This window comes from Chinchilla lanigera, unplaced genomic scaffold (genome assembly GCF_000276665.1).
Source record: "Chinchilla lanigera isolate Chin_1 unplaced genomic scaffold, ChiLan1.0 scaffold00011, whole genome shotgun sequence".
NCBI classification, from domain to species: domain Eukaryota; kingdom Metazoa; phylum Chordata; class Mammalia; order Rodentia; family Chinchillidae; genus Chinchilla; species Chinchilla lanigera.
The window spans coordinates 2,037,091-2,096,247 of NW_004955412.1; the positions used below are offsets into that span (position 1 = coordinate 2,037,091).

General features: G+C 36.6%; 1 long non-coding RNA gene across 1 annotated transcript; it reads right to left on the bottom strand.

Annotated features, from left to right (window-relative positions):
- Window positions 1-8,067: 8,067 nt before the first annotated feature.
- LOC102005685 lies at window positions 8,068-25,761 on the bottom strand. The gene is made up of 3 exons (XR_259966.2): window positions 25,673-25,761; window positions 12,320-13,096; window positions 8,068-9,013 (listed from the first exon to the last, which is right to left on the bottom strand). It is a non-coding gene; the product is annotated as an uncharacterized LOC102005685 (long non-coding RNA).
- Between the last annotated feature and the right edge of the window lie 33,396 nt (window positions 25,762-59,157).

Here is a 59,157-nt window from a genome sequence, read left to right on the forward strand (position 1 = left end):
TAAAAAAAGATCTATGGAACATGATAGATAGTAAAACTATCTGTAATGCTGTTTTATTGTATGTTTCTCTAATGACATGTAACAATGAGCGTGTTTTCATATATTTCTTGGCCATTTGTCTATCTTCTTTAGAGAAGTATCTTTTCTGATGCTTTGCCCATTTTGTTATCTAGTTACTTATTTTCTGGCTGTTGAGTTGCTGGTGTTCCATACATAATATATATATGCATATATATATATTATACATGTACACATATACATAAATCTCTCATAATTTATATATGGAGCACATATTTTCTTTATTCCATAAGTTATCTATTCATTATGTTGACTAGTTCCATTGTTGTACAAGATTTTAGGTATCATTTCACAATATTAGAATGAGTATTATCAAAGGACAAAGGATAATAAATGTTGGTAAGAAAACAGAAATAAAGGGACACTTGTACATTGTTAATTGAAATGTAAATCAGTTAGGTATTGTGGGAAGCAATGTGGAGATTACACAAAATATTGAAAAATAGAACTAGAATAGAATGGAAAACATTAATCTAAATAGAATAGACTTGAGATCTAAAATTAATATCATTTCCAAGTATATACCTTAAAAAATAAAATCAATATTTTGAATAGATATCTGTGTTTTTGTTCACCACAACATTCACAATAGTATTGAAGCATCATCAAATTACACATCCACCAATGAGACAACAGGTATTAAAAATGTGGTACACATACTAAATGGATTATGATTCATTCTTTTAAAATAAGGGAATCAATCATGAAATTTTCAAAGTTATTGGACAAATATGGACACAGAGTGTGCTAAATTATATAAGACAGGCAAATAATGACAAACACAGCATGATCTCATTTACATTTACATTTAATATGGCTTGACTGTATCTCCAAGTTCAAGTGTTGGGAAAGGAATCACTGATGTTTCTTCATGGGGAGCAGGTTATTAAGAAAATGGGGTCCCGGTGAAAGGGTTAAGTTTTTCCTTTTCTCTTTGTGTATCTTTCCCTCTGCCATGTGTCTTCACCTGATATAGATCTTAACTATCTCACTTGCAGGACTGTAATAAGCAAATCTGTACTGTCTATAAATTGCTCAGTCTCAGGTTTTCTACTATAGCAACATAAAATGGACTGAGTTAGAAACTTGGTGCCGGAGAAGTAGGGTGTTGCTGCAAACAAAGATCTGAAAACGTGAAAGGGACTTTGGATATGGGTAATGGATGCAGGCTCGCGAAGTGTGGAGGGGCAGGCTGGAGCAGATTACAGCGCTACTTAGGGACAATTAAGGATGATTCCGATACGGACTCAAGAGCAGAAATGAAGAGGAAGTCTGCTAAATCTTACAAACTATACCTCAGACAAGAACTTCAGGCTGAGGACCTTAAAAACCCAATAAGATACCTAATGGTGTAGTTCAATGGTAGAGGACATCCCTAGCATGAACGAGGCCTTGGGGAAAATCTGCAGCACTGCAATCAAACAAACAAACAAATAACTAAATAAACTAGTAATAAAAATTCAATAGAAGAGACAACAATGAACGCCTTTAAACAGGCAATAGACCTGAATAGAAATTTCTCAAAAGTAGATGTATAAATAGGCTTCTGAGGATGTACACAAGAAGGAACCCGACACTTCACTGATAGGAAAAAAATTAGTACTAAGAAAATGGCGTGAAGAACCTCAAAAACCTCAAACAGAAGTATTATATTCTAGGAATTTTAGTGAGTTCATCATCAAAGAAAATGACATCAGAACGTTGGAAAAAATATCTGCACTTCCTGTTTATTGCAACACCGCTCTAAATGGCGAAGCTGTGGAATCAACTTCAGTGTCCATCCGCTGACGAATGGGTAAAGAGGATGTAGTCCACGTGCAAAACTGGAATATCATTCCCCCGTGAAGAAATGTGGATCAGGTATATAAGTTAACATTTGTTGATAAAAGTTTAGATGAATGCTTTTCACAAGGATTAATAAGTAATTTCAATCCACAAATACATTAAATTAAAAAAAATGCTTGTTTTGCTCTATTTTTATGTTTTGCCTCATAATTTTGAAAAATGTATTGAGTGCTATTTAGTCAGTAAAGAAGTCCATAAATGTATGTATTTATTTAGCATATTTAAGGTTTTTACTTTAAAATTCATTCTGAAGTGAACATACTGTGTATTATGCACTGTCTATGGAAGTTATATTTTAAGCATTTTTCTTCAGCATAAATGCAAGGGGCTACAAAATTATTTTTCTTCCAAGTAGATACTGCTTACTTCAACCATTTGTAGAATTCCCTCAAAGACTAATAAGATCATGCCATATTAATGATAGTAATGAAATATAACAGTAAAAACCCTTTTAAATATTAGTGCCATTCAAAATTTATGTAAATAGGACAAGAGTAAGATTGTTATTGGTTTTTTCTTAGATAAATCTAATTTATAAAAGTGGTAGTATAGCATTTTCATGGAGGATAAGTTAGTAATTTTATTGTAAATGCCTTTTCCTTAAAATAAATAAGGACACATGCTGAGAGTATGCAATTTCATTGATCATAAGGCACTTAACCTGCTTAAAAAATAACTGTAATTTGAAATATATGCTATGCTTTTGGCAATCAACTAAATAATTCCTAAAACTAAATATTAACCTTTACAATTAAATATACAATCCTTACAATAGTAGAAGTCTTCGTAACTCTTCTCAGATGTTTAAAAGCTGAGTTATTTTAAGTGGCACATAATTTCATCTCTGAATCCAATGGTTGCTCTTAAGAAAAATTAATCAAGTATAAGTTATCGAATATTGCTAGCATTGAGAATTTGATTTCCCGTATATTAAAAGCAAATCAATGTAAACATGGGCTATAAAAAGATTTTTAAGATAACAAGAAAACCACCCACAAAGAACAATATAATTTAATAACTGGCGTTTTGAACTAGGGAATAGATACTTAGACAAAGTTTGTCTTCTAGGTACTTTATTCAAGAGCAGTCTGCCTTAGTATTTACTAAAGAGGAATTGCTCTTATTACAGAAAATACAAAGATGACTAGAATGCATAACATGTTAAAGAATATTAACAGATAATTTAACATGGGACAGATATTATAGGTATATGTAACAGGCTCATTTGGAATAAAATAATAATTTTAAGGGTATGGCAGTGGGGAAGAATATCACAAAAGCAATGTGGAGGGCTGTCCTGGGAGAACATCTGGATTTTCCTTCGTCAAGACAGATGTCCAAAATACACAATTTGAGTTTCTGCAAAAATATTTTTAATATTAACTAAAAGTGTTTTAGACATTTTTAAAAAGTCTATTATCTAAAAGTGTTTAGATAATGAAGCTCCTACTTATGGCATAATACCACTCAGCTGGGTGCTGTCAGAAATTAAGGTCTGTATCTGCAGACCTTTCATCTCAAAATAAATTGAGAGCAGAAGGTAATTACACAGAAAGAAGGACTAATGATGATGACTGAATAATTTGTTCAACTGGATAAAAAAACATTTAATAACAGAATACAATAAATGTTTATCTTGTGTTATAATTTTTTTTGTTGTTGTTGTTTTTTTTTTTTCCGGTAGTGGGAACCGAACTTATGACCTTGCGCTTGCCAGGCAGGCGCTGTGCCACTGAGCTAAAGCCCCAGCCCCTGTGTTATAATTTTTCCTGTTACAAGTGCTTATTATGGAATACAAAGAAGTCTTTTTGGAATAGCTGAAGGAGTTAATGAAGACACACTGCTTTTTAAAATACAGTTATCACTTAAAAGTGATACATTAAGTGACTAAGTACATTGAGGATTGAAATAACTAGAACAGAGAAAAAATTTCTCATAAAGAAAAAAATATTGATGTCCTAGGTAGATGAGAGATTGAACAGGACAAAAGAAACTTGAAGACAAACGTAGTGTAAATGTCCCCAGCACCAGGCTCAGGAGCACTGCTAGCCGTTGATACCCCTTGTACCGATAGTTACTTTGGGCTAGAAAGCATCAGTGAGCTTGAATATTATCAAATTCCCTTTTTGTCTCAGTGTCAGAAATCTCCTACAGGCTTCTTCAATTACTCATACACAAGCATTTATTGTTTTCAAGGTTGAGGAAGTTTTTCCATTATAAAACTTTATTCCAAATAAAAACATCTTATAATTTATAGTATGTCAGCATTTTTGAACTATGTAGGGACTATTGTGATATTTAAAATTCAGAAAATCTCTGTGAATTTATGAGGTCATACATTATAAACTACATTTCTCATTCATAGCTATATTGGTATATAATTGATAACAACATAGTATGTATACTTGAAGTGTCTGATTTAACAATACACTCAAGGTCTGAATTAACAATACACTCAAGGTCTGTATTAACAATACACTCAAGAAAACAGCACCAATATTCAAAACATATATACACCCCTCTACCCCCAAATTTCCCGTGTTCCCTTTTCACTAGTTTCTTCCCTTGTCTCCACGACTTTTAGCCCACCTCTCTCTTTATCACAGTGTTATTGGATGCGTCCCACCAGCCTCCGTCACCCTGAGCACTTCTGTTGCATCTTGTGAGTTCCTTCAAGCTCTTCTATTTTTGTTCACTGTAAAATTCCTTCTTTAACTGCTTTCAGGTACCTTACATTAAAAAAGAAATCTGTTTTCAAGGAAAGAGAAAAGTTGCACTTTCACCCACATCTAAAGAATTAATACGTAAATATCAGTAGTTCTAGCTCCCACTGTTATGCTTGCATTTAAACTGTTGTAGTAGGCTGAAGAAGCAGAATGAAAGCCTCACTGTGATTTTGCGGTAAGAAACCACTGAGCCCTGTGAAGCAAACTGCAAAGCAGTGTCTTGGTTTTCACATCCAGAATGTCGAGAGTGTGTGTGGTCCATGTGAGGCCCATAGATCGCTGGGCATCAGTTAGGACAGATCTGCGTTGTTTCACACCTGCGGGCACAACTGCCAGTGACAATCACGTCCTGCTCCTGAAATACTTAAGCAGAGAGAGCGCACCGCAGCGGTGAGACGATTAGTAGCCCACAAGCCACAGGGAACGGATGCCTAATGGTTCGCTGAGGGGCTTAATTGACAGCAAAAGGCCACAGATGAATGTGTCTCCCTGCTGTGTTCATCTTTCCTCCGCGTCAGTATGGGCGGTGGGAACCGGTCAGTGTCGGAGGAATCTCCAGGGACTCGCCATTCCTGTCACCACTGTCCTCAAGTTAATGTCGTAATCAGCCCGCGTTTGCAAACCGATCTATGGGAGATAATTGGCATGTGGGGACGTGTGGTGTCAGCAGCAGAAACAAGAGCCTTCCCGGTATGTGTTCTCTTCCTCGGGACGGCCACTGCCATGGTCCAGCTTCCCCTCGCAAGATCCCCGTGAAACAAGCCAGGGACGAGTGCTATTATCCCTGATGATTGGATAAAGACATCGAGGTACCAAGACAGCAGGTGACAACCTCAAGGTCACCCTATGGTGAACAAGTGGAACGCCGCCTGACTCTAGCACTTTGTATCTCCTATGCACGCAGCTAGGAAGATCTTATCAGATACAGTGTAAAAGCTTATCGCTCCTCTTAAATGACTTTGCACCTAAATTCTAGACACTTTTCCTTGACTTACAAGAAGCTGTAGAAAACAACCTTTGTCTGTCTCCCCATATTCATCTCTTACTTCTCATTCTTTTTTTTTTTTTTTGCGGCACCAGGGATCAAACTCAGGACCTTGTGTTTGCCAGACAGGAGCTTGTTCCACTGAGCTAAATCCCCGGCCCCTACTTCTCATTCTTTACACTCTGAAATTCGTGCTTTTCAAATTTTAAAATAGACACACAGAGAGCAAAAATAATATTTTCCTGAAGTGTTAGTGAAAATTAAAGAGATTGTGCATGATGCCTGGATTTGGCCCAGGACAGAGGGACACATGCACTGCACACAGCCGTGAGGATGGAGGGTGTTGATATTGACACAGATCAACAGCAAATCCTTTTGTGTGAAGCTATTGTGACCTGGTTTACTTGGGAAGATCTTCCCTGGTCTCATCACCGTTCTTTCTATTCCCCAAAGGTGTGGAGCTTCGTCTCATTTTAAAACACATGCTCTTGCTCTTCCCTCTGCCTTGTATTGTGACGCCCTGGATCCCCGCCTGGTTCTCTAATAATACAACTCTCACGTTAAATATCAACTTGACAGAGACTTATGTCTGACTCAGGAAGAAAGAAACTCGTAGTTACCTGGGGCCACATCCCAGCACGGCTCTCCTTTCCTCTTACTATTGATAGTTACCTGAGTTTATCCTGACTATTTTGTTTCCTCGTTTGTCATCTTTCTTTCTCTGGTAAAATGAAACCTGACAAAAAATGGTACCTAGTTTATCTATTACATTTTCTGTCATTCAAAGGATGTGCAAAAAGTGTTGAGTATATTGCGTACACTCTATAATTTGTAAAATTCCTACTTTGGAATAATGTTTTTGATCTTTTCAAAAGAAAGTGCCAGAAGGAGGGTGTACAGTGCTGTGGGCGCTCCACGGAGTCTGAGCAGGTGTGGATTATGACGTTTCTGCATTCACATGGATTATTTACTGTGCCACTGCCTCATAGATCACAGAAGTTGTGTGACAGAGGTTTGGAAAATCCATCTTCAGTGGGAAATAAGTGGACCAAGTCTCCAGGATAAATTCACTTTCCCTTTCTGAAGTTGTAAACTCCACAGTCTTTGCAAACTTCCTTATTAGATTGATTGACTATAATGCACACTGTAATAGAAGGTCCTGTCTTCTCTCCATGGTTCTTAGATACTTTCATCTCTAAACGGACATGAAGATTTATGTCAGTACATGGGCTGCAGTGGGTATACTTACAACAACGGAAATCGAGATTATTTGATGCTAATCTTGACTTTGTTTTAACTCCACACTAGGTAAACTTGAAAGCTCCCCAAGTAAGAGGGTCAAATTTAAATGTAGAGATTAATGTGTTAAACAGATATGTTGTAAAAAAAAGTAAATGCACAGAAATGAAAACCTTATAAAACCTTTATAGGTATAAATGAATTCAGTGCTATGCAAGTGCAAACAATTCCTTACTTCATTAAAGTAGGCTATTCTTTCTCTTTCTGCTCTAAGTTTAACTCTAGATGCATTTACAGTATAATTATTTAAATTTTAATTTGTTCCACAGCTTCATGCAGTGAGATAATTTATTTTTTAAATTGTTCAGGATAGTAAATTGCTAAAACTTGAGAAATGAAAGAACTCATCAAAGTATTTCATGAGAATAATTAAACAAACCAAATAGTGTTAACACAAAAGGCTTCTGGCTCAAAGTATACCTACCATCATGACATCAGCTCGTCCTCTTCCCCTCATGCGGGCCATTCCTAAGAGACGGCTTTGGTCTGAGCTCTGTATTCTGCAGGGATACTTGTGTGTTAGAACGTGCTGATCAACCAGTTTTAAATAAGCCATATATTTCAGTGTACTGAATTCCTACCAGGGTGATATTGGACTGTTATTTAACCTCACTCTGCCTCACTCCTCGTCTGTAGAAGTAGATAATGATTTGAGTCCTCTCTTTTATATAGCTGAACTAACCTAATAAATTTAAATCATTCATTTATTCAACAGGAAAGAAAGCTTTAATTGGAAAGTTAGAGGGAAGGTAAGAAAGGACTCCAGCTTGGGTAGCTGAATGGCCATACTGTGATACAGGTTTTCCCACCACGAAAGACAGGAGGCCAGCTTTCAAGGGTTGGCTGGGACGTGGGGTCCAGTGCGTCATTATCTCAGTCCTGATGGCGTACAGCTTGCGTCTTTATAGTGGAGGGATTGGGTCTGCAGGAAAAGATTGGGTCTTTCTGTGGTGGTACCCATTATGTGAGGCCCTTCCTCTCCTGGGGCTCCCGTGACCCCTGCTGTGGGACAATGGCTGAGGACTTCCGCAGTAGCTGAGTGCATTCCAAACCCCTCGTCTTGGCACCATCAGACTTACGATGGGAAAGGGGGAAGGTCATACAAACTCAGTGCTGATCAACCCTATCCGGCCGTCTCCTCGACAGACATCCCCTAAATGATCAACACACCCTCTGCCCAGCTGAGAGGAGAGACTTACAATAACACAGGATACAAACGAGAGCCGAGCTTTGTTCTGGTTTTAGTTACCTGTTCGACCCAAGGGAAGAGACATGACTCATAGGAAAAATGACTTTCAAGCCCCTGATTGTCCCAGAAAGAAATATAAATCATGCTTTGAAGGAGAAACAAGTTAGGTTCCAGGATTCCGCCTGTTTCCTATCTTTATGGTGGTCCCTGACTGTGTCATAACTGCATCATTCCTCCTTGAGGGATGTTACCCTCGTTAATCTTGCAGAGGAAGAAACAAAGCGGGTTTCTGTTTTTTTCCATTTTTTGAGATTAACTGACTGGTTATACTTCCCTGTGGTGTGTTGCAGAATGAGTATCGAATCTAAACTCTCTCTGCTGTTACGGATGGTCGATGCTTTCAGAGTTACGGTGGGGCGTGTGAAGAGTCTTTGGCTTCCTCAGATCTTTACCGATTGTGTTAGCTTTCAGGATGTGCCGTGGCCATGCCTGAGCACGTAGCTGCCTTTGGGAGGATGGCGACCTTCCCCTCCTGTTTCCCTTTATTATAGCGCACACTGCTGGGCTCCTTCCCTGGGGGAAATCTACTTGGCTGGTTCTTTGTCTCAACGTAGATGCAGGGTCTCCTCAGAGGGGCCTCATCACGCCTTTGCAGTACAAGGGCCAAAATGCCGGCCGTTTTCTTAGTCCTTTTGTGTTCCTTAGCTTTTGTCTCCAAGCCTTGGTTGTTGAAGCCCCTGAAGGCCAATTAGAGAGGTTTTAAAATAGAATTTGCAGTCCTTAGTCCTATTGCAATTTCCTCTGGATGCCGGAGTCACTGTCATATTCCATCTATCTTCTAGAGAATGGTTTATCATCTTAACATACTGTGAAGTCGTAATCCTCTGGAACCTTCACAGAACACAAATGCAAAGTCTTACAAGTAATATGCGAAACAAGGATAATAAAAGCACAAATAAAAAGAAAAAGGAAAGAAAAAGTGAGGAATCCAGCTAGCATAATAGCTTAAAAATCAGAAGTGTAGTTTTTTTTTTTTTTTTTCACAATAGGAATCCTTTTAAGTAGAATGTATTTCTTATCGATGTGCCTCTCAGGGAACTAATTTTGGAATGTACCTTACTTAGGCTTATGTAATGATCCTAACACAATTAGGATCACAACCTAAAAGCCTGTCTGTCATTATAAATAATGTAGGTTCAGGGGAAGGGTGACTACTACGTCAAGGTGTTTTCTTAAGCTGGGTACACCTAGGGAATACAAATGCCTCTAACATGCAAAAGTGTCAGCAGTAATCAGTGTGAGTGCTCCATGTAACTTTTAACATATTATCTTAGCGTTTAAAAGAAAATTTGGAATCGATGGCTCGGTAGTACAGCTGTAGTCATTTATTTTGTGTTTAATAGATCTATTTAACAGTACTGACAACAATGTCGATTTGTTGTGGAGTAAATTCTGTGGGTGTTTGTGGGTAAGTGGGACCTGGGGAGAACCTGTCCTATGCTCCAGCACTAGTTCACCCCTCTGCCTCTGCCCCGGCTTGCCCTGCCTTCTACTGCATCTGCTGTGTCTGACCCCAGTTTGAAGTGGTCTCAATCACTGTTCTGCTTTTTTGAAAATTGTATTTTACTTCTGGCTACTCCCTTTTCCAGACACTTGTTCATAGATGCACATGACAAGGAATGTGGGTGTGCATATGTGTGTAAATTACATATGTTAACATTATTTTGAAAGATTTGTAGATTTACATAAGTTACATAGGAAAATTCTCAGCTATCTTTGGCTAAAATCCTCTTGCAATTTTCTTAAAAGCTTACTAATTTCTCAGACACCATTAAATGACATAGTTTCACTATGTTTCCTCTCTTCAGATTCTACTTTTTCATTAACATATATTAATTGTACAAATTAATGAGATTCAGTGTGGCATTTCCATCTATATCCTTTCTGTGCATTAATTGTATTCACCCACCGTTTTTCTCCCTCCCTCCCTTCCTCCCTCCCGTCTTGGTACCCTTCCCAGTCCCGGCGATCAGTCTTCATTTCTGTTCAACTTACATTTTATTTTTCAGTTTTCAGATATGAAGAATGTTCTATCATCTAATGAAATGTGGTTGACTGATAGTAGAATCTCTTGGTGACATTTAAAATATCAATACACAGATCAACCCACAGATATTTTGGGTTGATTTTTCTATATGGAAAGGATAAGGTAGTTATACTTAAAAAATCTTGTACTTCTATTGCTCAGGTGTTTTGTTTTGCCTATTTTAGCTGTTTTTAAAGTTTTGGTCACTATGCTTTTACTGCAGTTTAATAACCACAAACTGAATTCTTAATTTGTTAATGTTCCTAAGACATATTTTATTATATCATCTTAAAATACACTTTATTTTTAAATTAAGTAGTAATGAAATTCATCACTTTTTAAAATAAATAGGAGTTATAGTTCATATATCATCTACATTTTTAAAGCCATTAGTAGCACAAAATGTTTTTACTTTCCTATTCCTAAGAGACTATTTTGAAGTGTATGTAATTTTTTCATCTATAAAGCAATGAAAAGAGGGATTTTTGGTTTTGTTTTTGTGTTGAACACATTACTTTTACACAATAACTTTAATATCTGTTACTTGTAGTTTGGCTATATGACATTCCTAAAGAGAAGATACATTCAACTGACCCTGTGTTATTTCAGTAATATCCCTCCACAGATGCACTTCTAGGTTTGGTAATTGTCAATGTCAATCAATAATAGAAAAATAAAATATATTATGACAAAGTAGAATTTTAACCTCATTCATAATTCAGAAAAAAGTCAGTATGAATGGATTCTTCTAAATATTCTAAACTATTTCATGCAAACCACGTATTTTCTAGTTACATTTAGCTTCCTTTCAAAAATCCAGGGTTGTCTATCCAGAAACAGTACATAGGATCTTAGTTTTCTTTTTCCTTCTTTTCTTTTCTTGGTGCCGGAAATCAAACGCAGGAACTTGCATTTACACCCATCCTCTTATTTTCATTCAAATTGTTGAAATTGAAAAGAGAGGCTTGCTATCACCATCATTTCCTTACTACTTACCAGAAAAATGAAACATCCGCTGTGGTCTGAAAGTCCAGTCCACAATTTGAAGGTTGATTTATGGCACCAAGGAAAAGCATGCTTAAGAAGGAAGATAGCACGGCCATAGAGGGCCCCTGAACTGCATTGTACAGGAGGTGACATGAAAATGGTGTAGGCTGATGGGGTTTTGAGGAACAGAACTAAAGAAAGAAAGGTAGAAAGTGCCAGTTTAATTTTCTGTTCTTACTGAAACAAGGATTATTCCAAATCACAGAGATACATGTGAATTGCTAGTTTCACATTCTCTGAGTAACCTGTAGAGTATTTGTTAGATAATTCACACTTTCATTATCTGGTATATAATACAACATAGTGAAGAATAAAAAAATGATTTTATATACATATATATATATATATATATATATACCCTATACACATACTATATGTGTATAGATAAAATCTTGTATGTATGTATCTATATGTATGCATATACATAAAATCTCGTGTGGTGAAGCTGTGAAATTCTTGTTTGTTGTCATAGTAATTTAGTATGGAAAATGGCCCACTGAACATTCTTTACCATTGCTGTGCTAATCTAGCGCATTGTTTCTCTTCAGGAATTCTACACTGTAGACCTTCTCCTACTGGTCAGTAAAATGTCACTTTCCGATTTTAGAAGCCATAGCAAAGCCATGAGAGAGATACCTAGTTTTGTAATGAAATTAAATTATTTTTGAGCACTGTAAACCCTCATTTGTGTTTATTGGGTGGTAGTCATACAAATGATGAATGTATGATTTGATGATTTACCCTTGTGCGAGCTATTACCAATATATTTCTTTGTGTCTGTGTCTAAGAAGTAATTAGCCTGTAATATGTGATATTCTATCAGCTCTTGCAAAAATTTATTTCCCTAATTTAGCTTTGTTTTATGCCATGTCACGACCAGTAGTATTACCTTTTTAAACATAGGTGTGTGTGTGTGCGTGTGTGTGTCCCATTTTCCAGATAGTGGTCATATAATTCAATTGTGTAGTAATTGTAACAGAACCAGGTAACTTGAAACATTGGATAGTGAGTGATTGTAGCAGTTTCATTATAATGTGGCGATATAATCTGTACTCGCCTACTACCTGAAATTGTTAAGATGAACCAGGTATTGTAGAAGTAGCTCTTCTCTATTTTTAGTTGCTTGATATCAGCACCATTCACAGGATTTCCAGATTACAGTACGGACAGCTGCTCCCATCAACCCTTCTGTATTACAGTGAAGGGATTATCAGTATCAAGTGAAGACCGTGGGCAGCGTGAAAAGCAGAATTTCCGGCAAATTCTCTCTGAAGGAAGAAAGGTGTATTACATTTAGACACTAGGGCTTTGTCAGGGCAGTTTCTCAGGAAAAGATCAAATAGAATCCATCTCGGTAACCAACTGTGTTCAGGAAATATTTGAAGTAATGTTAGTGAGATGCTAAGCATACTCTATGAAAAAGAACTGTTTGCTTATATTAGAGCATTCTAAGTACTATGAGTAGGATATAGTTTGTGTTTGTGACCGAAGGGTTTATGTGCTGGAAATCTGGTCCCAAGTGCAGTGATTCTGGGATGTGGCTGAACCTTTAAGAGTCAGGGCCTAGTGGGAACAAATTAAGAACTTGAAGGCACCATTGTCCAAAAGAGTTAATGTTGGTGTCATGGATCTAGTTCCCTGGAGAAGGGATGTAGTGAAAGTCTTCTCTCATCATGCCAGCTCCTCCACACATTTCCGACCACTGGGGCCCCATCTGCTTTAAGGATTTCACCAAAGATGAACAGAAGATGGAGCCGCGATGTTTAACATGCAGCACTACAGCTACATCAGTTTCTTCTCTTTACAGTATTCCAGCATCTGGCATTCCGCTTGTTTTGCCACTAGAAAAGAAAGCAATATACCTAGTGAATAAAGAAAATGCCAAGAAATTTATTAAAAATTACAAAAAAAGTAAACATTTGTGAGGTCACATAAAAATAAACTAAGTACATATGATGTCCTAATTTTCCTAATGTGTTTACTGACAGAAATAATTTCTGATACTGGCCTTAATATTTATTCTGTATTATCTTTTTTATTCCCTTATGTTTTTATTGCAAAGCAATTATTTACTATGTAATTAGATTTTATCTATTTAAATTATTGAAGACAAAACTGGCATCGTGTTCTATGTAGGAGCCAAAAATATAATGATTATTGGCTTGAACTAGATTTACAATCGATCTTGATGTTTGTAATTTTTTTTACTATTTACTAAACTGATAGTACACTGCCCTGGTTATGCAGATGCATGGATTAATTTCCTGGATCTCGGGCAAGTTACACAAAGCCTTGCCTGAGAAGTCATTCCGATTCTCTGAGACCCAACTGAGAAGTGAATGTGAGTGTGTATGAGTGCAACAGAGGAATACGGAAAGGAGAGAGAAGGAGAAAAAGGAATGTCATCAGTTGCAGTCTTGGATTACCTGTCATACTTTTGCTCCATTTTCACAGGAAGTGTACATAAAGTACTCACTGCATATTTTTTCTATAAAGTATAGGGCCCTGGTAGCTCACTGTGATCATGTAGTGCTTAGTACTCTGCGTTGTGATGAGTAATGTCCATATGACATGAAGACTCATCCTGCCCTGGGTTTTACTAATTCTCACCTATGTTCTCATCAATTACAAGTCTCTACTTTCTCACATAAAATGCCTGCGTTTAGATGCAAAACTAAGCAGTTTCGTAGGGCTCTAAATATCACCAGAATGTAATTTTGACAATTTGGATATTTTGATAATGAAGACAGTTTATACACCTCATATCCCTGTGCTGGTGAGAAATGCCCACACATTAACGACAAGGAATACTGCAACCAATCAAGCGACTGCCTTGACCCTTCCCACTGCTCAAGACAACAACAAGAACAACAGAATTCTTACCGTAATGCAGCATCTGACACCTGGTCTCACTGTCATCAGATGTAGAGGTGTTTTGTGTACCCTCACATTTCCAGGCATTGTTCTATTTTTTAAAAATCTCTTAATTACTTTTTACTTTAGCTAGGAAAGATGGCGAGGCCTGTACCCCACCGCTCAGGAGGCTAAAGCAGGGAGAGTGCAAGTGTCAGTCCAGTCAGATAAGCTGGGGAGTCCTTGTATGGGAACTTAAAAATAAAATCTTGGGATATTACTCAGTAGTATCACAGCTGCCTATTGCGTGTGAGGCCCTGGGTTCAATTTCCAGGACCAATAATAATAATAAGAAGAAGAACAAACTTGTTAAATAAATATGTAACTAAATAAGTATATTTTCAAATGTTTTGTATTTTATAAATTCTTAGCATAAGTACAGACCACTTTCTAATGAATTTGCATGTATTCGCCAGCTAGTTTCAGCAACTATCAAACATTTACAAACTGATTTATTGATTCTGCCTGATCTGGATGTCTTTAATTTTACTGCAGTGTTTAAGGAAAATTCTAGACAAAATGTAATTTGACTACAAATGCTTTGATATGTACATCTCATATGATAGCTTCTTTATGTCCAGCTGAATTATGACAATGCAATGAAATTTTCCAAGGAACTTGTGCAATTTCATTGTGCTACAGCATTCATCTATCAAATGTTTTCTTCCCATAATCCAGAAAAGAGCTGTTTGCACAGCAACGTTTACTCAAATGCTCCTACTTTAATCTCTGTAAAATGGTTCCAGGACAAGTACTGGGCTTATATTATTTTATCTTGGGAAATCGTAGGGAAAGTACATGGCTAAGTTTAAATTCCTGTTCCCAAGTGACCTTTCCTATATCATTCTGTCCAAAGAAACTCTAAAATTTATATGCATAAGAATTATTTTGCCTTTCACATACACTTTAGATGTGCCTTTAGCATAAATAATAATATTGCACTTTGTTTTATTCATAAAGCATTAGTATGTAATACCACATTCAGTCCTCGGCATCACTTTATGACAGAAAGCTGTGGCCAGGGGTTGGCCTCTGGAATGTTACAAGAAGGAACTCTACAGACCCCTGCCTAGCAACAGAAGCAAAGCTGATAAAAACACTTGTTAAAATTTAAGTTCTTTCAAAATTATCTTAAAGGAATCCAGCAAATAAAGAGACAATTCTTCAAAAAAATCGACTAAACTCAGAAGAATCAAGTGACTGTGGCAACTGAACCACGAATCCTTCCTCTGCTTGCGCTGCTACGCTTGGCAGAGGTTGTACCTGACTGCAGGCGGGTGTGGCCACAAGACCCTTGTTCCCCCTTGGCTTTCAGGTGAGGAGCCCACATTCTAACCAGAGCGGCCGGGCTCGGCTATCCTCCCATAAGTTGAGGAGGTTACATTCCTGCCAGTCCTTTAGGGAAATCAGAAGCAATCTTCCTCTGGTGAACACCTATCCCTAGGAACGAATCTTTATCCCATGTAAGACAAGAACAGTGATGACTTGGCCGCGTAATCCTAGCTTGCCCACAGAGCCATTTCCTATAAAAAATGAGCATTTAGAGTTAACCACCTGCTCTGCTCTACATTTAAAATTACTAGAGGATGATGCTGAAAAATCATCTTATAAGAAGCCCCCAAGAAAGAGAATTCCACACCTTTCCCAAAGAACTAACTTTATTATAAACAGTAAGTGAAGGGGAAGTCTCAGTCGTTCTTAGAAAAAAAAATCTCTTCTGAAATAGAAACAGTAAGCTGAGCTATAAACCAGCTAGTTCAGCAGACAAAACAGGGCAAGAGACAGCTAAGAAAGTTGCTAGGGTTTTAAAAAGAATCACCAGAGATTGGCCTCAGAAAATGGTTTCTGCCCAAATTAAATTTGATCAGACTGCTGAGACATTTATGCTCCAGGGCATTGTCAAAAACAATAAAGTAATTAGTTCATAATTAGGAAAGCCTGATATGTAAGGTGTAATACTAAGTGAAATAACTTCACAGAGAGATAGCCAAAGACAAGCCCTTAAAACCGTCTGCATTAAAACTATCATTCAGCGTTTGGGGCACACGCAAGGGGAGCCCCGTGATGGGACAGGAAAGGCCTCTGGCTGGGGCAGCGCACCGCAGCGGCTCAGCACAGCCATGGCACCAACCAATGCATCGGAAACGAGGGCTGGTGCAGGAAAGCGAGTTAGTGCCCACAGAGTTCTCCGCGTTCCATTTTTAATTAAATAATAAATAATCAAAGACACGGAAGTCTGTGACCCATGCAGGCAAAAGGGGAAAGGAGGTGGACAACAAAATGTGCCGGTGAGGTGGACCGGATATTAGAATACAAACTTCAAAGATATCATTAGAAATATGGAGAAAGAAGGAAAAAGAATCACACTACAAAATTAAGGAGGTCAAAAGACAACGTATAATTGGAGAATATTAATGAAGATGAAGAATTTATTAAAAAGAACCAAATCAAAACTCTAGAGCAGATCTGCACGATAACAGAAGGCGCACCCTAACACTAGGCGCTTACCTGGAAGAGCTGGAGTGGAGATTTTAACTGGAAGAGAAAAGAGTCCGTGAACTTGAAGAGATCCACAGCAAGACAGAAACATGAAAGGCAGAAAAAAAATGAGAAAAAAAATGAGACTCCGAAATGCAGGGTCACTTTCAGCACACAGGATTAACATAGCAGGAGTATGAGCAAACAAGGAGAAAAACAAAGGAGCAAAACATTATTTTAGAAAACGATGACTACAAATTCCAATTTTCCAAAAACATTCACCTGCACATTCAAGAAGTTAAGTCAGATGATGTGAAGTGATCCACTCCAACACATCATTATAAAAATGCTGAAAGCCAAACAAAGAAATCTCTGAGAGGAGCAAGAGAAGAGAAAACTAATTATGTACAAGCAAATCCTAACAAAATTAACTGCTAATTTGTCATCAGCAACAGCAGAGCCCAGAAGGTAATTGGATGTTGAAAATTAAACTGTTGAAAATTAAAGATAAAAGCATATACAGCTTGCCTAAAGTAATGAGATGATGAAAGTTTAGAAATTGAAATTAAGCCTATATTTCCATTTTATAGAAGTGGGTACTGGAATCTGATAGGTCTAAAATTGCCTAAGGTCCTTATTTAAAGTAAGATTTCTGGACTATAACCTTGAAGATTCTTATCCTGAATTTAGAGTGGATGTAAGGAATTTTATATTAATGTGCTCCAGAAGTAATTTTGATGTAGGTGGTTTGAAAATCACAGTGCAATAATACAGCGTAATAAAGGAAAAAGTACACCTGCAGAATACACATGCATACTTGAATCTTTATTCACCACTATTCACTTGTTTAACTAGAATGAGATGTGGAGCTTCTTATAGTCCTAATTGTCTTTTAGTTTAAAAGGAAAGGAAATTATAGTATATTGCAGGCTTGTTGCAAGAATTAAATAAAATAATTTTACTAAACTGACACACAAATCAATAAGGCTTTTTCTTTCCTCTGATAGTCCATATTTTGCTCATTTCACTTTATCTGTTTCTGCTGTTACTGTCTCCTAAAACTATAATTATTTTTTATCTCAAATCGATAACTTCTCATTCAGCTAGTAAATCTGTTCTCAAAGAAAGTACAGTAAATGCTGGATCACAAGACAAACAAATGTTTCTATTAAAATTTAACTTGATAAACTAGCAATGTCCTACGGTACAAGTAGTACCTGATGGCTGAGGTCACATGATTACAGCTCAGCCACTGGCTGTTCTTTTTCTTCTTCCTCTTTCTCTTCTCCAGTTTCTTTCTCTCTCTCTCTCTCTCTCTCTCTCTCTCTCTCTCTCTTTCTTTTCTCTCTCTCTTTCTCTCTCATCTCCATCTCTATCTCTATATCTCTGTGTCACGATTGGCTGAAAGTGATGGTCTATCATGAAAAGTCATGGAGGAGATGAGGAGATCTGGTCTGGCAAAGACAAGGAAAAGGCAGAGGAGGGATCTCTCACCTCAAATGAGATTAGGGAGATGAGTAGAGTGTGGAATTCCGTGCAAACTTTTGTATAAAACACCACCTGAATAAGGACTTAGCAGTGGAAGCCAGGTATCTGTTTAATGAAATTTCAATGTCACATTTCTATGAAATCCTCAAAAAGAGGTAAAACAAGTGTCCTTGGATAGGTTCCTTGTGAATGCTACAGGGACAGAAAAAGAGTCCCATGGGCCCATAGATCGCAGTGATTCAGTTAATGAGAGTAAAAGTCATCCCACAGGACAGAGGTCCTCTTTGTCCACTCCTCACACCAGCCACGAAGGCTCGCAAATACGAATGCAGGTTAACTTGTTTCCTTTTCTTTATATTTTATATTTTCCTTATTATTTTGTACTATATCACATTGTAATAATCATTTTATGTGAATACTTTTGGGTGAAGGAATGAATCCACTGATTCCATTATTTTTTAGGGGAAAATTCTCTCTGATCTACAAGTGTTTTAGATTGCAAGCATATTTCTGAAGTGAATTATGCAATGTTTTACTGTACTTGAAAACTGTCTTCTTAAATTACTGTGCTTGAAAATTGTCTTCTTAAATTACTGAAATGAGGAAATCATTGAATACAGTTGGGTAATATGGTTTTTTGGAGTAAAATATATTTTTATGAAAATGCAGTGTTTTTTCTTTTAACAAATACAATGATAGCTGAAGTTTATCTCAGCCTGTAAATGTAAAATACCTTTTGGATTATTATTTAAAATCAAATTTCTCCCATAAGTTTTCTTGTATTTGAGTGGCATATGTTTAAACCATCTATACTTGTGCATGTATGTCAGAATGCACATGCAAAAATGCTTGATCACTGAGGTGAACTTTATTTTTATATAAAGTGATTTATTGTGGCTAATAAAAGGATATGATAACCATCATAATCAAAGTTCTCTATTATTAAGAAGAGTAGGACATTCATGCACTGCTTTTATGGAAACATCTCTAATGACAGCAATACCAAAACTCAGGCCATTCCACACATGGTGAGCCAACTCCTGAGTTACCCTCAAGATCCCTGTCTCCTGGAATAAATCTCTGGTTTAATTTCCTCTGCTCTTGAGGTGTGCTTTGTTTCTAACCAGTAGAAAGTAGCAAAGGAGACAAGATGAAAGTAATTACAAGCAATCAATCATATTATGTGTCATGAGGTATTTGCATTCATTTTCTGGAGTTACCTGTTTCTCTCTGGTGGCTTTAAAGATGGACACTCCTCTATTATGGGCTTCCTAAGATGGGAAGCCAGGTGGTAAGGGTCTCTAGAGACCAGCCTGTGGACTATGAGAAGCATGAATCAGAGGCTTATGGGCCTACATCTGCAAGGAATGAGTTCTCCAACAACCTAACTGACCTTGGGAAGAAACCCTCAAGTTGAGCCATTAGGCGACATCCTCAGACAACACTGTGGTTGAAACCTTGAAAGAGTCTGGGCAGAGGAACCAGATAAACTATGCCAGGTCTGGACCCACACAAACCAGGAGCAGATTTATGTGGCTATTCTGAGTTGCAAAGTTTGTGGCAATGAACCTCCCCAATGGAGAATTCGAATACCCTAGTTCTGCGTGTTGTATTACTACGTCTTATTTGATTTTATATTTTGAAGATTGAACAGTGTCTTACTTGGATTTGTTTTGAAGAGTTTGCAAAGTGAGACTGAGAGTGTAAGCACATGAAGATGAATACACTGACATATAAGCCCACTTCCTCATCTGCCTTTGTTAGCTGCTATTTTCCTAGTGCTCAGCGTCGTCTAAGGTAATATGCATCTCTCATAGTAACTGCAGAAAGAATTATGACTCCTTCTCCACAGGAAAGGAAAAGAAAATCCAGTAAGTTAGAAGCAGCTTCAGTAAAGTCCTCTAGAAATTACACCAAGATAATAACCAATGTTAGTGGTTACAAGTTTAGCCTCTAATGAAGGCTGGATGGAAGGACTCAAGGTTGGACAGTCCTCAGGCTCCGTCCAACTTTACTGTGAAACTGTCAAATGTGCAGGAACAAACACACAAATCAGGTACAGAAACAAACGCATGGGGAAAACGCTCTAAGCAATCCCTGGTTCCTCCCAAACGTGACCCAGAATTTTTAGTCAGTTCGGTATGTACTGATTAAGTACCCCACCCCCACTTGTGGCAGAAAGGCCCAGAGGTGAGGGTTCTGCATCTTTTTTTTTTTTTTTTTTGGTTTTTCTCCGGTACCGGGAACTGAACTCACGACCTTGCGCTTGCCAGGCAGGCGCTTTGCCGCTGAGCTAAATCCCCAGCCCCAGGGTTCTGCATCTTAACACCGTTATTCTAGGGCACTTGCAGTATCGGCATGAGGGATCTATTCATACCACATAAAAAGTTTCTGGCTGTATTTACTTTACATAATTTAGGATTTTACTTTCCTGGATTGTTAAGTCTAACAAATGTCCAGGCATGGCCTATCCATCAGATCACCGTTCTAGTTTGATGTTATTTCAACTATACTGTTTACTTCTATAGACACATGCAAACTTTTCAAAGTCAACCAAATCAAATATTTAAATTGGTGTCTTATTGAGACATGAATTTCGTTTTTCAGAAATTCATATTGCACAGTATTTTTTTTCTAAGCAGTTTTTCAGCATGCAATTGTTCATCCTAGCCTTGCTATTTTAAGATGAGCATAAAATAGCAATAAGATTTAAACATTTCAACTGTGTCATACTTTGTATGTTTACACAGTCTCTAGATTTGGGAGATATTTGAGAAGCAGAAATTGTAAATTTTTAAAACTCTCTCTCTGAGCTAAGTGAGCATAGTTGGTAATACATAAATAATTCACTGTGCTCTGCAATGGGCCACTGTCAGCATTCGTAGCTCAGAGCAAGCATTCTGAGGCCTCCCTGTAGGAGCATAGCTGAGCTCGTCACAGAAGCTGTCAGTCAGTGTGCGGAGCCAGCTAGGTGGCATTGCGGAGGATGTGTGTACAGTCTGTGGGTTTGTTATGGTCTAGGTGAAGCAGTGTGGCACACAGCAGGCAGGAGTAAATTTCCCTTACTTCGGCGTTGCCTAGTTGTAAGGGATTGAGGGGGAAAAAAGAGGACTAAATATCTCATATCACGAAATAAAGCCCTGAAGCCTTTTGTAACTTTTCCAGGTTTTATTGCTATTGTCTATGACTTATATCAAAAACAAATCAGTTTTAGTATGCTCTTTCTGCCTAACCTAATCTGTCTTTACACACTTTGAACACGTTCTGCTGAATTTTATGTGATATTCCTAAAAGATACCTGTTATGATACAAAACTGGCACACGGAACATAATCAAAAAATAGAACCAAAGACCGGTTCATGGTCTGGAGGCATCAGATCTTGAGATCTGCACCTCCTATATAATTTGTAATTGTTGCTCTGCTGCACTGTGCCACACTTCCATGAAAACGTGCTGTCCACACTCACAATCAGTTCTTGTGTTCAGCAGAAGCATCTCCTGGAATAGCAGGCTAAAGAGTGCAACATTTACACGTACCCATAGGCTTGTGTAGAAATACTTTTCACTGATGAAATTAAATATTTTGAATCCCAGACCCCTTTTATAACTTATCACTTTCCTATGCCATATGTCTTAGTTAGTTTTCTCTCATTGCTGGGACAAAGTGCCTGACACCCAAAATTAAGGAAAGAAAGGTTTACTTAGCTCACAGTTTGTAGAGGTTTCAATCCATAGTCAGTTGGCTCTAAGGCAGGGTGGCATGGCAGAGGAGCAATGGTCCAAGGCAGCAGAAGACAGCAAAAATAACAAGAGTGAAAGGAGAACAAGATTTGTTTCCTCCCTTCCATTGTAAGCAGGCTACCCTTCTTCTGGTGGGGGCAGCCCTCACACCATCTCCTTGCCCTTCTCTTAAACAAGCTCAGGATGTTTACAAAGTGAGGACCTTGTCCCCTTGCTGAGTACTTAATTAAATTTTTCAATTTGACACAATTAACAACGTCCTTGTTAGATCACAGCATGTCCTCTACACACTAAGATGTAGAACTAGTTAAGCTTCTAGACTTCTCAGGTTGACACAATGCATCAACCATAACACCATACAATTCTTAAGGACTATTAAAAATTGAAATGCAAGAACAAAAGTCTCAAATTATTTATATTTGGTAGACTAACTGAGGAATCTCTTATACAACGTAAATAAGAAATGCGTCATTGAATTCTTCTGGAAGTTAACTTTACCTGGCCTGGAAGACAAGGCTAAGTCTGCTCAGCCTCTGAAGAGTCCTGTGACGCTGAGAAAGACTGAGATCTGTGATCACTGCTCTGGGAATTGCAGTGCTTTACTTGTAAAAATGAAACAGTTATCATTGATATAAATGAAAGATACACACTGAGAAATGTCTACAGAAAAGTTGGACCTGTTTTACAAGATGTTCTAAGCCTCTAAGCAGACAGATGAACAGGAGAAATAAAACAATTAATGTGGAATGCAAAGGAGATGAATCCTGAGCACTAAAGCAGAAAAAGAAATATTGAGAGGACAAGAGCAGGAAGAAAAGAACCCAATCGGAGCTTTGTTACCGTCTTCTGCCTTACCTTACAGGGAGCCAGGCTCCAGTCCGAGTCACAGTGAGACCTGAGGAGCAGAAGCTGAAAAGGGAGACAGTGTCTACAGAGAACTCTAGGGAACAGAATAAGTGAAAAGAAACACTGAATTTGACAGCATTTGAGGGTTTCCCTGTGACAAAGATTATCACAGGTAATAATTTCTGAAGGGCAAGAGCTTTTCTGATGGAAAATAGCAAAGGGAGGAAACTAAACGTGGAATGCCATCTACACGGTCATGTACACAGTATATGAATTGTTACTTTATTTCCAAGGTAACAATTACAGTAATTATTCTTCATGCTTTTATATAGAGAAGTGGGGCCCAAAGTATTAATTCTCTATATTTTAGATCATACAATGAGCTGATTTTCTAATCTAAAATTCTAATGATAGTTGACAGAGCCATTCAGTAAAACAACAACAACAACAAAAAACAACTGCCCCATTTTGTTCAGGTAGTTGGTAGAAAAACATTCAGTATTCAGGCTAAGTGTTTGTTTTAATCCTCTCACACTAAAATACATTATTAAAAGTAGCACAATATTATGAACACAGTACCCCAAGATCTGCGGCAGTGATGTGCTGAGTTGGTAAGTAATCTTCAAGTCTGAGAACTAAGGTCCCAATCATTAGGACAATTCCACGTCTGATGATCATCTTTGTTTCTCTTGTTTTTAGGTGCCTTTTTTCTTTCACTGAGGAAATTTCTTCCAACAGAAATGTAATCGTTTTAAGTCTCTTCCTGGGAATCTCATGGATTAAGCAAGTCCATGGATTAATCTCATGGACTGAAACCCTCACAAACTGTAAACCTTCCCCTCTTTAATTTGGTTGTTGGGTATTTTGTTCCAGCAATGAGAGAAAAGTAACCAAGACAGTGTACAGTAGCTGTGACGGAGTTCTTCAGTATTGTGGGGAAGGTGAGGGACAGAACTACACTCATCTCTATCATTCCAACTTTTGAATCAATCATAAACTCTAGAAGCCTGCCTCATGACTACGTGAGGCTTTAGGAGAAAATTCAGACACAAACCATAACATATATATATATATATATATATATATATATATATATATAAAATCTGGGCCCTTTTATTTACTTTAAATCTCATTGCTGCCCTTAAATATTGCCCATTCTGTCTCCTTCTCTTCATGTGAGAAAGGATGAGTAATCATTCTCCTACGATGCCTTCATATATATGGACACTAATAAATTTTCATGTCTTTTATCCTGTTAATGTGTCTGTTTTCAGTTTAATTAGCAGATTAGAGCTCTCAGAGCGTGAGAATGGAAATCCCCTCACCCTGACATTATTAAGCCTGTGTTTGTGGGACATAATATGGTATAGCTTGAGAAGGATAATATTATATATTAATATATCATATTAAATATTAATATAAACTGGATGCTGTTTCACAATATATATAATATTAATATTATATATGAATATAAATGATGCTGTATCACAAAGTATTCACTGGCAAGTCACACGGATAGACAGCAGTGAGTCTTCATGTAACTGAAAGAAAACTACTGCATAGTGTTGATCTAGAATTTTGGCTGAACCACAGTTAATTTTTTAATTTTTAAAACCAAGAAATTAATATATGCCAAATCTAAGCAAAGTTCTACAGCTTTTCCACCAACATAGTCTCAAAATTAGTTTGTTCTTTCATAAATTAAACTTTACGTACTTACTATGTGACAGACCCACGACAGCAAACAGGATTCAGTCATTATCAAGGATTGTCAAATTAATTAAGGTTGACCTAAAGCTGCCTGAACACAGATTTTAAATTTGGCTTAAAGACTTTGCTGTAAACAGTGAAAAGTACTGTAATTAGATATGTAAAGACTGTTAAATACTCTTGTTACAAGTAACAGAGTCTCAGCCAGTCATAAATAGCCAACTGTCTAAATGATGTTCAAAAAGAAAGTAGAGATATAAACCATGCCCAATCTGGTCATCTCTACCTCACTTACATTTTCTGTATATCAGCTCTTTTCTCAGACTATATACATACCTGCTTATGTGGATGGGCAAAGCACTCTCAATTATTTTGGCACAGACTGCTGTGTAATTAGCTAATTAACTAATGCAAAGCTGGATTTCTGATAATTTTATCAGTACTTACCAGTACTTAGTACCTTTTACCAGTACTAAGGTTGACCAGCAATCAAAGAATACGTGAACTAGTGAGTGAGACAGGTAAATGATTGAAAGTATATCAAACATATTGAATAAAGAATCAGTATATGATAACCAAAAACCCTTAACACATTTGTAGAAAGTTAGGTGCTATTTCATGAAAAAGGTACACATGCATATATACATGTGTATTTTTATCTCTATGTATCTATGTACCTACCTTGCTACCTGTTTGTTTCTTTTTCTTATAGCGATTTAACATCAAATAAAGATGATAGGAAAGAGCTTTCTGGGTAGATTTTAAGGTCGTAACTGGGAAATTCTTGGATGAAAATATAAATGTGATTGAACACTCATTCCACCACTGAGTGTCCTCGAAATCACGAGTAGTTTCTTAACTTTAGTACACTCAGTTTCCTCATGTATTAAACGGCGATAATAAAGTCTGTGAAAAACAGTTGTCAAGAATAAACAGTGTAATGTGCTAGCAATTACTGTCTAGTATGGCTAATACTTCATAATGACTTCCTTGAATAGAGTTTCCCTGTGTACATTTGATGTTTGTAGATATGACTTTAAAAATTGCTTGAGGAAGAACAAACCTGTTCTCCCAAATGTTTATATAAAATTCTCTTGGTTAGCCAGTACTATGCAAGATAAATCATAGCTCCGAGTTAGCATGATAACTTCTTAGTTTTCTACCTTTCTGTGTCTATTAGAGTCAAGTAATAGCGGAGGTAAATGTTTTACCTGTCAGGCACAAACACCCACATCACTTACCTTGTTTAACGTTAGCATCCCTGTACTAAGAGATGCCACAGCACACCTACTTTGCTTCTGGAAATGGTTGTTGTGACAGCTCAGACACATGAATTCTGAAACAAAATGAGAAGCTTATGGTATTCATTTGCATGTTGAAGCCCAGATCTCTCTTCTTCCTCATTTTTTTGACAACGACTGTGCCTAGCTAACGGAAGCAACCTGAAAGAGTTGTGCAGATCTCAGTGAGTTCTCTGAACGTGTTGCTGTCCTGGAGACTACAAATTAGAACAAAATTTTAATTATGCAGCTATCTTCAAGAGCTGAAATATTAATAATGATTAAGGAATTTAATCTGCTTTTGTTCTCCACAGGAAGCTTTGACATCCATAGTGAAAAATTTTAAAAATGCTTCTTTAATTCCTTTATTGGCAACTTTTATTGAAATTGTAGCATGTTAGAAAACCTGGAAATCTTCCCACCATCATTATATTTGGAGAATACATTTTCAATTACACCATGAAGAAATACAAGATACTCTTGGGAAAACCACATCTGTATGAAAACTTCACCTAGAAGTAATGCTTTGTTTATCTTCCTTGTTATGTTTGAAATTATAAAACTGAGTGACAATTAGTAAGTTAAAGAACACAAGATAGATAACCCCAAGACCAGTACCCATTGTGGGCATTTTTATAATTTGATGGCTCACTAAAAATAGATATAGTTCTTTTTCAGTCTCACAATTCTACGATGTGAACTGTAGTAAAAAAAATCTGCTCTCCTTCTCTCTGTTAAGATCATGGCGCAGTTCAAAAGAGTTATGAGTTCCCTAAAATTTATCACATGCTATAAAATGTACTATTCTTAGTTATATCTTAAAGTCAAAATAAAATTTTATAATAATTATAAAACAATATATTAAATTCAACCTCATGCAAAATGTTAAAGGTAGATTAACATTACAGTATATATATATATATATATATAAATATACACACACACACACACACACACACACATATATATATAAAGGTATAACTATAGATAAAAATTAGATCCTTAGAGTCAACAGCATTAGAATATACAGGTCAGTATGTTTAGGTAGTCTCTTTTCTAATTAGAGTTAAGTGATCCATGATAATGTAGAAATAAAAAAGGGCAAATACTATCCTGAAATGTTCATGTAGAATTATCAGTCTTGTCTTTTTAAAAGAATATTACTGATCTTGGTTTTGTGTTGAACCCAGAAGTCCATAAGTGCTGAAGTAAAGTGTTACGTCCTTTTCTTGGTTCCCTAGGTTCAAAAATCTTTTTTGTTTGTTTGTTCCTCTATTTTTGAGACAGGGTCTCACTGTGCAGTTCAGGCTGGCCTTGAGCTCACTTTGTAAGATTGCACCCCACTCCCCCCCATACCAGGAATCAAACTCATGACCTTGCATTTGCCAGGCAGGCACTGTGCTGCTGAGCTAAATCCCCAGCCCCAAGCTCACTTTGTATCACAGGCTGGTCTTGAACCTGCAGCGATCCTCTCGCCTCAGCCTCCTAAGTGCTGGGATTATAGATGTGTGCCACCATTCCTGGCTTTTTAAAAAATCTTTTTCTTCTTTTGGTCCCCTAGATTTGTAATACCAAATATAGTGGCATCTCTGTTCACAAACATAATGTGTTGTACAATTTTGGAAAAGACGCATTTGTGTTTGTGTGAGAAAGATGGCTGTGATTGTGTTTTCAACTGATGTAGAATTTGCAAACAAATAGAAAATTTTGCCAAATGCTTCTGTTTGTGAACCAAATTGTTTGCAAACAAAAGTATTCATGAAAGGAGATACCACTACAATGATTATATGAGATATGAAAACTGAAATTGTCTAAACCCTACCACCTTATACTCTATATCAGTAAAATTCTAAATTTTAACTACAATAATTAACATGATTTTACCATTCTGTTATCTTTAACAACTTGTCTGTGACTGTCAGGAAAGTCTCCTTAGGAAGAGAAATGTTAACAGTATCTTCACTATTTAGTTCAGAAAGTACCTTCCTCTAACATTAAATCAACAGAATACTAAATAGTACACTACAGATAGCCTTAAGTGACTATTCCCAGGTCTCTTAGAAATTTTTCTTTCAAAATACTTGCCTTTTGTTTTCAGTAGTCCTAAATTATTCTCTTTTTCTTAGTTCTAATCAAGCTTCCAAGATGGTTGAGTAGAAAAAATTTGGTTTCTAGCAGACAGCTTCTACTCAGTAATAATTATAAATCAGCTAGACCACTGCACTAAATGTAGATAGCATCTATCCATGCTCCACAGAACATTAATCCAGATAATCAGTTTAATCTTTATTCATTTATTTATTTTTTTATTCTTTCCAGTATTCTTATACTTTTCCTGTACATGGGTGCCTTTATATCACTGTTGAGGTCCATACCCTCCATCTTACTTTCAAATAATTTGTGGTATTTTACATGCCACTAGTTTGTTTTTAGTTTCTGAATTGGTCTCAGTATGTTACCCAGACTGACTTTGAACTCAACCTCTTGCCTCAATTTTCAAAGTAGCTGAACTGATAGGAGCACACGATCTGCTGCTGCATGTATTCTTATCAGGATGATGTATGTTCCCCTCATGGTAATACCTTATTTAAGAGAAAAATAAAAATATCAATAGCACAAAGTTTCACAATGGGTTAGTGTGAGAAAGTAATATATTTTTAAATGAATCTTTTGGTTTCCTGGGTATTAGAACTCTTTTGATAAGTGATATTTTAGATGAACAACAATATGAGTAGAACTAGAAATATAAAACCTTTTCTCATGTTATATATAGAAAAAAAGTCCCTTTTCCTATTAAATGACTATTTAAGGAACTTTTAAGAGAACTGACTACTGTGATAGAATTCTCACAGAAATAGAAACTGAGAGATAGCTAAGAAACAGATTGTGTATGCTTGGTGACTATGGTGACTTCATAAATTTTAAAAGTAATGCACATCCTTCTTTAAATATACCAGTTGACCTGAATAGGACAAATTTTATTCGCTGGCACTGGACCAACCCAAAAGAATTGTTCTAAAGCATAATGATGCCACTTCACATCTCTGCATTAGTATTTTGACCAAAACGAGATTATTGTTACCTCAGTTTATGTATTGGGAGCCCCAAGTAATGGATCAAAAGAGAGGTAATTAGGAATGAAAGAAAGAGGGAAGAAAGGCTGATAAGGATGAGAATAAATTCTTGAAAGACAACCAATGAGGAGGACAAGAAGTGCTTAATAGAATTAGATAACTGAGGGTACTGAAGCATAAATGTTTCAGAGAACAGAAGAAATAGTTTGGCTCCAATAGAAGGAATTCCTGTATTTTTTTGGAAAACCTGAGAGAATGATAGACATGGAAGCAAAAGGATTGGTACAACCAAAATGTTTACAGTATAATTTATATTCTATTTGGAAAATTCAGTAATTTCAATCAATAGAATAGTTTGTACATATGTATAATAGACCCTTTTCCCTTGACAAAGCTGGAAGTGAGGTCATTTTCCACAATTAAATAGTCCTGGAGGTATAATAAAAGGATTTAGAAAAGCAGAAATATTCTGAAATAGAAAATATGATGAGCACAAAAGAACTAATTAAGGATATTATGAAAGACATCAGGAGGCATAGAGAGAACCTGTGCGTTTGAAGACCATAACTTCTCATTGTTCTATTTAGTTGTGAGATTTCTCTCCTGTGTTGCTCAACAGGAAATGTATGGGAAGGAAGTAGCATAGTAAGTAGAAAGCAATCCCTGTACACGTGCTTTATTTTTAAGTAATAATTACCTTATATATCAATTTAATATTAAGTATATGTTATTAAATTATATCCTAGTTAAATTATTTAAGTCACATGTACTACATATTGTGAATTTAAAACCCTTTAACCATAGAGGGTTTTATTCAAGAGGGTTCTTTAAATTTTGGTTGGATCTGAATTTTCATGCCAGTTTAGCTTTCAGAGTTGGAATACTGATACTATTATCTTCATTTATTGAAGAAAAATAGAAAACTTGAACCCTTAAAGCATTATTTAAATTTTACTCTGACTTCAAGATAGATTATCAACAGTTAGTTGTGATCATCTGTTTTCTTAAGAAAACCAGAACATTTTAAAAATCATACTTAAATTATTCTAGTTCTGTTCGTATGTTTCCAAAAATATATCATTATAAAGGAATAAACATACCTCTTTGACAGGAGTCAGCACAGGGCTCTGATACACATAGCTATTTATTATAATATAGTTGGAAAGAAAAATCTGAGACATGAGTGCATTGTCATTACCTGTGTATAATAGATCTATATGAATGAATTTCTTATTATTAGATTGCTTTAGTTTCTGAGATATTTTTCCTAAATAGCATAGAGTACTTGAAGGATAGTTTCAAATTTAGGCATTTGACTATGACAGTTGTGACTGATTCTCTCCCCTTACATATTTTAAATACTCCAACACTTAAAATTTAATGTTTTACTCCATTAGTATATGAATTCAGATTAAAAGGAAAAGATCCTTTTGATATTTACATTACCAAACCCTAGAATACACAACACAGATGGACATTCAATAAATATTTATATTTAGGAAATGGACTAAGGGAAGAAAATTACACAAACTGAATTATTGTGGAAATATTTCTAATGAAGACATATACCGTATGCACAGCTGACTATGTACCTGTCAGTTTTCATTGACCAGAGTTAAAAAGAGTTAAAATATTTCTAAGAAGGATTACGGGAATAAACTGGAAGTTGCTTTGGTTATCACCAAACCTTTCATAATTGTTTACTAAGAAAGTATTGCAAAAATTATAGAAAATTGAACAATTATGAGTTTCAAAGAAAAAACTATGCCAACTTGCTATTACAAGCAGTTGTTACACCAAAAACTATATTCTGATAAACATATTAAGTAGTAAATGTGTATGTGATTTTTGAAGGAAAATAATTTTAATCCTAAAACTGACAGAAGTCAGTAAAAATTTTTAATTTAAACTCTATTCTTATTTATTTGCACCATTACACATATGAATAGAAAATTATTATATATTGATTAGCCTTTTTCATTGTGGGAATGATTGGATTTTCTGGTTATGAGCAATAAGACATCATTTTAAAAGGATAAACCCGTCAACCTCAGTTCTCAGTTGTGGTATCATTTATTTGTAAATGGATAGCCACAGGATAAATGATCAACTGAACAAAGAAATATTTTGTTTTTGTGCAAATATTCTTCTCAACAAATATTTACCCACAGTAGAACTGTGGGTCCTGTTTTCCTAGTATCTCAGAGTTTATTTTTCTAAAATAGATCTGATGAAGAGATATGCAGATGTATCAACCTTATGCTTAAAAATTTCAATTGACTGAAATCTATGTTATTAAGCAAACTAACTTTTCTCCCACAAAAACAACCAAAAAATTTTAAGAAAATTGTGTATTTTTTAGTCATTTTGTAGCCTTCCTTGCTCAATCTCTCTCTCTCTCTCTCTCTCTCTCTCTCTCTCTCTCTCTCTCTCTCTTTCTCTCTCTCTCCTATTATGGAATATGGCATCTTAGACATAAAAAATTCACATAATTGAGAGGCACAGAGATGAGAAAAGTATTGGCATTTAAACTAGTTTGTGCTAATGTGCAGCAATATTATGTCTGGTTTTCACGGTACACCACTGGAAAATGAAAGTCATTCCTTTATAAGAATCAGTTTTAGGTCAGGTCTCATCATTTTTCAAAATTTTTTCTTTAAACTGAAAGGGTTTACACAGTTGTGAAAAGTATTGTAAATACGAGTTAAATGTGAAACTGTATTTCTACCTAAAAATTAAAGTAATTGAAGGAGTATAAAATTGAAAATGGAAATCTGTCACACACTTAGACGGTCCTAAGAATTATTATAGAGACATGGGCTTTACGTGCAATCTAATTGCCTTACGCTCGGTAGATAGATTATACTATGAGAGCAACGTCTCACGTTCATGTGATGTAATAAATTTTATAATTTCACTTAAATAACCAGTGGTTTCATAAGTTTTAATCATCCTGATGAATGCAGTACTTTCTAGGCTCTAATATTTCTGATGTTCAAAGTACTGTACGTTGTCAAATCCTAGCCGTTGGGGCTGCCGTTTGCTGGCGGAGGTCGAGGTGCTGTGAGCTCCGCGGGCTGGGAAACCGGGCCCAGAAGGTACGGGGGGCTGTGCCTGCGCCTCTCCTATCTTCCTGCCAGGAAGAATGCGGATTCCATTCTAGAGGACCACGCAAATTACAGCACGTCTCAAGGAAACACCGGTAATAAGGAGTGCGCTCTTAATGAGGTGGTAGCAGGGATGAAAGAACGCTTCAGCGTGACGCTGGGCACTCCGCTCCTCTCCAAAGGTGAGAGGCGACAGTAGGCTGAGCCGCTAGCCGAGCTCCCCGGGCGCCCATAGTCCGGGAGTACCGAGCATCACGTCTACTGAGATCAGCTGTACAAGTGGAGTGAAGTTGGCTTAGACACCTCTGGATGAGAAGAGCCTTGCTTTACTCCTGAATTACCTTCACGGCTTCCTCAAGTGTCAGGCGAAGAATTCAGCAACTTTGTTTAGGGCCGGTGATTACCAGGAGGCCCCTCCTGAGTACCATGGGAAAATAGTGTGAGGCGCTCTCTCCTGTGTTCGGATCCCTGCAGACAAGCTTTTCTTCCTGCCTTTCTCTTGTACAAATGGTGTACTTTGAAGAAGTTAGTGTATTATAGAGCTGATGTTTGTTTTGTGTGATTTTAAACAGAGAAAATGGAAGGGTTTTCAGCTCCTTTTTTCCTCTTATTTTTCATTTCAAAGTTGCTACCAGCGTATTCAATGACGGACAAGTCAGAGACACAGTGCAAGTGTTTTATCGCCTAGTTTCAAAGCTGCTTTGAACGCTAGTGGTTCTATTCACTTGACACTACACACTTTTATAATAGGTGCTAATGCTTTATGACAAAATGCTCTGATTCCTTGTTGCAAAGGTCCAGCTCAGCGTATATAACTGAACACTCTCACCCATTTATCCATTTGTGCTGTTTTTTAATGGAGCTTAAAGAGCCCATCCTTTATAAGTCACCCATGTTCCTACACATTTTATCTTTGCTCAGATTGTTGAAAAACAGTGGATTGCTTCATGGTTTTTGCATTTATGTCCAGTGCACCTTATAACATGATAGATGCACAGCATTGTATAGCTACAGTTTTCTGGAAAAGTCAATCTTTCAGGAATTGTTTTTCATATCTTCAATAATTTTTTTCTTCAAATTAAAAAAAACCTATCTCTTGTGATAAGAAACAAGTATTAAAGTCATGGAGTCTCCTTCATTTTGCTTTATAGAGCTATTCTAGATTCATCACAACACTAGGTGAAAATGCAGAGTGCTAGTCTATCCCTTTAACACAGCTCTCCTTACTATCCAAAGCCCGCCTCTCAGTGGTATTTTTGTGCTAAGTGGTGAACCCATATCGAGGTATCGATGTATCGTCAATCAAGTACAGTTTATGTTAGGGTTTGTTATTGGTGTCAAGCATTCCTTTGTTTTAATAAAGTTTATAATGATATGTTTCCATCATTATAGCATCAAACAGACTCACTCCACTGCCTTAAAATTCCTTTGTGTTCTTCTTTCATCTATTTTCCTCTTCTAAACTACCATACAGTTGGAATCACACAGCCGGTAACTGTATGTTAACTGTAGATTAACTCTTTGACGTAGCTGCAGGCATTTAAATTTTGTCCAAGTCCTTTAATGATTGATGGCTCATTTATTTTTACTGGTGAATATTTATTATATGAATTTACCCATACCCATTGACCTGTTGAAAGTGATCTTGATTGTTTCCACATTTTAGAAATTATAAAGAAAGTTGCTATAAACATTCATGTGTAGATTTTTGTGTTGTTCTAAGTTTCCATTCTTTTGGATACATGGAAAGACTCATGAGTGCTGGATTATACGGTAAGAGTATGTTTATTTGTGTAAAGGATTGTCAAACTACTTCCAAAAGAGCTCCAGGATCATGTATCACAATACTTCATTTAAATACATGTGCCAAACAATTAGATATCATCACAAATTTTATGATTTTTAGCACTTATGTGTAGACATAAATATCCAGTGGAGAGAAACTATTTCAGCTAATAAAACTAAGAAATGATAAGGAAGTAACAGATTGTTGTGATACATCAGTATAGTTCATGTTAGGGAAAAATATTCCCTGAAGGACATCAGGCAGGTTTATCTCATTTCATCCACTTCCAAGTTTGAGCTCTTTGGTGGAGAACAATGTTTTCTATAGATAACTTTTGTAAGTCTTTTTTGTGTATCCACGTTAAGAAAGCTGCAGTAGTCATAAGTACAGTCACCATCTCATTTCATAGGTGATGAGCCAGTGATTATTTGCCTTGAAAGTAATATAGAGCCCAATTTCAATTACTCTCTGTGTCCTTCAGCTGCAGCTCTGGCCCAGGGGTTCAGACTTCCCTCTATACGACCGGATCACAATCATTAAATGCTTGGAGTTCTAGAAACTGCAACTGCCTTATGTTGTCCACCCGAACCCTCACACATCGATGAAATGGGACAAGTATTGCTAAAATTATATAAGTGATAAAACTCAGGCATGTAAAAAGGTAGAACAACAAATATTTGATTATTTACGTCATATTCTTTGAAAAAAATATACTTTCAAGTGTACTTTAATAGTCAGCAAACATAGTCTTGTGTGGAGGTAAAGCAAAAACAAACAAGAACAATAAACAAATGGATAGATATAAATCCATAACAAAACTGCTATGATATTTAGTAGCTCTTTGTACTATCTGCACCATAGAATATTTATTGTGCTTTTCTAAGTGGCTGGAACAGCGAAAGATACCTCAGGTAATGCACTGAGAACCAATTAAAATGAGTGTAAAAAGATCAGTATGATTCATTAAATCAAAATATGGAGCCATTCCTACTGCTACTCTCTCATTCGTTTGCTCAGCAAGCACCGAGCTGCCACCATGTCGGCAGTACTGAAGGAAATGACTGAAATGACTGAAGAAAAAATGAGAAAACCAAGCAAAGTGACCAGGCAAGGATAAGGTCAAGGATGGAGGAGCTTTATAGTTGATACAGTTGATGTGATGGACGTCAGATGAAGGGATACACATTACACATGTATACATACATACATACACTAGCATATTCATTTGTGTGTTTTCACACATACATCCATACACTGTGTAATGATGTTTGGTCAATAACAGATTGCATCCATCATGGTGGTCCCATGAGGTTATAATGAACAGAAAACACCCTATTGTCTAGTGACATCATGGTACAAGTCATTCCTCATGTTTGCAGTGATGCTGATGTAAACAAGCATAAGGTTCTGCCACTCCCATAAAAGTATAGCACGTACAATTATGTACAGAACATAATACTTGGTAATAAATGACCAAGCTACCGATTTATGCATTTGCTATACTACTTATATTGAAAGTAATTCTACGTACACAAGTGCTTCAGTGGGGTTTTTAAGGAGAGATCCTAGGAGAAGGCGCTGTTACCCTAGCAGATGACGGTTCAGGGCATGTCATTGGCTCACCTTCCGGTGACCCGTCTCTATATTGTGAGAGACTGAAGCTTCCTACGGCGTAGCAGGTACACAGAGTTCTAGGAAGACGACGATGTTTGGTTTTAGAACACTTCCGCTGCGTGTCTAAAATGTAGCTAAGGAAGACACCGCCCTGTAGCTGAGGCATACAGAGATACCTGTTGTCTTACACACAATTAAAAGTCCATGCCAATATCATGTCTATTAAAGTGGATTCACTAGTGTACAGCTATATTAATTGCACATATTCCAGTGGCTTTGAAATAATCCCTAGACATAATACACATGTAAAAAAGTCTGTGAGTTATAAGCTCATAAAAAATAACTTTAAGGTATAATACAGCAAAATGTTAAATATGGCTAAATGTCTAATATAAAGTAATAAATATGACAAAGATAAAAATGTGAAGACCTTTTAGATAATTGTATTTAATTAATTTATTTATTTATTGTTTGTTTGTTTGTTTTTCTTCCAGTACCAGGAATTGAATTCATGATCTTGCACTTGCCAGGCAGGCGCTGTGCTGCTGAGCTAAATCCCCAGCCCCTGTGTTTAATTTTTAAAAGAAATAATTTAGCCATTTACAGAGGCAATTCAAAACTACAGGCTTATAAAATAAAATCACTTAGTTACAAAAAAGTAAAAAGTAACACCAATACTGTTACAATACTAAACCAATAATAATACAATAATAGTGTCACTACTATTACAATAAATTGTAACATATTCATGTTTTTACTAAGGAATATCATACCAAGATGAAACATCATACAATGCCTGAAAGGAAGATAAAAGTGTTTCTGAAATCTTGGTAATATTGTATTACTTTATGTGAGTTTATTGACTAACTTATAGTTAATAATTAGACAAGAACAATAATAAGATTGGAAATATAAAATACAGCCTCTAAAATTCTAAAGGTAATGAGGGCTAGTTGACAGAACTGAGACACGTTAGTAGGAAATTGGCAGGGTAGCCTTGGCACAAAACCCTTACTAGGTGCCAGTGTTCTAAGCACATTACTCATTATGCATTTAATCAAAACATAAATCTGTATTATTTAGTTTTTGAAAATGAGTAGATTAAAATAAACATTATTTTAAAAACTGCTCCACATCACTAGGTGCTTTAGATATAGAAGAGGAACCTAAATTCTGACCAAGTTATTTTGGATCCAGAGCCCATACACTTAACTCTAAATCTGTGTTCACTGATTTTCATTTACAAGGCTATTACCCAAAATTCGCAAGAATACAATAAGGAGAAATTTTATTTTCACACAGCACACATTCACTGAGCACCAGCACTGTGCCAACTGCTGGTCTAGGCATTTAGAATACATGGGAGAGAAAAGAAAAATGCACCTCTCCTCATGAAATACACATATTTGATCCAAATATAATGGAATATAAAAAGATAAGACTTAAATCATTTTCAGTGAGAAATCAAATCTCAGGAGCTCTGCCAACCATCTAACAATGTGTTCAGAGAAACAAAAGAGAATGAAGCAGGGGCAAAACTAAAAATTATGCGGACTGAAAATTTCTAAAATTGGAGAAAACTTTAAATTGATAATTTGTTAATAACAAAATTCATGAAAATTTTAGGGTTTGTTATCACTTTATACTCTTCTCACTAGAGTTCTTACAAATATTTTAATGATAAATAAAAGCTAGTTGACATTTATCACCTCTTCCACTTTCCTTAGTCTCCCTTACCTAGGTACAAATAATTTATTCCCTATACCTGTGACTCTAAGTCATAGCTCAGGGGTATAAATTTAAATTGTGCTTTTTAGATATGATGTACCTTTCTTAAATATTTAAATATATTGAAGCAAAATTTACATATAATTATATGCATAAATTTTAATGGAGAAATCTGAATTTGGAAAATGCTTAAAGCCATTTTAATAAAAATAATTTCCCTCATAAACAACTTCACTTTATAAGACATTCAGCCAATTTGACAACATGAAGAAAAAGAAAACACAAGTCAAAAAATGGAAAGGGCACATCCTTTAAAGTGCAGTTATCCATGATGAGCAAATAGCTCTTAAAACTCAACAATAAGAAAGTGAACAGGTTGAAAAATGGATAAAAACTCTGAACACAGAACTCCCCACAGATGCATACAACTGGCCCATAAACATGGTATATTATTCCACATCATTTGATCCTTTTGAATTGCAAATTATAACAAGTAGATATAACACTTATGAAAATGGATAAAATCAAAATACAGTGCGGTGCTAATTGCTGGCCAAGAAGGGGAGAGACAGAAAGGTTCATTGCTGGTAAAAATGCAAAACACTACGGCCGCTTTGGGGAACAACGTGCCAGTTTTGACAGACTTAACAGAGTCTCCCATCTGACCCAACAGTTGTACTCCTTAGTATTTACTTAAATGATCTGCAAAAGGAAGAAATTTTTGTAGACATTTTATACATAACTGCTAAAACTTGGAAGCAATAAGACATACATGCCTGAGTGAGTGGATCACCAACTATGATACATCTGTGCAATGTAATGTTACCTATCATTACAGATATGAGCTACCTAACCATGAGAAACAATGAATGAAATTTAAATGAATATTGACAAATGTAAAAAGACAGTCAAAAGTTCTGTGTACAGTAGCATGATCCAAATTATAGGGTACTCTGGAAAAAGCAAACTAAAATGGATGCCACACAGATTGGTTATTTCCAAGGATTTAAGGGAAGGTGGGAGGGTTACACAGGTGAAGCAGCAGGGATATTTTGAGGGGAGTGAAACTATTTTTTATGATGTAATGGTGGCTACATGAACATGTAATATTTATGGAACTTTATGCACAATGGGTAAGCCTTAATGTACAATTAAAAAGAACGTAGTTGGGGCAATGGGTGGGCGGAGTGCTTGGCTCCATGGTTGGCTTTGGCTTATACAGATCTATCCATGGTCCCACAGATTATCAAGAGAATATACAGATCATTGAATAGGAAAAAAAAAAATACCGACCCTGGGACAACATGATACCAAGTTTAGTTGTGACCGGACCGCTGACACATTCAGGGTCATGTTTAAGGGGCTTATGCAGATCCTTCCCAAAGTGTGCTTCCCAAATGCTACAGAGCTACAGAGCATGTGCAACTCTCAAAGGGCCAGAATCCCACTATGGGGCAAAAGGGCTGAAGAAAATTGTGCGCCAGACACTTGCTGCCAGGAGGACCGTGTTCCTCCGCTTTAGTTTCCCTGGCAATAACAACGGCACTTCAGTGAAGGATGGACAAATACCAGAAATAATATTTTACACATAATTTAACACTATAATACATCTTGACTAAATAGTACCTACCATGCAATCTCGACTCAAACATGTAAATAACTGGCCACAGGAAAAATAGTTTGAGTATCACAAATATTTACGATTGTAAGATAGGAAATACTTTAGTTTCTCAGGAGAAATTAAGAAATGTTTATTTAACTCTCATCATGATTGAAAGGCAGATTTTCCACTTTGTCACCTTGGGAGAAAAGAGGGCTGGGTTTAACTGTGTAAAAAATGCAGCTTCCCCAGCTGCTTCCTGTATCATTTTGTAGATGAGCGACTCATGGTCTTTCAGTAGTTTGGGAACTGAAAAGCTCTTGTTATACATAGCCACTTTGGTTTCTCTGTTTTAACTTTTGAAGGTTGGTTGAAGTGGGTCGATATTCCTGCAGAATCCCTGTCAACTCAAATAAGCGATTTCAGAATATTAGGGAAACTGGCTTTCCATTTGAAATTTTAAAATGTCTGCTGGCTAAATTTGGAAAAATGCTAAAGATAGGCCTAATAAATTCCCAAGAAAATTTTCAATGGGTTTACAGAAAAGGATATTTTGTAATAGTATCGTAATGCATTACATAGCATAGCTTTCAAACTGTAAATGGACTTTGTGTAAATTCGCAATCGTGTGACACATACCGAGTCTGTAAAGTTATAACATAAGCCTGGACTCTTTAGTGACCACTCCTGCCTGCCTGTCTGGGGTGCTGTGGATGAGTCCCAGGACTGAGCTGATGCTGGCGGCTGATGATCATTTAAAGGTATTGCTTCAATGCTGTGACCACCCTGTAAGCAAAAATGGAGCATGGTCACTAACTTTGCTAACAGCTACTGTGAGATTACAAAGCTATGCAATAGAATCGCCCCGGCCAAAAATATGCTTTCTACCACACAGTTCTGTTCAAGAAGTGCTATATGTTTAATATTTGTGACCTCGTGAATGTGACCAGCACACCTATTTTCGGAGAAGGTAAGAAGTATATATGGTAGGGTGACATTTATGCACTTTTACATATAACAGGTTTTACAGCATAAATTACTTTTCCTTTGAAAGTGGACTGTGATTTCGGGATGTGATGCAGGGATGTTGTGTTTGTGGCTATGTTATTTAAAAACAACTTCTGTAATTAGGTTTAAAGAACGTCAGATATTTGTGGAGGATGACAAAACTTCTTTTAAATATCAAACAAATTTTTCTAAGTAGGAAATAAAAACTTTTCATCAAAAGTACTATTTCATTACAAATTTTCAAGAAGGTAGTGGGATGCATTGATGGCCAAGATCTCTTGAAGTTGAAGAAAAGGGCAATTTTTCTATATCGGGCACCAAGTCCTTATGGATATATCTCTCACATTATGGGAATACCTATGGGATGTATGGTTCTGGTTAATTAAAGATTAACTGGAAAACACTCACTAGTAGCCATTACTGAAAAGTACTTCTGCCTTCAAAAGTATGGTAGGCCAGAGATAAGTCAATGAGGGATTTTGCCTTCTGTGTTATACTGAACAATTGTAAGTAAATGTAACAGCAAGAGGAATATACAAGAAACAACTCTACTGACATTGGGAAATCACCTGAACTTTTAAAGAAATAAATGTATATTATCATTTTAAAAAAAGAATGTAGTTGACCAGAAGATCCCAGAATTTAATGACAACTGTACTAGCAACAACATCAACAACAAAAAACCCTAATTGTACTGTGAATGTATGAAGCAACTTTCCTGAAGATAACACAGAAGTGCTAATCTCAGTAACTCCAGAAATCAGTGGGGACTGTAAGAATAAATATGGAACACAGGGATTTAAAAACTACTCTAATAATAAAGTCGCCCCATGCATGAGAGTAAAACTTAATAATTCTGACACCACTGTGCCTTATATTAAAGTCACTCAGTTAAATAACAGCAAATGATGGAGTCAGGCTTCTCTATCCTGTGAAAAGAAGCCTATAGATAAGTAAGAGAAGACTGGAGAAGCCCGAACAATCCACACAATGGTGGAACGTATTCAGATACACAGATATAGTGTAGATACAAATGGTCACATGTGGAAGTATTTGTGGATACGTATGTACACATATTTGTGTGCATATGTATTACAGGGTACGTTATTACGGTGTTTCATTGTTCTGCCAGGTGAAGAAATCTCAAAGCATTAACATCTCAGCAGCAATGAACACACACATGGCATAGATTTTGATCACTACAACTAAGCTTCAATGAAAGGAATGAGAATTTCTTATCTATAACAGCAAATTAAAGATCTGCAACAGTTATACAACATGCCTTTTCAATTTTATTAGTACGCGTTTGCAGTATATAATGTTTACGTTCCCTGTGGGGAGTTGTGACATGTACATTTGAATTCTTTTTTTTGACGTATGTTTTACCAGCAGTAAGGAACGAGGTTACTAAAATCTTAGCAAGCAGTTACTGGAGGTACGGTACAGGAATGAAGGAAATGACCAAGAGAGCACCCGCTGGCTGGAGCTGGGACAGCATGATGGACAAAATAAGTTATTAGATTATAAATCAAAATTAAAAATAAATGATCACAAGTTTACATTGTGATAATAAATAAAAAGGAGAAGACACACATTTCCATGCAGAGCAATTCCAAACGCCATGCGACAGCTCAAGGAGGTGGAGCAGAGCTCTGAGCCCCTTAAATTCACCTGCGCGTAGTGACTGCATTCAACCAGCGAGCAGAAGGGAAGGCAGGCGACAGCGGAGAAACTGAACAGCCGCTACCCACAGCAGGTGCTTAACTCCAGCAGCTGCAGCTTAGAGCACATGATCACAGACGCCTTTGATATGATGTGACAGAAGTTATGCTTTATACCTGGTATTATTCTTCAAAACAAGTAGTCTCATTTTAGCCTTGAGGAAAACAGGTAAGTTCAAAAAGAGGGAAACTACCAAATTACCCGATTAGTGCAGAAAAGGAAATTTTAAAAACTGTGACGTCCAAGAAAAGTCTAATGCGGAATGGGTGTCCAAATGTAATGTGATTTCCTAGACACACTTTTGAAAACGTGATGGAAGGTAAGTATGTAACTAGTCATACACATGCCTATTAACTGTAATAATTACACAATGCCACCATAAAATATTAATAGGAGGATGACTGATCGCAGCATGAACAAGAACATTATTGAGTGAAGAAAAGATACAAATAACTACTGGTAAGAGTAACCACACAGACAACTTCAGAGAGTTCCATTATTATACGAGTATTGCATAACTTCATATTTTTGTAAAAAAAAGCGACCACATTAATATTTAATAAGCAGGCAAAACTGAAAGACAGAAATATATAAAAATTAGAAATGTAGGGATGAGTAGAAGTATAGGCTTTTCTTCATATATTTCTTCTATCTTTTTTCTCCTTTATGATAAAACTGTTGTTATCATTTCAACATATCTTACAATGATGAAAAGATACTACCTGTAAGTAAGCCTCATAGTAAACACAAAACTCTAAAGGAACCAGGTAAGTAGTAGGAAATCACAACAGACCGCTAGAGTAAATAACTTAGCAAAAAATGAGCACTAAGCAAAGAAAACAAAAAAAGGACTAAAATGAAACTAGAAAGAAATGAGAAAACAGTAGCAGTAAGGCCTTACCTAATGATAATTACCATAAATGGAAAGGAACAAAATCCTCCTGCTAAAAAATGTTTGAAAGGATAAAGGTAATTTACCTAAAAGCTGCTTACAAGGAACTGACTTCACTGTCAAGGCCATAAATGGGATGAAAGTAAAGGGAGAGAATAAGACACCCAAGGCAAACAGAATCCTAGAATTCAAAAGAGAGCATGAGCCCCTATATTTATAAGGATTTTATGTATAAAACAGTTTGAAGAGAGAAGGAAAGTCTTTAAAGAGTGAGTAGAGGGGTTGGGGATTTAGCTCAGTGGCACAGCCCCCGCCTGGCAAGCGTGAGGTCGTGAGTTCTATTCCCCGTACCAGAAAAAAAAAAAAAAAAAGGTGAGTAGAGATCAAATCAGGAAGGGACAGTAACAATTTTACATTTGTGCGCTTGAGATCCTGGCACCCCAATATAAAAAGCAAATAGTAATAGACCTAAGGTAAAATTAACAATAAAAGAGTAGGGTTCTTTAAGTAGATTTTTTTTTCATTTTCATCAGCAGACAAAACATCGGTGGAAGGCTGGGGACTTAGCTCAGCGGCAAAGCGCCTGCCTGGCAAGCGCAAGGTCGTGAGTTCGGTTCCCGGTACCGGAGAAAAACAAAAACAAAACAAAAGAAACAAACAAACAAAAAAAATCGGTGGAATTTCTTAAATTAGTTGAAAAAAAATTGAGAAACGAATTCATTCAAACTCATTCTACAAGAACGGCAAGGAGGCAAGAGAAAAAATAAAAGTGTCCCAACCGGAAAAGAAAGTGAAACTGTCACTGCTGGCAGATGACGTGATCCTATATATGGAAACCTCCAAAAACCCACCAAAAATTATTAGAACGAATAGAATTAGCAAGGATTCAGGTTACCAAATACACACAGAAAACCTAAAACTCTTTCTAAACTTCAGAAACAGTGAACAGGGTCAGTGCAACTCCTGCTGGAATAATGACTTTCTTTACAGAACTAAATAAAAAAAGCTATCTTGAAATTCCACAGAAATCTGTAATAATAACTACACCCATCATGAACAGGAGACATTACACTGTGACGTAAACACATACAGCGAAGCTCAACTAAACAACATAGGACTGGCAGAAGTACAGATGCACACACCAGCCTTTTATGGTCAGCTGTAGGAACCATACTGCAGAAGTGATAACCTTTTCCATCCAGTGCTAGGAAAATTGTACATCCACATGAGGGAGAATGAAATTACAGCCCTGTTGCTTGCAAGTAGTAGGAAAAAAAGGTTTGTGTGAATTAAATACTTAACTACGGGGAATGAAAAGATGTGATCTCTACAAGAAAATGTTAGGAAAATGTTGCACAGCCCTGAGACAGGCGAGGGTTTTTTGGACAAGGTTCCAAAGGTATAGGCGACAACAACAAAAATATAGAGGTGTGATTGCATCAAACTATGAAGTTTCTATGCAGAAAGGAAAACAATCATGGAGCCCCCTCTCCACAAAAAAGCAAAAAAGAAACACACAGGAACAGAACAAAAGGCTCACAAACTCTAATTTTGCCAATAGGTTAATATTCAAAATACACAGGGAACTCAAAAATTCAAACACAAAAAATAATTCAGGTAAGCATTGGCAATAGAAGCTGGGCATGTTGGCACACGCCTGTAACCTGAGGCGAACGCAGGAGGACCACTGTGAGTTCAAGGCCAGCCTGGACTGCATAGCCAGACCCGCCTCAGCTCCTCCTACCCAAAAAAATATTGGGCAATATATGTAGATAAACCTTCCTTAGAAGAACACTGAGGAGAATGACAGGTACCTGGAAGCATGCTCTATGTCACTATAACAGGGTAACACAAATCAAACACATAGTTATTTATCACCTTACTCCAGCAAGAGTGGCAATTATGAAAGAGAAGGAAGAGCTGGAGAGCTGGCAACAAGTAGTGGTAAGTATTGTAGAGAATCCTCAAGATTCTTGGTGGGAAGGTAAAATACTACAGCTCTTGTGAAACAGTATGGGATGCCTTAATAATTAAAAATAGAACTACATATTATCCTACAATACCAATACTGGGTGTATATCCAAAGGAAGTAAAAGAAGAATATCAAAGAGATATCTGCACTCTCATGTTCATTGTACAATTATTTACAATAGTGAAGAAAGGGAAACAACCTACATGTCAATCAACTGATGGATATATTTAGAAAATGCAACACAAAAATGCATCATGCAATATACATCATGGAGTACTACTCAGCCATAAAAGAGAAAACAGAAAAATCAACAAAATAGTTGGAAGTAGAGATCATTCTGTTTGCAAAAAACCCCAGGACAGGAAAACAAGTACCATATAATGTCTTTCATCTTTGTAATGTTTTTCTTTTTTTTTATTTTTTTACTTTAAAAAATAGAAGAAAAAACATATTAACAAACAGACATGCATTAACAAAATAGCATAAGAACAATACAAACAAAACAGAGTTACAGACAAAGTGGTAGGAAATTAACCATGGTTGTTGTATTACTTATTGATATCTTCAAAGTGGTTTCTCAAGAAAACAAATAGAGACATGCAAGATTGATCAAACAAGTAATCATTAACCGTTTCTTTCAGTAAAGCAATAGAAGACAGTAGCACAATTGTGTTAGCTACTCTGTATGTACATACTTACACAATTTCCCCTTCTTTCCCTTCTCTTTCCCACACCCCAGTTGCCCTTTACTTTAGAGCATTTTCCTTTCTTTTCACAATGTCTGTCATACCTCCTAGTTTTTATTCACTCTTTCAGTTCTTACACTAGTGAGACAATGTGATGCTTATACATGTGAGTCTGATTTATTTCACTTATGAGTATGGTCTCTAGTTTTGACCATTTACCTATAAAAGCCTCAAGTTTATCTTTCTTTATAGCTGAGTAATATTCTATTATATAAAAGTACCACAATTTTTTTATCCAATCCTCAGTGGATGCACAACTGGGTTGCTCGGAATCTCTTCCTAAACTTGGAATCTTAGAAGATGGAAGGAGAAGGGTGGTTGTCAGAGGCTGGGGAAGGAAGTGGGGAGTTGGGATGAGGAGCGATCGGTCAAAGGTGGCTAAATTCTCATAATAAGGAGTAAGAGGCTCTGGTACACTGCTGCATATCAGCATGACTATGACGTAGTAATTATATTCCATACGTTTAATAAAGCTTGATTTAGCCTTGGGGTATAAATCAGCAGTAGCAAGCTTGCTTGACAGGTGCAAAATCCTAGATTTGCTTCCCTGGATCACAAGAAAAACAAAGGATTTGAACTGGTTTCATCATAAGGAAATGATAAATGCTTGAAGAGATGATATGTTTGATCTGATCTTAACATTATGCAGGGTGGACATGTAATAGAATATCAATTTGTACCTTATAGTAAGTATAATTTTATGTTGTTTATGGATTTGTTAAGAAAAACAAATGAAAAATAAAAAGTTGTATTATAACACTGAAAAATAAATATTCAAAGCAAACAAAATTATGTGATTATATGTAGAACTATGAAATTTACATGCAAAATATGTAATTGAGTTTTATATAAGATACCTGTATATAATTGTCCATATATCCACACATTTAGACATGATTTCATTTATTTAATGCTATGGCATATTATTCATATTACATTCATAATCACTAATGAAGTATAATTACTTCAGGCTCTATACAGGAGAAAGCTGAACTCATCCTAAATAATATATTTATATGGAAGAAATTAAATATGAGTTTCAATATTTAACATGTGAATAATAAGCAAATATTTAAAATAATAAGCATATTGAGACTAGTAAGCTTGTTTTTACCCCTTGTACTTGCCCTTATTATAATATTTGTGATAGTGACTCATTGTATAATTGTATGTTTTATAATTATTAAAAATTATTTTAAAATTTAATAATTATTAAGTTATTTCTATCATTAACTTCAAATTTTATCTTTTTTAGCCCAGAATTATACTAAAAATGACGTTTAAACACTTGGACACATTTTAATCAAAATTGTTTTGTTTCTATACTTTCAGTGCTACAAATAATTAAAAATAAAAAGTACTTATTTCCATTCTTTTAAGTTTCTGAAATATCACTCTATTGCCACATAAAAAATTTAGTAATCTTTATTCTAGATTTTTTTTTTCCAGTACCGGGAATCAAACTTACGACCTCATGCCTGCAAGGCAGGCGCTGTGCCGCTGAGCTAAACCCCCAGCCCCTATTCTAAATATTTTAATAAAAGGTAAATTAATAAAAAAACAGTTTCACTTTTCAAATAAAAATTTTATTGTATAGTACAACAACATTAGCAAAGGTTTGAAGCTCAAAAGATATTCATGTTGTAGCTAAATTAGAGAAACCTAAATTATCATCTCACTAGAAATCAAAATTTGCTATTATCAATTATCATTTCACATTTCTGCGTATATATGCCCCATTTCATTAAATGACTTCTAGCTTGGGGAAAGATCCCAAACTACCCTAAACACTTAAACAGATCTGCGGGGTAACTGGCTGTCAGCTCGAGCGGGGAGCCCCTGGGGCTTGAGGCAGTAGCTCTGGAGTGGAGGATTTAGACAGAGGGGAGGGCCGCAGCTGACGCTCCTGGGGGGAGCCTGGGTCTGGGCTGTTCCCTTCAGGGTAGCTCTGCTCTTCCTCCTCGCCTTGGGCGTTGGCTCCTGGCTTTCCCCCGGTAATCTTCTCTAATTAAGACCTTGAGCTTCAGCGCAGAACCTTAACCTGGGCGCGGACTCCCATCTTGCACAGGAATCCTTCAGCCTCCTGACGTGGACTGAGCGGACAGCGCCCAGGGCTGCACTAGCTCCCTGGATCTCTCGCGCACGTTCAGATCTTGAGCGCTCTTCTGCGTTTGGCTCCGTGGGGCTCACTTAGGCCAGCCTTAAAGTTTCTGTGTTCCTAATTCAGTCTGATCCTGAGCCTGTGCGGCCCTTTAAGAGCCTTCCCCGCAGCCTTGCAGACTCTCATAAACACTGGCTAATACAAGATTACATTTACATGTTGGTTTTTAACACATTATTTACCAAAGAATTCTCAGTGAGTGAGGTACTTACTGTGCTCAATGACCTTTACAGTTTGTTCGAACCGTTGTGATGCAGGTACTGATAGTTTTGTGAGAAATCGCCGATGGTGAGCACACTTGGTTCAGAATTTCTGGGGACATCCTTTTTCTGTGGCTGAAACACAGTTTTTATTTCTCTTTGGGGTAAGCTGTTTCTTTAATACTAGAATTATCCTGATCACTAATTCAAGTAAATTTAAACTTGTATGTGTAGTAGCATAAATGAATATAAATCTTCCCTCTTATCTCGGACGGAGGAGCATTTCTTACCAAAAAAATTAAGCTATAAAGTTGAATAGTCACATAAATATTCAGGCACATATACATGTATATTTGAAGGTACATACATGCACTTTTTTGCATATTTAGTGTATATTTACATGTTTTTCTTGTACATATGCTCCAAGGATTTAAAATGAAAGTGAGTTATCTTCTTAAAGATGTCCTGGATTTAACTTTCACACGCTTAAAAATAAATGGGATTATATAGACAATAACATTGCCATTTGGATAGTCTTTGTGAAGCATATTCAGTCTAAAGCCTATATGGGTTCTTTTTGTCATTTTGTTACTGCTTTGAAGTAGACTATCATAGGTATGTATCAAGCTGCCTTTATATCTACGTATACCTTTACCCCCTCTATCTTTTCCTTGTCTGTACCTCAACTACTGCAACTGTTTTGGTAAATGCCCACCCCCCAAAGGCCCAAATGTCCACGGTCAGCCTGTGGCTCTCTTGGAGATGGCGGAACTTTAAGATGTGAGTTCTAGTGAGCGGGAGTAGGTCAAGGTGACACGCTGGCAAAGGGAATTCTGGGTTGCTGCCCCACCCCCGCCACACTCAAGGCAGTGAGACACTTCTTTAGCCACAGGGCCCTCCCTAATGCTCTGTCTTGTAATAGGCCTCAGAGCAATGGATTAACATCTACAAAACCGTGAGCTAAAATACACCTTTTCATTTGATTTTATTATTTTAGGGACTTTATTACAGTAATAAAATCTGCTTCAACAACTACTAACTTTATTACTGCTGTGTGTCTTCGTGGTTAAGCTGTTACCTATCTTATTTTTATTTCCTTTGTATGTACGACAGACATTAGTACCGTTCGAGTACACCCTAAAAAATTCTTGCCCATCACAGCATCATCAAGAAATTCTCTTATAGTTTATTCTGAAATTGTTTTCAGATTCTGTATTTAGCTTTTCAGGCTTTATTTTTTTCTGTTATTATATGAGGTAAGAGAAAACAGTTTTTCATATGGATGTATGCTATCTGGCACAATTTATGAGGGAAAAATAATTTTTTCTGTCCTACATGTGTCTTATTTTTATTACAAATCAGGTATGTAAGTCATTTTCTAGTTTCAAATCAGTCTGAAATTTTACATTCTCATCTTACACTAATAGTCACACTACCTTAGTTACTATATCCTCGTAAATCTTGATAGCTCATAGAAAATCACTTTGTCATTCTCAAAGTCTGCTCAGATTTCATGGGGGTTACATTGAATCTTTAGAATAACTTTAGGAAAAGAACTATCTTAAGGTTAAGTTTTTCAATCAATGAACATAGTCTAATATCGTATTTCCTTCTACTGATATTTGTTAATGGTTTCAGTCTTTTGTAGTTTCAGGAATAGAGGATGAACATCTCTTGGCAGATGTTTCCTTCTGAATTTTTATTTCTAATTCTATTCGGAATGATTTTGTAACTTTGTTATTTGTTGCTAGTGTATAGAAGTTAAATTGAATTGTATCTGATAACTGTTATATTCATTTATTATTTATAATTTTCTTTGGTAGATTATTTTGCACTTAATTCAATCTAATGTACATATCTATTCTTTTCCCTTCATTATTAAACAGAAAATGAAGAAAACATTTACTAGAAATGTAAGAACTGATATTTATTCCTTTTGCTGCACACAGAGATAGCGGTTAATATTTCTATATTGATTCTTGAGTCAGTCTTTGCTTTTGTATCCTTCAGTACATTCAGATAATGTCTAATTTTCTCACAGAATACAATATGTCTTGTGTAACGCTGATATCAAAATATTGTGAAAGAGATGATAAAAGACAATTGCAAAAGCCCTCCTCAGGCTGGGAATGTAGCTCAGTTGTAGAGCACTTACCTAGCGTGCACAAGACACCAGGCTCCATGCATACTGTTACAAAAACTAGATAAAATAAATAAGCAAAGTTCTAAAAAGAAAATCCTTAATTATATTTAATCTAATTATTGATCATCTACTATATCCACTTCTTACTTTTTTCAAAGGCTGAGAACATTACTTAGGGAAACCACAACTTAACAATATTTAAACACTGTCATGTAGGCAGATTCTCTTCGACTGATCCAGGGCTTTCAGACTTCTCCAGCAAGACCCTTTCCACTGGCTGAATGTTTAGTATCTACTCCTTCAGCATCCAGAGAGCCACAGGGAAATTCTTACCAGGACCTTCACAGTAGGTAAGATTAGATATATCTCAGTCAAAGCCTAGTAGATCTCTGTTCTGGTTGAAATCTGGGAAGGATCTATTCATCCTCCAAATATTCTATGTTATTTAATGTTGAGATTAGTCTCCAATCTGTTTTTCTCAGTCTGGTTTTCAGTCTTTCTTTGTTGGTGTTGTTATTCTATCATTGCATTTCTTAGAAACTGTAGTGGTAATTGATCATTTACTGGGTTGATGTTTCTGTAAATTGATACCTTTCTTTCACAGTGTCTAGGCTAATGTCAAATTTTTATTTCTCTTCTGGTATCACTTTGCTTTTTGGAAAGACATGGTAACATTTGAAGTCAGAATAGCACCCCCATTGGAGTTCCTTTTGACCTGTGAACATTGTGATGTTGTCATTTCTGTCTTATGTCCAGTGAGTTAGACACACATGGTAGGTTACCTGGGCAGGGTGTATGATGAAAGTTTTGTGTGTATGGTTTTCTGTCACTCTGTGACATTCTGTTGATTATTTCATTTTGGCATTCAGTACTTGTCCTCTAACTGGGTAGTCTTACTGCTGTGTCAAGTGTCTCAATATTATATTTTCACTTAAAGCTTCAGTTGTTCAAACAGGAAGTGTTTTGGGGAACTTGCCTGTAAATTTACTTAAGTGTATAAGTCAGTGCCTAGCTGAAGTGTTTCTAGATAAATACATCTGCTTAGCCATGCTTTCTTACACGGGCATGGCAATATTAAAAAAGACGCTGATTAAAAATTTCCTGGAATTTCACATAAGCATGATTATTGACAGTGAGGGATCAGACCCAGTCATCAACTGGAATAATAAGCACAATTCCATATAAAAATAGTAAAACTAAGGAATACAAATCAATCTTTACAAGAGGATTAAAGACTACATTACAACCAAAGTAACAATAGTGGTTCTAACAGCAGATTTCTGAGCAAACCCATTGAACTCAAGGTCTTTACACTGAACTGTATTTCTAGCCCGTTTATTATTATTTTTTAAATGTTGTGGTACAGTCTCACTACGCAAAAATTTTGATCATACATTCAACACACTGAGGTTACATAACTCAATCGAAAAGTATACAACTGTTAAAAGGTAATTCAAGATTGAGGGTAAAATGATGTGTTTCAATACAGAAAAACTGAGAATATTAATCATGGCTCATTATTTCTGAAAATACAAAAGCAATACACCACGATACAGAAGTTAAATTGAAAAGGAAAGTTAGAAAACTATACGAAGCCAGCACACTTGGCGATTAGTTATAACAGTTGACTGCAGTAACCATTCACAATTGTATTGAGATAAGTAAGTAGTGTAAGTAAAAATAAGAACTTTTGGGCTTTTTTACTCATGTTTCCAATCTTTTTCATGCCTTAACTTTATATTAAAATGGGGCAAAATCTTGAGAATAAAGGCAAAAATGCTCGCTGCCTTCCTTTTCTGAAAAGGTGATGATTACCTGATTAAACGATACGTGACAGCAACATGATTACTACAGAACTTTGTGGTGTCTTTCTTAGGATGCATATGTGTTCAGTCTCTTGCAAAAAAGAGCCCGAGAACTTTAGCATTTATTTACAATGTAATAAAATCTATAATACAGGTACAGTGGTTGCTATAGTTTTCAAAAGAATAGAAAAAATTATACTTCATATTCTTCTGGATGTAGACACATTTTAACCATAAAGAGTTTGCCAAATTGTCATTTCTCAAATTATCTAGCCTTTTGCATATTCTGTAAAATGACTCAATGTCTTTGCATTCTTAAAACTTCTTCATAAAACTACTATGGACATCCTCACTTTACTTCCAATGGTGATTTCAGGATATATTTTAATCTGTATTACATTTTTAAAAATGTATTCGGCTAGCTCTACAGTCAGTTACATTCTGCCAGTGGAATACTTTGTGAGTTCAAATTAGACATCTTGTTTTTCCACTTTGCCTTAAAGAGAATGACAGTGCCAGAGAAGAAACATGCAGACACTCCAATGTGAAAGCGAATCTTGTAAATATTTCACTTCAGCTTTCATTCTAAAATGTCTGCTATTTTATTTGTCACTTTCAATCTTTCTCAGAGTGAGAACCCTTGCATTTTATCCTGGCAGTAAGTCAGGATGCGCCTTCCCTTGAGTTTTTGTCTGCCAGTCTCTCCTACTTAATTGAAAGTGATCTAATGTCACATTCCTGAGTGTTTGTTGTCAGCAAAACAAATAACGCGATGCACCAAGGGGGAAAACACAACTGTGTGGGCAAGGGTAAGAGTCGATAGCGCCAGGAGGTGTTTGCAGTAAAGTATTTATTGCCACCTGCCATGTGTGTGTAATTAATTGTGACTGCAAATGCATGCAGGTATAATTATTTCTTTTTACAAAAATTTAGAACTATTTTGGCATTTTATTTATAGGAATTGTGGGGGATGATCAGTCAGCTCAGTCGAATGAGCCAAAGGAATTTGCAAATAACATAATTGTTGAGAAGAAACGCAGATCTTTTCTTCCTATTATGTTCACAACAATATGAGACTAAAACTGCTACCTTCCCATATGTGAGTGCCAGAAAAAACTGACAAATGCAAGTAGAAATACTCTTTGCTTCATATTTAATAAGAATAGTTCTACTCTGAGCACCTACGTATATGCTCCAGAAGACACCATACCTCAAAAAAAAAAAAAAAAGAGTAAGTAATAGTAAAACTTTACATGACTGGAACTTCTTCCAATGAATGAGGCAAATGCCCAAGTTGGGTTTTCTTAGTGTTTATGTCTCTAACATTTAATAGAAAATGGCACTATGACAAGTAGTATACGACACTTCTTTTCTTTAGAAAATTATAGAAAAAAGATGTTCCTAGTATGTTTCTGTGTTTTCCTTTTCAAAGTTTTTATAAGTACTCTTTGAGGTGCCCAATTTATAGCTATTTTGAAATGGTGACATTTCAAAATCATAAGGCTTTCTTTTTCTAGGGCTAAATATTATCCTCTAAATAACAGAATTGCAGAGAGCTGGAACAATCTCCTGCAGCTAATGTTTTAGTAAACAGACTTTTATCTTTGAATTGCATCCAACTGTCATGGAGATCCACAGAGATTATATATAAAATTCTCTGTTGTCTGAGCCCAGGTGGAAGACCAATAGACCTCAATCCTAATATCTTCTGCTTGTTAACTGGACATACTTGCTGTGGCTGGAAAAGTTTGAACTCAATAACGAGTTTTTTTTAGATATGAGTTTTGTGTGCTACCTGAATGGATATTTTAATTGAATTACGTGAGTCAGCGGATTGGTCTTACGTATCAATGTGCCAATGATTTTCTCTAGATATTAAATTGCCTGAGAGTAAAGAGGGTTAATCAAAACCTAGATGACCATTAAGAGATGCTTTAGCTGTCATGTGTTTGACCTGGAACTGGGCAGGTTTTAAGTGTTTTCAATACAAACATCTGCATTTGAATATGTAGAGCTAGAGCTGGAGCTAGAACTAGAGATAAAGCTAGAGATAAAGCTAGAGCTAGAGATCAAGCTAGAGACAATGACAGGTAAAGATATCAGGAATTATTCCTTACTTTGTATAGTCAGAATCTCTGGTAAACAACATTGATTTTAAACACAGCTTCAAGGTTAGCTCAAATACATATAGGGTTCATGAACATACATTATAAGGCTATGTAAATTCTTTCTTGGAATTTGGAGAAAGTTTGCCTGAGTGAGTAATTTTAAGATTACTACTGAAATAGGACTTGTGAATTGGGCAGGTGAAATGAGGGCTTTAATCTGTGAGAAAAAGACAAAGCAACCACAGGAAACTGTTTTGAGAAAGCAGAAAAGACGCAAGGAGACTCTGGGTAGAGGTGGTAAGGTGCAACAGAGACCCTCGCACACTAAAGTGAAAGACAAGTCTCTTCCCCTAACTTCCCTTTCCAACAATGTGCAGATTGTGCCCTCTATTTTATTATATGGACCATGTGTTATGTAACAGAAGTCTCCATATGTTTCCAGAGTGAGACTGGCCTCTTATCCATATCCTATAGGAACGTTCCTAAATAGGTGGAAAAGTTTAAGAAAAAAAGAACCATGACCCTACATAAAATTACCAGACCCTAGCTGATCCAGTACCACCATAAAAGTTAGTTCACTCTTTTGTTGGATATGACAGTCTGATTTTCTCTGTGGGAGCTGTTCCCTCTTCAGCCTTCCTTCTCCTCAAGCTGCAGGATATTCCCCAATTTCTCTTCCTTCTCAGTTAAAGCTTTGCCAATAAATTAATGCTGTTGCCCCAGTTTTAATTTCATTTTCACTAAAGGAGTTTCCCAGTCTTGCCTGTATTGTGGGAGCAGGGTCGGGGAGTGTTTTACAGATGTCATTTCTAAAGGAAAGTGAGGTATTGAGGTTAACGCCCTCACAGATTGTCCCAGTATCATTGATAGAATAAAGATAGTGTGATGGAAAGAAAGTTTTAAAATTAGACACACATGTATGTGCACACTGCCTCTTCTCAGTAGTTTTGTTACCCTGGGAAACAATTCTATTCCTTCACATTTAGTGAGATTGAAATACCAATGTTGACAGAGCTGTTGTGGGGATTAGAAACCATTTGGATGAGGCTCTTTGCCAAAAAAAGCTCAGTAAAACTTGATATTACTAAAAATACTGTGAATAATATTTTTCATGTTGTGATGGCACTTCATTTAAGGTAGTCCAGAAAGTTGAATATTAGAGACACAGCCTGCCGTGCCTTTGTTGTTAAGGAACTTTCAGGAATTAGTTCATTTCTGTACATTTGAAATCATTTTCCTACATACCTGTATGTGTAAATATAATACAATGTTTTTCTGAATTCCATTTTATTCCTTGTTATTATAAGAATTGCCTTTCAAAGGGAGAAGCAATTTCTACTCCTCGATATGAACATAGTAGGAAAGCAGGAGAAAATCCTAGGCCTTCAGTAGCATGAATAATTTTAGAAAACTCACTCTTATCCAGCTGTTGTTCAGTGATGTATTTTGGAAAATACAAGACTGCTTTTCAAACTGCTCATGTGCAGGGCACCACTGGAGGACCTCTGTGACTAAACAGAGCTGCACTCCAATCTGCGTATGAATTAGAGCCTTAATTGATAAGCTAAACTTTTAAATCAGAGCTGGAACCAGCAAATTCTTCAGTGGAGGTTTCAAATTTGGATGAGAGAAATGATATGCAGTGTTATATATTGTTTTTGACACTTAAGAGTTTCTATGGAAACATCTCTACTATTTGGTAGAAAAATGCAGAAAAAATTTTCAGATTTTATGCCTTTTGTGCCAATGAAAATTCTATGAAAAGAATCCAAAGAAATTGCTGGAAAACAAAATAATGTAACAGAAATGAACAAGTCCTTTAATGGGTCATTTGTGGACTTAACATAGCTGAAGAAAGAATTGTGAACTGAAAATATGACAATAGGGATTTCAAACCCGAAAACAGAAAAAAAGACTGTAAAATACAGAATATTCAAGAACTGTGGAACAACTACAAAAAATACATATGTGTATGGTGGGAATACCAGAGGGAGAAGACAGAATCACAGGGACTGAAACAATGTTTGGGTGATTACGTTTGATTTCCCCCAAATAACATCTGAATCCAAACCAGAGAACCAGAAAACCCAAGGAACACTAAGAAGGATAAGTAATACAAATAAAACAAAAAAACCCCAAAACCATACCCACATCTGGCATGTTGTATTCAAAGGTCAGAAAATCAAAGATAAAGAGAAAATACTGAAAACTCTAGAGGAAAGAATATTTTATGTGCAGAAGAGGAAAAGTAAGATGCGTATGAGAATTTTCAGAAATCATGAAAACAGAATGAGCAAGACACTTAGAGTGAAAAACAGAAATATAAAAAAGAAAAACAGAAATATAAAAAACCTCCCAACCTAGAATTGTGCACCAGGCGAGATTATCTTTCACAATTGAAAGGAAAATAAAACTTTCTCAGGCAAAAATTGCGAGAATTTATTGCCGATACGCCTGCCTTGCAAGAAATGTTGAAATAAGATTTTGTGAACAAAGGCTATCACAGAGGTCAGAAACACGGGTCCACGGGACGGAAGAGGCAGGGTGCTGAGGGACGAAGTCAGAAGAAAGCAAATCGAAGCTTTCCTTCTGCTTGCTCCTTGCAGGCTACGGTGGCAGGCTCAGAACAGGAGCAAGAGAAACCGTTTATTCCACCACGGGGTTTCGCTACTTATTATTATTATTTTTTTTAATTTTTTTTTATTTTAAAGATAAAAGGAGGGAAACATTAACAGACATACAACATTTTCCAACATATCACAAGCACAATACAGACAATACAGAGTTACAAACAAAGTGGTAGGGAATTAACAATGGTGGTTGTATTACATATTGATATCTTCAAAGTGGCTTCTCGTGAAAACTTTGTGGTGTCATGTTCATTGAAGGGTGTGTGTGTGTGTGTATGTGTGTGTGTGTAGGTGTGTATCAGTGTGTGTGTGTGATGTGTGTGTCGCTGTGTGTCTCTGTGTGTATGTATATGTGTGTGCTTATCTGTGTGGTGTGTCTGTGTGTATGTGTGTGATGTGATGTGTGTGTGTACGTGTGTAGTGTATGTGTGATGTTGTGATATGTGTGTGTCTGTGCATGTCTGTGTTTGTGATGTGATGTGTGTGTGTTTGTGCGTGTCTGTGTCTATGTGTGTGTTTGATGTGATGTGTGTCTTACGTGTGTATGTGTGTGTGTGATGTGTGTGTGGTGTGATGTGTGTGTGTGTCTGTGTGAAGTATCAGTTGCCTCTTTGACTCCCGGCTTGAGCCAGAGGCAAGGATGGAAGGATGGGGACTGGGCATATCTCAGGCTAGTTTTTTAAGTAACAGACTCCCGAGCTTCGCTCCCTCCATCCCTTCTTCCGAGGGCACCCCGGCCTGCGCACTTCCTCCCAGAAGCTCGGCGTCCCGCAGACGGTCAGTGTGCTGTCCCTAGCGCAGCACTCTCGTGTTCGAGGCTTGGCTTCTCCCGGTGGGTGTGCGTGCGCGATGTTCACCGTCCCTAGGGGTCCCTCGGGGTGCCGGCTGTGCCTCGTGGGCCTGTGCGTCCCACATCAACGCAGCTTGCGAGGTGAAGGCGCCAAGTCTTCGCGAAAGCTTCCAGGCGGTGTGCTGGCGGTCCTTGGGCTCCGCGCCCCAGCTGCTGGGAGCCCCTCTGCCCAGACGCCCGCCACCCCGCCTGCCCTGCGCAGGAGTCTCGACTGCTCCGGGGGCGAGTGCACGCAGGGCTCTGGGTAGCAGCGAGACAGCGGTGCTCTCGGAGACGGGGAAGCCGGTGTGCACGGTGCGTCCGCCTCCCGCGCACTCACTTCGGGCCTGGCGTGAGCTCGAGGCCGGGCTCGCTCTTGGCGCTGACTCGTGCCCTCCGGTGAAAGGCAGGGACCCTGCGGTGGGAAACTCTCTTACTCTGTTCAGTGCACAGATGTGAGGTTTTTCTGCTAAGACAGGACGCTAGGAATTCCCTGGAGGACTCGGTCTCTGCCGCGGAACTGCCGTCCTGTTTGTTCTACAGGAAGTTAATGCTGATGACGGAGGGTGCTGGCACAGGACTGCAGTCCCAGTATTTGGGAGGCTGAGGCAGGAAGACTGCTGCAAGTTCGGGCTACACAGTGAGTTCAAGGCCAGCCTGCACAGCATAGCAAAACCCTGTCTAAAAAAAAAGGCTGAAAACACCTTTTCTGCCATCTTGCTGACAGCCTTGCAATTTTCGCAATGTTTTCAAATATTCATAAAACTTTCCACAAGACAGTTCAAATTCCTAAAAATAAAATGAAACTTTCTCAAAAACTTGAAATGGTAGAATATCCTTAATAGAATTGAAGGAAAATAGACATAAATAACATTAGAAATGAGGAATATCCTAAAATTTTAAACTAATTTTCTACCTTGAAACAAGAATAAGTAGAGCAAAGCCAACCTAACATGAAGCAGAGGGAAGGAAATGAGAATAATGATCAGATGATAAAATTGGAAAAAATAGATAAAACAAAAACCTGCTTAGTAAAATAACAAACTTCTTGTAATGTAGACAATAATAAAAGAACACACAGCTAGAAATACCTGGAATGAAATACAGGGGGGCCATTACAGACTCTGTAGCTATTTGAAGGGCTACGAGTGAATTTTATGAACACCTTATGCTCCTAAAGTCAACAAGTTAGGAGAAATAAGCCAACATCTTGAAAACAGCACACAACTAAAACTAAACCGAGATAAAATAGATAATCAGAACCATCTTATGACAATTAAAGTAATTGCATTTATAATTAAAGCACTGCTGAAAAATTTCCAAGAACAGATGGTTTCACTAAAGAACTCCACCAAACACTTTAAGAATTAAACTCAGCTTTGCAAAATTTCTTCCAGAGAAAAAGAAAACTGAGCACTTCTTGACTAACTTCAGGAGAAAAGAATTTCCTGATCCCTACTTAGACACAGGTAATGTAAAGATAGAAAACTACAGAATAAATTTTTATAAATTTACAAATAAAATCATTAGACATGCACAAAACCCAGCAAATTACTAGGAAACAAAATCCTAGTAATTAGGATACTAATATTGAATAAGAGTTATGTGAATGAACATACTGTCCTAATTCCTATTTATCCTAATATTAGGATACTAATATTAGGATACTAATATTAGGAAACTAATCACTATCCTAATATTAGGATACTAATCACTAGGTTAGTATACCATCACCTAGTGATTAAATAGAAAAGATCACATTATAATATAAATTAAGAAAAATTGATATTTAGCAGTTATAGACAAGATATTTAGCATGGTCAAAATAAAAGACAATTATTTGAACTTGATAATAGGTATCCTCAAAAAAAGTAACACCATTCTGTGGATACTTAAACATTGATTGCTTCCTCTAAAGATTAGGAAGTAGGACAGTATATTCATTCACATAACTCTTATTCAGTATTGTAGTGGAAAGTCTAGCCCCTGCAGTAAGACAGGGAAAAGGCACACATATTAGTAATATTTCTATATGTATATGTCAAGATAATTCTGCAAATAAAATCTATAGAAATTCTGATTTAAGAAACACTCTTATGGACAATATTGTATATATTCACAGTGAACATGTAAACACAGAAACTTAAATCCCAATGCAAACTATAGTAATTCCAAAGAAAATGGAAGACTTTAAAAAACTATACACAGTATGTGCTTAGAAACACATCTATAAAAACTCTTTACTAAGTTTTGCAGAATCTTGTTGGAAGAACTCAAATGCTGAAAAAGATGATATATATATTATATATATAATATATATA